Genomic DNA, 72,089 nt, shown 5'->3' with positions numbered 1-72,089 from the left:
CGCCGCCTCCGTCGCCTCCGCCGGCCCCTCCTTCCTGGCCGGCGTCGTGGCCTTGTCGGTGGCGGAGATGCCGCTGACGGCGGAGTGGGTTCGCCGGTGGTACAGGTACTTGGTCATGTTGTGGAAGGCCTTGCCACACTGGGCGCAGCGGTGCAGAGGATCCTCGGTGTGCAGCCGCCGGTGCTGCACCAGCGCCGTCTCGGTGCCGAAGCCGCGGCCGCAGTCGGTGCAGAGGTAGAGCACCTCACCCCGGTGGGCGCGCTGGTGCTGCTCCAGCGAGGAGGCCTTGCGGAAGGAGCGGCCGCACTCTTGGCAGGGGTGGGGCTGGCCCAGGTGGCTGCGCTCGTGCTGCAGCAGCCGCCGGGCCGTGGTGAAGGCCTTGCCGCACTCGGTGCACTCCAGGGGGGCTGGCGGGGGCTCCCGGCGGGGAGGGGCCTTGGCGTGCAGGGCCTGGTGTTGCAGCAGCTCCTGCACGCTGCTCAGGACCTGGCTGCACTCCGGGCACTGCTGCTGATCCTGCTCCCCCTCCTCGCCGCCCGCCGGGGCCCCCGTCTCCGCATCCTCCCCGTCGCAAGGTGCCGGCTCCTCACTGTGGGTCCGCTGGTGAGCCAGTGCCTCCTCCGAGCTCAGGAATATCTGCAGAGCGAGGGCGGTGGGTGGGGGAGGCAAAGATAGGAAAAGGGTCAGAGCCTCAAGGGAGGGGTAGTGACGGGACAAGATACAGCACAGAAACAGGCCCTCCATGTCCACAGCAAGCCACGCCCATCCCTGGTCCCACCATCACCGCCTTCTGTAGGAGGCTAAAGAAATTTGCTATGTCCCCATTGACCCTCACCGATTTTTATCAAAGCATCCTATCCAGATCAGTCAGGGTTTGCTACAGCAACCGCTCTGCCCCTGACCACAAGGATCCACAGGGAGCTGTGTACACAACTCAGCACGTCACGGAGACCAGCCTCCCCTCCGCGGGCTCTGCCTACGCTTCTCACCACCTCAGTAAAGCAGCCAGCATAATGAAAGACCGAACCCACCCCAGACAGTCTCTCTTTTCCCCTCTCCCATCGGGCAGAAGATACAAACGTCTGAAATTACATTGCACCAGGCTCAAGGACAGGCAATTGAGAAACAGTACAAGATGGACCCTTGACCTCACAATCTACCCCATTATTAACCTGCACCTTATTGCCTGCCTGCACTGCACCTTTTCTGTAACTGTAACACGTTATTCTGCATCCTGTTATTGTTTTATCTTGTTCTACCTCAATGCACTGAAGAATGACCTAACCTGTAGGAAGTGTGCAAGACAAGCTTTCACGATAATAAACTCCTAATTCCTCTCTGCCTACACATTAGTCACACCCGTCCATTCGCTGCCGGCTCACGTGTCTGTCCAAAGGCCCCCGTCACACCTGGCTCCGCCAGCACCCCGTTCCAGACCGCCACCGCCGTGCGAGACTTGCATGCGCCTCTGGTTTGAGTTCTCCCGAAGGGGGAGGGAACTCACTGGCTGTTCTGGATCTTGCCTCCCACCTGCCAACCGGCTTTCAGCCTCCCTTCCAAACACCCTGGGACCTCTGCTTCACCTCACATGCCCAGCCTAGAACTAGAGCTCAGAATATTAACCGGTCGCTGCAGTCCCTTGGCACATGTGCAATACACAGTGCAAGAGGGTCGAGTCAATTTTCATTTGCCACCCCCTTCCCCAGTGGGCTCAGATCCTGTGAACCCTCTCCACATTCAGCAATTACCATCCCCGACTCCAATGGGCAGAATCCCCCCCCCCGACTGACCTGCAGACACTCCGAGCACTCGTAATGGTGGGCACTCTCCGCCAGGGTGCCCTGGCTCTCTGCGCTGCCTTCGTCCAGCCTGCTGCAGACCACGGCCTCCTTGGCGTGTGCCCCCTGGTGCTGCAGCAGCTCGTCAGGGCTGTTCAGCAGCTGCCCACACTCCAGGCACTGGAAGCGGCTCTCGGCCTCGTTGCCGGCGGGCGCCAGGCCCAGCCCCTTCACCTCCCCGTCGGCCAGCTCGGGGCACACCAGCACGTGCAGCCAGCCGTGGCTCTGCTGGTGTAACAGCACCTCCTCCAGCGTGTTGTACAGCTGTCCGCACTCCGAGCACATGTACTGGTGCTCGATCACCACTTCGCTGTCGGTCTCCGTCTCCATCGTGCCGTCACGTCCCTCCTCTCCTCTCCAGGTCTCTTCCCCCACGGTCCCGCGGTGCTGCGGAAACACAAAAAGGAAGGCCACTCAGCCGCAAGCCCATGGGTTGTCACCCTCAGCCCACGTTCCCCCATCCCCACTGACCCTCGGTATATCTGCCCGATCCTCTGCCCTTCGCACAGGCTGTGACTGCTGGACGGTCAGCCGGACAGTGGACAGATATGGTCACCACACGACGGGCAAAATGAGAGGGGGACAAAATGACGTCCTGATCCAAACACGCGGACGCCATAGCCAAGGTGCTCACCAAATGCAAAAGAAACTTGGCATGCTGTAATCAACCCCTAACAACTTTTATTGATGCACCATATCTGAATGCACACTACTTGGAAAGTGCAGAGAGTATGGACACAGCTCAGCACAAGCCTCCCTTCCATAGCCTCTGTCCGCACTCCTCACTGTCTCAGTAAAGCAAAACCAACAGAATCAATGACCCCGCCTGTTCCAGATATTCGCTCTTTTGCCCTATCCCATCAGCAGAAAGTAGAAAAGCCTGAAAGCATGTACCAACAGGCCCAAGGACACCTTCTATCCCAGTTATCAGACTCTTCTACAATAATAAACCAATTCCAACACCAAGGATGCTGACAGGAGTTATAAAGATAATTGGACAGGCAGGCTCTCTTTTCCTTGAAGCAAGGGGGGCAACATGACAGAGGTAAATATAATTACGATGGGGTAGACAGGCAGTCTGTTTCTCCTGCTACAGGCTGTCCAAACAGATCAAGGGAGAGGGCTGGAGTGCAGCCAATGTCACTCTTTTGCTTGAAGGGCCATAGGGATTGTCTTGAAAGTGATAGGCTGGTGAGCCTTATAGCAGTGGTAGTGAAGTGAATTCTTAGGACTAGAATGTACTCATAGGGAGAAGCATGGACTTGTAGGGAGAGTCTGCATGGAGATCGCGTCCTACGAACTTGAATGAGTGACGCTGAAAAAGACTGACGAGGGTAGGAGAGTGAATGTTATCTGCATGGTCTTCAGCAAAGCGTATGACAAGGTCCTTCACGGTATACTGAGCCAGAGGTTAAGTTATCTGGGGGATAGGGGGACCGCTTCGTCGAGCACCTCCACTCCGTCTGCCACAACAGACAGGATCTCCCAGTAGCCACCCACTTCAACTCTGCTTCCCATTCCCATTCGGATATGTCCATACATGGCCTCCTCTACTGCCATGATGAGGTTAAACTCAGGCTGGAGGAGCAACACCTCATATACCGTCTAGGTAGTCTCCAGCCCCTTGGTATGAACATAGAATTCTCCAACTAACGGTACTTCCCTCCCCCTCCCTTCCCCCATCCCTATTTCACTCTGTCCCCTCCCCCAGCTGCCTCATGGTTCCGCCTCCTTCTTCTACCACCCATTGTTTTCAGGGCTGTGACATCAATGCTTCCCCTCCCCACCCCTTTGACTTTCAACTGAAGCTACAAGCATTCTACAAATCCTTCCCCATCTTTCATTCTTCAGTCCTGACGAAGTGTTCAGGCCTGAAACGTCGACTCATCGTTTCTGACTGATGCTGCCCGACCTGCTGAATTCATCCAGCGTACTGAAAGTGTTGCTTTGATCACAGCATCTGCAGATTATTTTGTGTTTCAAATTATCTAGTAGCTTAGATTAAAAATTGGTTTGGCTGTAGTAAACAGGACAGTAGTGGAGGGGTGTACGTCTCCCTAGTGATCTGGGCCCTCGTATATACAATGACACCGGGATAAGATGTTCACCTCCCTGGTGATCCAGGCCCTCGTATGCACAATGACACCGGGGTAAGATATTCTCCCTGGTGATCTGGGCCCTCGTATGCACAATGACATTGGGGTAAGATATTCATCTCCCTGGTGATCTGGGACCGACCATGTTCTGCAGAGCACTCACGTCTCTAATGATATTGGGGTTAGCAAGTTTCTAGCTAAATCTTGGAGCAGTTCAGTGGATACTACATCTTCCATCTGCACACACGGACAGAGAAATGAGACAAGAGTTTAATCTGGGGAAGTGTGAGGTGTTGCATGTTAGTTCAAATGCACAGGGAAAATACAGAAACATTAGGGCCCTTAGGATTCCTATTCCTGATGTACAGAGGGATCTTGGGGTGATATGGCATGCTCGGCTTTATTGATCGAAGCTTTGAGTATAGAAGCCAAGAAATCATTTTGCATCTGTACGGTGCTGGTAAGGCTACATTTGAAGAACTGTGTATGGGTCAAGTCCCATTACGGGAAGGTGGTGGAGGCTTTGGAGAGGTGCAGAGAAGGTTAAGTATGAAGATTAAAGTACTTGTGCTGTAACAGGCTGAACAAACAGGGGACAATGAGAGGAGCGATGGGGGAAACTGCACACTTGTTCACACTGAATTCATAATGACCTGCACCTCGTTTACATTGAACGCTAGTGGTTCCTGTGTCCACTGATTTTCATTCCAAACACCAATTCTCCTTGTGTGTATAATGTACCCTTCAGACCCTCTTAAACCTTTCTCCCAGCTTCTTATTCTGACTTCCCGCCTTTCTCTCCAGTCCTAAAGAGGGGTCTCGGCCTGCAATGTCGACTGTTTACTCTTTTCCATAGATGCTGCCTGGCCTGCAGAGTTCCTCCAGCATTTTGTTTTGTGTTGCTTGGACAAAAAGCTTTAGATCTAGATTCGAAAGACCTCCGCCTAATCAGAAATCTGTACTGGGAACAAACTGCCGTTGTAAGAATAGATGGAGAAGTGAGTCAGTTTACAAAAATCAAGAGAGGCATTAGACAAGGGTGTGTTTTCTCCCCTGATTTATTTAATGTGTACAGTAAAACAATATTACAAAAAATAAGAGACATCTTGGGAATCAAAGTTGGCGGTGAAAACGTCAATATTTCAGATATGCGGATGACACTGTTAATTGCAAGTACAGAGGAAGAACTACAAAACTTAATTGATAAAATTGTTGAAGAAAGTGCAAAAATGGGTCCGTCTATCAACTGCAAAAAGACAGTATGTATGGTGATATCCAAAAAGGAGAATCCTATCTGCAGGCTGAGAATAAATGGGGAAGACATAAAACAAGTACAGAACTTTTGCTACTTAGGAAGTTGGGTGACATCAGATGGCAGGTGCGACTTGGACGTTAAAAGAAGAATAGGGATGGCAAAAGACACCTTTATGAGAATGAAGAGTATACTGACCAACACTAAACTAGGCATGACAACCCGCCTCAGAGCACTGAAATGTTATGTTTAGCCAGTTATGTTATATGGCTCAGAATGTTGGACAATATCTAGTAACATGAGGAAACGAATTGTAGCAGCAGAGATGTGGTTTTTGAGGAGGATGCAAAGAATATCATGGACGAAACAAATATCTAACGAGGATGTCATGAACAGAGCAAATACAAAAAGAGAAATAATGTATGAGATCATGAAAAGGGAACGTGACTTCATTGGACATGTGATTAGGAAAGAGGAGTTAGAATGCATGGTAATTATGGGAAAGATTGAAGGGAAGAAAGCAAGAGGAAGACAAAGACAAATGATGATGGAGACAGCAGCCAGAGAACTGGAAATGAATACCAATGAATTGATCCACTTGACCCGAAACAGGAGTGTGTGGGCCATGGCAGTCAAAGCTCAAACTGGGCACAGCATCTGATGATGATGCTGCTTGGACTAACTTGGGATGAAGACAGAGCCATGTGACTACAACTCCCAGCGGGTGTCATGCCCTACTGTTCCCGTCACAGCCGCCTGATAGAGGTTTGAAAATTTTGATAGTCAAAATCTTTTTCCCAGAATGGAATTGCCAAATACCAGAGGGGAGAAAATTTAAAGAAGATTTGCAAGGGATGTTATTTTTAAGGAAACAGAAGGAAGCATGAACATGCAAGAAGTGGAGAGAGATGGCTCAGGTGCAGAAAGGTGTGGTTAGGTGTGTTTGGCATCACATCTAGCACAAAGATCATTAGTCTGAGGGTCTATACCTGTGCTGTTAGATGACACAGAATCAAGGGAACAGCATTAAACGAATAATACATTTTACACACAAGGAGAACTGGTGTCAGGAATGAACAATCAAGGGAAGCAGTGGACACAGGAAAAGTGGCAACACCCAAGCAGCGTCTGTGCTAAACAAGAGAACATCTGCAGATGCTGCAAACCCAAGAAACACACACAAAATGCTGGAGGCACTCAGCAGGTCCGGCAGCATCTGTGAAGAAGCGTAAACAGTCGACGTCTCGGCCCGAAACTGGCCCTGTACCAGTTAGGAGCCGGGGTGGGGTGGGGTGTCTGTAAGTGCAGCCATGAAGGAAAGAGTTTCCCCCAACGATCCTCTTCCTTGCCCTGTTCCCAGCTCCCAGTTCAAACACCCTCCCTTTCGTCTCCCCAATCCCTCCTCTTCCTCTACCGTCTCCATTTCTCCCCCATCTCCTCCCCAGTACTCCAATGCCGTTCCCCCTCATCCACCCTGCCCCTGGCCCCGCACCCCTTCCCCCAGATACCAAGCGGAGCCCCTCCTTTCTTGTCCACCCCCCCCACCACATCCCTATCCATCCTCCCTACAGCCACCTCCACCTCCGCTTCCCCTCACCCGCGGGTCCGTCACCAATTCCGGAAATCCGTGCAGGACGCTGCGGCCTGTGTGCGAGGCAGAGGCCGAGGGAGAGGCCTGCCTTTCGCCGCCAATCGAGGACCCGGCTCTCCCCGAAGCCGCCGCTCACAACCGCCGCTCCGGCCTCGTCCGCGCACCCCCGAGTCTCGCGCCCCCCGATTCGCTTGTGACACCGTCGTGCGCCCAATGGGAGTGCGATGCCAGCCAGAGCCACGTGACTACAACTCCCAGCGGGCGTCGCGCCCAACCGCTCACGTCACGTCCGCTGGCGTGGGGCGGAGACTGGGTGCAGCTGCGGGTTCGCAGGTCGGTGTCCAGCCCGAATCTTCAGCTCTAGCTCGCTCCTCATCAGCGTTGCCCGACCTACCCGACCTGCCCGATGTTTCGAGCCGGCTCCAGAAATCCGATGGATAACGCGGCTATGCCGGAGTCCGGCCCATTCCTCGACGTCAATGGTGGGTGGTACATGGTGGCGTCACCAGCGGGGCAAAAGTCGGGCGTTTGGAGTTGGACGTCATTAGCGGGGTGGGGTTTGATGCCTGACGTCATAGCTGGCTGGGTTCCGGTACCTGACGTCATTGGAGGGCAGGTGGTGCTCGCTATCGGCAAACCTTTCCCCTAGATCGCGAATGTAAGTTTCCCGTTTCCCCATCAGTGTTTCTGCTGAAGGTAAATTAATGGGCCTACGGTTCCGGAGAACAATCGGCCCGGCTCACTGCACTACCGCCTCAGGCAACAACCTCCCATCAGGAACATGAAGGGTGAGGCGTGCACCAAAGCACCTCTGATGCAATTAGAGTTGGAATTGGTTTATTATTGTCACGGGTACCAAGATACAGTGTTCGTGCAGAGGGCCTGTCCGCACTACGGAACCATTCGATAGTTTTATAACAGCAGGGTAGAAGCTGACCTGGAGCCTGGTGCTGTCTCCATCAGGGAACGGGCAATCCCTCAGTAGGAGATCGTTGAGAGACCAGAGACGGGGTGGGGGGAACAACTGGTGGTGATTAGGTACAAGAATAAATGAAGTTAGAGGAGGGAAGTGTGGGAGGAAATCACTGCAGCACTGAGTGCAATCCTGTGGATACGGGGGTGGGGTGGGGTGGGGGTTCCGGCGAACTGGGGACTGTTATTACCGTGTCTGTCCGACCAGACGAGCAAGGAGAAAGTCAGGTACCGCAGGCCCATTAATTCAACCTCAGTAGGAACATTGAAGGGGGAAACAGGAATCATCGTCAGCTGGAAGAAAACCCGGGAGGCTTGTTTATGACTATTTGCTTTGAACCACTTTTCCGTAATTTTGGGCTGAGCGCAGAAAATGTTGGAAATTCTCGGCCAGTCAATCTGCATCCAGGGGAGAAAGACGGAGCGAGTATTTCAGATGGGTGACGCTTCCTCAGAATCGGCAAGGAATCAAGCTGGTTTAGCTGAGACACGAGAGAGACTGCGGGTTGCTGGAAATCGGTGGCCGAGAAATTCAGCAGGTCAGGGAGCGGGGAAAGGGACAGTTGATTTCGGACTGAGACCCTTCAGCAGCCAGAACAAAGGGGGAGGGGTAGGGAGAGCACGATAGGTGAGACTGGGGCGGGGCAGGAGAAGCTGGGAGGTGGTAGGTGAATCCAGGTTGGGGGGGGGTAAGAAATGGAATAATTTGGGAAACTGGGAGGTAAAAGGTGAATCCAGGTTAGGGCTGGGAGTGGGATGTGGGGAGGAAAGGCAGGAGGGAGGGGAGTGGGAGAAATGGAATAATATGAGAAACTGGGAGGTAATATTGGAAGAGACAAGGCTCAAGAAGGTGGAATCTGATGGGAGAGGACAGCAGACCATGGAATAAAGGAAAGGCGCTGGGAACCAGAGGGAGGAAGGTGTGTGGAGATGGGCAGGTGGTCAGGACAGGGGAGGTGAAGGAAATGGTGAAGCTACAGGGATGGGGCAGGGAGGTGGATGCCTCTGAGAGGGGAGATCCAACCATTAATCACAGCCACTACTTGCAAACACCGTGGTGGGACAGGCTCAGCCATGGCAGCTGACGTGTAATGAGATGAAATGAAGGTGAAATATTGTGGGAGGTAGAATGGGGATATCAGAATTGGGTTTATTATGACTGTCTGAGGCTCGCATGTCATCTTCTGTCCTCAGCAAGGGTCTCGCTTCGCCCACACTGCAGTCAGTTCCCTGCCCGTCATGATGCTGAGCTCTTCTTCTCTGTCTTTGACTCCACTTCTCAGGCAAGACTTCTCCACCCTTCGCCAGTGATCCCTTCTACCATCTCCCATCTCCAACCCTCCTCCTCTTGTCCCCTGCTCTGGATCTCTTCATCTCTAATTGCTGACGAGACAACAGCACTGCTCTCTCCCTTTTGAACCTTTCCTCCTCTGAACACATTTCCCCCCACTCTCTCTGCACCCAACCCAACCTCACTGTCACACCTGCGGACAACAGGGTACTGTTGCAATACAATACCACCTCAGTCACCTACTTTGCAGCGGCCTGGTGACAACTCTCAAACTCTTCCTTTACCCCTTGGAAAGGCCCCCACTTGGACCATCAGGACATTGTCTGTGGCACCATCATCAACTATGGAGATCTCTCATCCATTGCCAACCTCATAGTTCCTTACTGCACACTGCTTGCTTCTACCTCCTACCCAAGGTCACAATCCTGACTGTTCGGGTACAGGTTGGCCTGCTTCTGCCCTACCGAACTCATGTCCACATACCTCAACTCCATTTTAGTCCCTCCCCACCTATATCTGTGACAATTCATATGCTCTCGATCTCCTCAGTAACTTACCCCTGATTGCCTCATTTTCACCATGAATGTCCAGTCCCGCTACACTTAACTCCCCCATAAAGCTCTCCACTTCTTTTTTGACAACATGCCTGACCAGTTCTTCTCCCCCATTTGGCACCCAGAACAATTTCTCTTTCCAATCGGCCCACTTTCTCCAAACGCAAGGTGTAGCCATGGGCACCTGTATAGTTCTCAGCTCTGTTTGTCTTTTTGTTGGCTTTGCAGAACTGGACACGATCCAAGCCTTCCCTAGTAATGCTCCCCAGTTCTTTCTGTGCGACATTGGTGCTGCTTCATGCACCCATACTGAGCTTGTCAATCTTATCAACTTTGCCTCCAACTTCCACCTTGTCCTTAAATTCACTTTGCCCACTTCTGAACCCTGTCTCCCCTTTCTCAGTCTCTCTATCCCTAGACCTTCTCTCCCCTTTCTCAATCTCTCTATAGACAAAATGCCTTTTATAAAGCCACCAATTCCCACAGCTATCTCGACGATACATCTTCCCACCCTGTCTCCTGTAAAAGTGCCATTCCCATTGTCTCCACTGCATCTGTTCCTGTGATGAGGCTTTCCTTTCCTGGACATCAGAGAATGGGATTTTCCTTCTTCCACCATTGATGCTGCCTCCACCCACATCTCCTCTGGCCATCCCTGAAAGCGGCAGAAGTGCTACATCTGCCAGTTCACCTCCTCCCTCATCTCCATCATGACCCAAACAGTCCTTCCAGGTGATTCACCTGTGAACCTGTTAGGGTCATCTACTCTATTTGCTGCTCCTGTTGTAGCCTTCTGTACATTGGTGAGACCTGATTTAGATTGGGGGACTGCTGTGTCCAGCACCTCCACTCCATCCACAAAGCGGAATTTCCAGAGGCCAACCATTTTAATCCCAATCCCGAATTCCCATTCCCTTTCTATTCTGCCTTGATGAAGCCACGCTCAGAAGAGATGAGCAGCACCTCATATTCCGTCCAGGTAGCCTCCAACCTGATGGCATGATCATCGATATCTCCAAATTCCAGTAACTTTTCATCTCCCCTTCTCCCCTCTTCAATTCCTCATTCTTGCATCTTACACCTTCCCCTAGTGCTCCTCCTCCTTCCCTTTCTTCCATGGTCCACTCTCCTTTCCTAGCAGATTCATTCTGCCTTTTACACCCATCACCTCCCAGCTTCTTACTTCATTTCTTCTCCTCCACCCAACTTGCTTTGCCCTCCACCTTTTAGCTCACCCTCCTTCCCCCACCCACCCCACCCACCTTCTTATTCTGGCAGCTTCCCCCTTCCTTTACAGTCCTGATGAAGGATCTCAGCTTGAAACGTCAACTGTTTATTCATTTCCATGGACGTTGCCTGACCTCCTGACTTCCTGCTGCATTTTGTGTCGTGAAAATTGTTGTTTTGTGGCAGCAGTACAGTGCATCAGAAAACTTATGACATAAAAATTGTGATTAAGTCACAATAAAAAAATAAATTATGCCAAAAGGAATAGAGTTAGTGTTTATGGACTGTTTATAAATCTAATGGCAGAGGGGAAGATTATGTTTAAAAAAAAGTGAGAGTGGGTTTTCAGTATCCTGTTCCTTCTGATAGGAGTAATGAGAAGAGGGCATGTCCTAGATGGTAAAGGACCTTAATGCTGCTTTCCTGAAGCACCACCTCTTGAAAATGTCTTCAATTCTGGGGAGACTTGTGCCCATATTAGAGCCGAATGAGTCTAAAATCCTCTGCGGCCATTTTCCATCCTGTACATTGGAGCTTCCATATCAGGCAGAGTGCTCTCCATGGTACATCTGTGGAAAATTGCTAGAATCTTTGGTGACAATGCCAAATCTCCTCAAGAAAGTATAGCCACTGGTGTGGCTTCTGCATAATTTGATCAATATGTTCCACCCAGAGTAGATCCTCTGAGATATTGAAAAGCTGTGCACTCTTTCCACTGCTGACTCCTGCATGAGGACCAGTATGTGTTCTCCTGATGTTCAATCAGTTCCTTGGTCTTGTTGACATTGAGTGTGAAGTTCTTGTTGTGATAACACTCAACTAGCTGATCTCTCACTCCTGTATGTGTCCTTATCCCCATCTGAGATTCTGATACAACTTGTTGGCATCGGTGAATTTATAGATGCTGTTTGAGCTATGCCGAGCCACAAATGGCTGTTCTAGAGGGAAGGAGGGTGACTAGAACTACACACATTACTCCAAATGCGGCCTTAGCAAAGTCATGCCCGGCTACAACATGACATCCCAGATCCTGAGGTTGATAAAGGCCATTGTGTCAAACACTGTCTTTACTGTCGTGTGTCGCCACTGTTGAGGAACTGTCTAGCTGTGAGCTAATCTCTGATCATCAGCTGTTGAAACTTCAAGGTAAAAGTGAGCAAAATTGGAAGTGCTCAGCAGTTTAGGAGTCACCTTTGAGGACATCTTGGCCACTAGATGACCTCCCTGGGGGTTTGGCCACTTCTCATGCAGTGGGTTATGCAGTGAGCTGCAACCTATGTGGGAAAATTGCTTGGACAGTGGTGTTGGGGAGGGTGTGGCATGATTCTGACCCACGACGATGGAGGAACTGCATGCAGTATGCTTGCAAGCTGACATGGCGTGGAACCATTGCCCTTGGGAAATGCATTCTAATTCACAACTCTGTGTATAAGGGCTTCAGTAGTCAGTGTAGTAAAAAACCTATCAAGATTTTGACAGCTTCTATCTTTTTTTTAAATGTTAGAACCAATAAGTACCACAACTACTGGCTGTCCTCCCCAACCTCAATGTGAACGCTCCATTTCCCTCCATACATGCTGCCTGAGCTGCCAAGTTCCTCCAGCATTTTGTGTTGCTGGATTGCATGATGGACATGAGTGATGTGGTAGCTGGGTGAATAATTCAAGGAGTGTCCATCTGTACTGGCATCTGTGCGATGCATGTGATTGAAGACTTCCTTTGCCTCGGTACCAGGGTGGGAACAGACCCTTCTGGGACCTCGCTGTCTCAACCACTGATCGAATCAGAATCATGTTCATTATCACTGATACATGTCATGAAATTTGTTGTCTTGTGGCAACAGTACAGTGCAAGGCAAAGAATTATTGCAAGTTACCAAAACAAGTGCAAAAGAGGAAACCAAAAAGTTCAAGAGTTCACAGACTATTGAGAAATCTGATGGTGGAGGGGAAGAAGCTGTTTCTAAAACCTGAGTGGTGGTCGTCAGGCTCTGGTATCTTCTCCCCAATGGATGAATGAGTAAAGGGCATATCTGTGTTGTGAGGCTCCTGAGTAATGAAAGTTGCCTGCTTGAGGCACTGTGTTTTGAAGATGTTCTCAATGGTGGGGAGGGTTGTGTGCAGTCCACGTCCCTCTGTAGCTTCCTGCAGTGCTGCGCATTGGAGCCTCTGTGCAAGGTGGTGATGCAACCAGTCAGAATGCTTTCTGCCATACATCTGTAGAAATTTGCTGGAGTCTTTGATCAAATACCCCTTGCCTGTGACTGTTCCTCCACCACCACCAATCTACACTTTCCCTCACGGCCAGCAATTTTCCCGTAGTGGTATTGGGTTTGCTGTCCAGAATTCTGAACTCAAATGAAGATCCTAAGCCCTATCAGATACAGATAGCCTCGAGTACCTTCACTAAAGGGAGGTTATACTGTAACTACCTAATCTTCACTTGCCTATTTATCCTCCACAGTGAGGTTAGCTGTCAGTACCAACTATTTGAGTGGTGCCCCCCACTACCAAGGAGGAGATACTTCGAGCTAACAAAGTAGTTTAAACACAGTTCATTTATGTTTAGTTATAGATGTTTAAATCCAAACAAAATTCTTAAAACATTTAAAACTCAGAGGATTCCTATCTGATAAAAGACTTCCAAATTATAAATCATTTCTAAAATACAAACGATTTCCAAAACACTGGTACAATTCATATAAGCTAAAATGATATACCCACAAGCTGCAGACGAACCTGTCATCCATTGCAGACAGAAATCAAAGGCAGAGGAATAGATTCTAGTTTACTCAGTATTTCTATCATCCTTCTTCATGTTCCTGGACCATTCCTAACAGGCCTGACTACTTTCCACCCAATTTATACTGTTCTTATACTGTGGGCGACTTCACACTTGATATTTTCCCAGACAGCTTTTCACATAGCTAAAAGCACATGGAGACAGATTTCCAGGCACCCCCAATTAATGCCATGAAGCTGACTCATTAGAGGATACTGACCTTCCACCTTACCTGGTAAGTGATAATATCAATCTGGTTTGCAAGCTTCCTTGAATTAGCGTAGCCTGTTTTACTCTGTCCCTCTCGCTGGTGAGTGCTGAAGGAAGTATTCATTAAGGACTTCCCCATCTCCTATGACTCCAGGCACACATTTTCTATTCTATCGCTCCAGTTATCCTCCTATTCTTCACGTGTAGAACACCTTGGGGGTTTCCAATACTACTTACCGAGACCTTGTCATGCTTCCTTCTAGCCCTCCTTCAGCTTCTTCCTGGCTACCTTGTAACGCTAGAGCCCTGCCTTGTCCTTGTTTCCTAAACCTTAAGTAACTTTCTTTCTTCCGATTGACCAGATGTTCCACACATATCACCAACTGTGGTTCCTTCACCCCAAGATCCTTCCCCTGCTTCAATGGGACAAACCTACGCAGAACCCCATGCAAGCACTCCCTAAATAACCTCAACATTTCTCCTAAGTACGTGTTCTTACTTTACACTCCCAAGTTCCTGTCTAATAACATTGTAATTCCCCCTTCCTCGATTAAATACTATCCCATATCATCTGTTTCTTTCCCTGCTATGGTAGAGGTCAGGGAATTGTGGCCACTGTCTCTGAAATACTCACCCACCAAGAGGTCTGACGCCTTACCTGGTTCATTGAGGCCATACTACATCTGCACCAGATGTAGTATGGCCTCTACTCGAGTTAGAGCCTGACAACATTGTGGTGTCAGGAATCCTTCCTGGACACACCTAACACATCCCACCCCATCTAAACCTTTTGCATTAAGGAGGTGCCAATCAATATCAGGGAAGTAGAAGTCACCCATGACAACCCGTTATTTTTGCACCGTTCCAAAATCTGCCTCCCAATCTGTTCCTTCATATCTCTGTTACTATGGTGCGGTGTGGTGGAGACAACAGCATGTCCCAAATGCTGCCTTCCCATTTCTGACTACCAGCCAGTCAGTACAGAATCCCTCTACATCCTCCCATTCTGCAGCTGTGATACTACCTCTGATTAGCAATGTCACTCCCCATCCTCTTACCTCCCTCCCAGCCCCTTTTGAAATATCTAAACCCCAGAACATTCCTGCCCTTGTGACCGCTAAGTCTTGGTACTTAGCACAACTGTTCTATGCACTGACTCATGCTCCAAGTTCAACACCCTTGTTCCTGAGACTTCTTGCATTAGACACTTCAACCCATACCATTGACTGCAATTTTTGCCCCGAGTAGTGGCGTTGGGATGTCATAATACACCTGTAAATGTTGGTGAGACCACACCGGAAACAGTTCTGGTCAGAATACTATAGGACGGATGTCATTGAGTAGTTCAGAGTGCTGGAAAGGTTCACAAGAACGATGCTGTGATTGGAGGGCTTGTATTGTAATGGGAGGTTTGACAATCTAGGACTATTTGTGCTAGATGTGAAGGAGGACCTAGAGGTTTATAATATTATGAAGCATTGATCAGGTGGATGGTCAGTCTTTTTCCCCCAGGGGAGTGGAGTCTGAAACCAGAGAGCATGATTTAAGGTGAGAGTGGAAAGACTTAAAGACCTGGGGGGAAATTTCTTCCACAGAGAGTGGTGGGTACAAAGGCAGCTCTGTAGATAGGTACATGGATATGAAAGGTTTCCAGGATATGAGCCAAACACTGGCAAATGGGAATAGCAGGGGCTGACAATATGAATGAAATGGGCAAAGGCTTGTTTCTGTGCTCAATAAATCTATGAATCAATTTAAGAAAACAAGTCTAGTGGAAGATGGAATATAATCTGCACAAGTGTGAGGCAATGCACTTTGGAAAAATCTGATTCTGCTACAACTGGCATGGCCCCTTGGAACAACAATCTACAGAAATGTCTTGGGGTGCAAGTCTACAGCTCCCTGAAAGTTGCAGTGCAGTTCTACAGAGCAATTAAGGAGGAATTTGGTATACTTGCCTTTATCAATCAAGGCTGAGTGCAAGCATTAGCACAAAGCAGCTGTACAAAGCACCGGCTAAGACTGTACCTGTGTACACTTCTGGTCTCCACACTTCAGAGAATGTGGTAGGAATAGAGAATGCAGAAGAGATTCAGAAGTTGTTTTTCAGTTAGTCATATATTCTCACTGCAATGAAGGATGCCGAGAGGTGACTTTATATCATAATGGGGAGCATAGATGGCCGGGTGGGGGGGGGGGGTGGGGTGGACAGAAAGAAAGCCTTTCTTTGCTGCTCAATGTTATAATCCTTTGTAAGCTCATCCCTCAGACTCCTGTATTCCAGTCTATGCAAATCTTCCAGAGAACACCCTGACGAATCTCTTCTGCACCCTCTTTTGCTGCCAGAATGACACACGATATTCCAACTGTGACCCAAGCAGTATGTTGTACAGCTGCAGCATGGACATTCTCTCATTTACTTAGGGAGATCGCAGGAAGCAGCTTTCCCCACACAGAGGGTGATACATTTCTGGGACAAACTGCAAGAGGTGGTGGTGGTCAATAATGATATTTAAAGATAATTTTAACAGGCACTTGATAGGAAAAGGTACAGAGGTGTAGGGGCATGCAGACCTAGAGCAGGTAAATAGGATTATTGTAGATAGGCCTGGACAAAGTGTATTGAAAGGGGCCATTTCTGTGGTGATGCCACAGTTAAGGACATTTACATTAATTTAATGGGACTGTACCTTTTTGAAATGATATATATTTTGTCACCTGTACCAAGATAGTGGAAAAATTTGTCTTACATACTATTTATACAGATCAAATCACAGTGTACCAAGGTAGAACAAGATAAAACAATATGCAAAATAAAGTGCAGCAGCTACAAAGTGCAGTGCAGATAAACAAAGCACCTGATGACAATGAGGTGGATTGTGAGGTTCAGTCCAACATTAGACTCTTGTAATAACAGTAGGATAGAAGTTGTCTTGAGCTTGGTGGTTTCTTCTGCCTGATAGGACAGCAGATGAGAGAATTTTTGCAGTTGTTTGGGATCTTTGGTTATGCTGGTTGCTTTTCTAAAGCAGCAAGTACAGACAGAGTCTATAGAGGGAAGGCTGGTTTCCATGTCCACAACTGTATAGTTTCTGCAGTGATGTGCAGAGCAGTTGTTAAACTAAGCCATGATGCATACAGATAGGATGCTCTCAAGAATGCACCAATAACAATTTGTAAGGGTCAATGGGAAAATGCTTAATTTCTTTAGCATGTTGAGGCACGAGAAGAGGTTAACTCGTTCTGTGGTCCAAACTGGGAGGCTCCCCATCATTGGAAAGGGTGATAAGATAAGGATTTAACAGGATCTGTTAACTACACTTGCATGAATGAAATGGATATCATCAAGTACTAAAACACAAGCCGTTCCATTCCCACTCACCTTGCATTCAATTGTCCTGTCGCCAGTCTCTGGACAATCACCTCTCAATTCCTATACTATGCTGTAATTTTGTCCGATGAAATGATTGTTGAAAATGATGCTTTTTATTATGTTTGTACTGACCGAAATAAATTTCATTCATTCATGCCACACTGCCAGAACTCTGGCTGTATTTCAAAATTCCCAGTGGATTTATGAATAACTGTCTTCAATTTCCAGATAGTGCAAGGAATAAATACTCAGCACACGAGACTACATCTTAAGATAGGTAACACCGTTTTAGGTCAAAGGGCTCTGATGAGAATGAGGGAGAGGGGCGATAACCAAGATGGAGAGAGGGAAAAGGGGTAGCTGGTTAGGATCACATTAAAGCCTTCCAACAATTTCTAGTTATGATAAAAGATCATCAGTATGAACCATTAACAATTCCTTCACTGATCTCAAGCTGGCCTGAAGTATTTTCAAAACTTGCTGCAGTTTGCTTTTGTATTATCGGTCTCTTCAGCTGTATCTACCACCCCCTTTCAAACCCATGATTTTAGGACCTCTTTCAGCCTAGTTCCCCCCCCCCCCGCCCCAGGAAGTACAATCCAGTCACTTTTTCCCAACTGGTACATAAACTTGATTTTCTTGACCTTGAACTTCTTAAATTTAATCGATACAGCATGGAGCAGGCCCTCAAGCTGCCTGGCTCCAGCCCCAGCAACCCCGATTTAACCTTAATCTAATCACAGGACAATTCACAATTATTAATGAACCTACCTGGCAGGACTTAGAGCTGTTGTCAGAAACCAAAGCACCCAGGGAAAATCCATGCACTCCACAGAGAGGACATAGTCTCCTTACAGATGACACCAGAATTGAACTCCAGCATCCGAGCTGTAATAGCAACTACTACACACCTTCTAGAGTACCTCTGCATCCTTTGAAGAGGCAGATCAGAACTAGTGCTCCTTCTAGCAGTTCACTAACATTTCAGCAATTTTTTTTTGATACTGGAATGATTAAGCATTTATCTTTTAAAAAAGCCCTGCATAACAACACTTGGTGGGGGGGGGGGGAGGAGAGAAGAAAATACTTTCTAAAACATGCAACAGGAAATTACAACTGAAGGTGACAACAGAAGGATTGAAGCAGCCAGATGCACTCCATCAATGGAATAAACCTGAGTAAACATGCTACTTTCCACTTCATCTTTTGGCTTTATATTTGATTTGTTTTGCAGTGTTGAATTTTCAAATTGCATTCCAGCTCCCTTTCAGACCTAGTATCAATGCCAGAGACATTAATTCATTGATGCTGGTGTAGAGGATTGTGCACTTAATGAGACTGAGATACTAAGCAGCCATGGCAACACTTGCGCATACAGCTCTAGTCATACCCTTGAAAGGAAGGACATAAGCCGGAAAGATGTGGAATCGATATGGGTAGAGCTGCGTAACACTAAGGGGCAGAAGACGCTGGTGGGAGTTGTGTACAGGCCACCTAACAGTAGTAGTGAGGTCGGAGATGGTATTAAACAGGAAATTAGAAATGTGTGCGATAAAGGAACAGCAGTTATAATGGGTGACTTCAATCTACATGTAGATTGGGTGAACCAAATTGGTAAAGGTGCTGAGGAAGAGGATTTCTTGGAATGTATGCGGGATGGTTTTTTGAACCAACATGTCGAGGAACCAACTAGAGAGCAGGCTATTCTAGACTGGGTTTTGAGCAATGAGGAAGGGTTGATTAGCAATCTTGTCGTGAGAGGCCCCTTGGGTAAGAGTGACCATAATATGGTGGAATTCTTCATTAAGATGGAGAGTGACATAGCTAATTCAGAAACAAAGGTTCTGAACTTAAAGAGGGGTAACTTTGAAGGTATGAGACGTGAATTAGCTAAGATAGACTGGCAAATGACACTTAAAGGATTGACGGTGGATATGCAATGGCAAGCATTTAAGGATTGCATGGATGAACTACAACAATCGTTCATCCCAGTTTGGCAAAAGAATAAATCAAGGAAGGTAGTGCACCCGTGGCTGACAAGAGAAATTAGGGATAGTATCAATTCCAAAGAAGCATACAAATTAGCCAGAAAAAGTGGCTCACCTGAGGACTTGGAGAAATTCAGAGTTCAGCAGAGGAGGGCAAAGGGCTTAATTAGGAAGGGGAAAAAAGATTATGAGAGAAAACTGGCAGGGAACATAAAAACTGACTGTAAAAGCTTTTATAGATATGTAAAAAGGAAAAGACTGGTAAAGACAAATGTAGGTCCCCTACAGACAGAAACAGGTGAATTGATTATGGGGAGCAACGACATGGCAGACCAATCGAATAATTACTTTGGTTCTGTCTTCACTAAGGAGGACATAAATAATCTTCCAGAAATAGTAGGGGACAGAGTGTCCAGTGAGATGGAGGAACTGAGCGAAATACATGTTAGTAGGGAAGTGGTGTTGGGTAAATTGAAGGGATTAAAGACAGATAAATCCCCAGGGCCAGATGGTCTGCATCCCAGAGTGCTTAAGGAAGTAGCCCAAGAAATAGTGGATGCATTAGTGATAATTTTTCAAAACTCGTTAGATTCTGGACTAGTTCCTGAGGATTGGAGGGTGGCTAATGTAACCCCACTTTTTAAAAAAAAGGGAGAGAGAAACCAGGGAATTATAGACCGGTTAGCCTAACGTCGGTGGTGGGGAAACTACTGGAGTCAGTTATCAAAGATGTGATAACAGCACATTTGGAAAGCGGTGAAATCATCGGACAAAGTCAGCATGGATTTGTGAAAGGAAAATCATGTCTGACGAACCTCATAGAATTTTTTGAGGATGTAACCAGTAGAGTGGATAGGGGAGAACCAGTGGATGTGGTATATTTGGATTTTCAAAAGGCTCTTGACAAGGTCCCACACAGGAGATTAGTGTGCAAACTTAAAGCACATGGTATTGGGGGTAAGGTATTGATGTGGATAGAGAATTGGTTAGCAGACAGGAAGCAAGAGTGGGAATATACGGGACCTTTTCAGAATGGCAGGCAGTGACTAGTGGGGTACCACAAGGCTCAGTGCTGGGACCCCAGTTGTTTACAATGACTTGGATGAGGGAATTAAATGCAGCATCTCCAAGTTTGCGGATGACACGAAGCTGGGCGGCAGTGTTAGCTGTGAGGAGGATGCTAAGAGGATGCAGGGTGACTTGGGTAGGTTGGGTGAGTGGGCAAATTCATGGCAGATGCAATTTAATGTGGATAAATGTGAAGTTATCCACTTTGGTGGCAAAAATAGGAAACAGATTATTATCTGGTGGCCAATTAGGAAAAGGGGAGGTGCAACAAGACCTGGGTATTATTGTACAACAGTCATTGAAAGTGGGCATGCAGGTACAGCAGGTGGTGAAAAAGGCGAATGGTATGCTGGCATTTATAGCGAGAGGAATTGAGTACAGGAGCAGGGAGGTACTACTGCAGGTGTACAAGGCCTTGGTGAGACCACACCTGGAGTATTGTGTGCAGTTTTGGTCCCCTAATCTGAGGAAAGACATCTTTGCCGTAGAGGGAGTACAAAGAAGGTTCACCAGATTGATTCCTGGGATGGCAGGACTTTCATATGAAGAAAGACTGGATGAACTGGGCTTGTACTCGTTGGAATTTAGAAGATTGGGGGGGGGGGGATCTGATTGAAACGTATAAAATCCTAAAGGGATTGGACAGGCTAGATGCAGGAAGATTGTTCCCGATGTTGGGGAAGTCCAGAACAAGGGGTCACAGTTTGAGGATAAAGGGGAAGCCTTTTAGGACCGAGATGAGGAAAAACTTCTTCATACAGAGAGTGGTGAATCTGTGGAATTCTCTGCCACAGGAAACATTTGAGGCCAGTTCATTGGCTATATTTAAGAGGGAGTTAGATATGGCCCTTGTGGCTACGGGGATCAGGAGGTATGGAGGGAAGGCTGGTGCAGGGTTCTGAGTTGGATGATCAGCCATGATCATAATAAATGGCGGTGCAGGCTCGAAGGGCCGAATGGTCTACTCCTGCACCTATTTTCTATGTTTCTATGAAAGTGGTCACCATCTAATCCTTGGTAATATTGGAGTATCAGGTCATCAATTACTTTACACCAAGTAGCTACCACTGATGACTCAATATTAAGTTTTCATTGGGCATGGGGCGTTAAGGAGACCCAAATCCTTTCCCGTGAGCATTTAGGAAGGCACTTCTACCCCCCACCCCCACACACCCAAGCACTTTCCTGAACATGTTAAAAGGGAGCTTGTTTCAATTACATCTCCATGGTCAAGCTCTGTTTCATTCCTGAACCTCAGAAGAGGTCACCTCTGTATACATAGTTTGCTGTGTTTGTGGTTAAGGGTATATTTGCTTACCTCTCCTCAGACTTCACAACTTTGATTTTGCCATAAAAAAAACCCAACAAACTTTGTGACAACTTTTATTGAATTCATGCTTTACAAAGAGTTCCCTCAAACACCCCTGTATTTAAGCACAGCCTTTGTCAAATACTCAAACCTAGAAAATTGTTGCCCAAATTAGCAAAAAGGTTCTATATTTCACCCACATATTTTAAACAAATATACAGAATATTAGCTATACACAAAAGTAATATTTTAATCATCCAAAAAGGAATAAAAAGAAACATACATGGCTATTTACAAGCTGGTTGAAGGCAAGTGGGCTCCATGATGGAAACCTCCCTACCTGGGACAATATAGCCACAATGGCAATTTTGAACAGCAGGACATACCAGCCGTACAGAAGTCTGAGGCTTGGAGCAGGATTTTGTCAGCTCTTGTAAGAGGAATGGAGAATACTCAAGCATCTTGTCAGCTCCTCATCAGTTGATTTATGACACAGCACTTCAGATGAGTTTATCATAGACCTTAGCTTTCAGAACTGGCTTGTTGCCATCTTCCTCAGAGCCAGCAGTATCTGGGGCAGTAGCCAAAAGCCTGGGATTTGCCAGTACCCCAGATCTTCTAAATTTCCTGGGGAAAATTGAGTAATAATCTTATAAAACTATCAGCAAAAGTTCAAGAAATGTTTCATTAATGTCTTTGCACAAATATTTCTTCGGTTGCAAGGTTAAGTTGAGGACTCCAGCACCATTTGTGAAAGTCACAGGATCTCTCCCACACCAATGCAGCTCTCTCATCCAGTCACATGGAGGCAGTTTCTTGTACCCATGTGGAACTAGCAGCACAGGACTGAAACTGACCCAGCAGCTATGTGAAACTTGCAGGGAACAAACCATATTCTACAAAGCCTACATTGCTGCCTCTGCTGTGCTGGTGCCGAGCACAGAGAACATTCTAAAGGAATCTATTGATGTGCACTTCACAGAACCACTGACTGAATCACACCTAAATGGGCCAAATGACAAAAGTGTGGAAACAGTCCATTGTCAGCAAGAGTGCTAGGGAGACAGGCATACCAAAGCCTGAAGATGGCAACCTGAGGGAGAAGCATTTACAAAATAGAAAGATATTCATTTTTCCTAGCTGCTGCGATGGAATGTCACCATGCTCTCTCAAGCTCTTTCACAAAACCCAAACGGAACCACTCACAGCTTTAAAACTTTACCTTACAGAACCCAGAAAAAACTTAAGTAAATGCACCCAGCCCAATTTAATGAAGAACATTTACCTTAACTGAAATGGTTTGTGTTAAAACTGACCAACGAGAATAGTTTCCAGAATGCCAGTTTCAGTGCTCCAAATTTTGGTAAATATTGTTTTGGCTAAGTAGTGCATGAAATAATGTCACTCCTACTTCACACAAGAAGAAACAAGGTCAAGTATAGTTCAGCTCCCTATACTTTACTGGAAATTAGCCTGATCAGTATCACTGATTTCAGCACTTTTCCACCTACAACCCTTGTCCAGTGATTTCTGCTGGATGCTGCCACCCTTATGTGAACGAAAGTGCCAGCAGCCTGAAGCCATGTCAGTGAAGAAATCAGCATGTGGAAGGTCAGGAAGCAGAAGTTACAAATAATGATTCTACCCTGCAAGAGATGGAATCTAAACATCAAGCAGGATGAAAATCAGGAGTAGAAATTAGGTTCATATCAAACTTAAGCTGATGAGCCTTAAGGAGACTTATCAACTTCAACCACACTGAACACATACCAACACAAATTTAGGCAGATTGCTAAACACAATCACAGATACTGGCTTTTTGTATTCAGCATCAGCAATTCAAAGTGTCTTCATTCCCTCCACCCAGTCCCACTTCCTCTACCATTCCAACAACAGGTCTAGATCCACTACCAAAAGCATACAGTCTGCACACCCAGACTATAGGTGAGCAAAACCACTTGGAATTGCTTTAAGGTACAAATTGACACTGGTTTATAACATAAATGGTTCTTAAAGCCATGGCATTTGCCAATATGTTCTCGGCTTCTATTTCTAGAGCCTATTTCAATATAACCCCCTAAAAAAGCTTCATTAGGAAAAACAAATCAAACCTCCCTCTTACCCTATTTCACACCACAGGACTGGTAATGCTGACTGAATGCTTATAACGTACTTACATGGCAGCACCATCAGTAGACATCACCTTACCCAGTACTGAATAAAACAGAGGTTGTAATGAAGGGCTAATTGCTTCTCTTTATTTTACTTCATATAAAGTTTAGTTTAAAATTTAATTTAGTCAGTGATCTTGGTTCCCAATGCACACCTTTCATGGAGAAATATTCTGAAGCAGAATACGCCTGCCTTCTTCATAATCATCCTCATCCACATTGACGAGCAGTCGGATCACTTCTTGACCCACAGCTTGCTTCAGCGAGTCAGTAATAAATACACCTTTCAGTGCCTCCAGCAGCGAACCATTGATGTAGTCATTCCAGAAGGCATCCAGATAGGACAGCTCAGAAAATTTAATGTCACAGATAATAGATCCCAAGTCTCGGGATTTCAGGATGGTGTTTGCCTGCCCAAAGAGGTCAAAACAGCGATCCAGGGGGTCCTGTTTCACAGAGACTACATTCCCTCGCAGCACGGAATGCTGATCAGAAAATACAGCCCGCACCCGCAGCCTTACGTCTGTATTAGGAAAAAAAAAACAGCAAATGCTCTGTGTTAGTGTCCCTGATGCATATACTACACTGTCAGGTCACTTATAGCTGGCTTAAAAGATACAGCTATCAGGAACACCGAATGGTGGAACATGAAAATTGTTCAGTAATCTGAAAGGAACCAGAACGACCACTCTCTGCAGAAAAAGAATTGAAGTGCAATTTCTTTCAGCACCATTTTAACACCAGGTTCCTGAGAACTCCATCTCTTCAACTGATTTATGAAGAACAACCCAGCAGCTACACCCTCCACCCTCCAATGAAGTGAATCAGACATTCATGCAAAAAGCAGAACTGGCTGTTTTACACTAACATGTCTGAAAACCCTAAAACCAACCTGCAATTTAGCACCAGTTTCTGGCCAAGGCGGCAGAACTGACTCTTTGGCTGGGTAGCTGGATTCTTGTAGAACAGGTGGTTTCTTAGATTTTTAAAGAGATGGCATCATTTGTTGTCGGGTGAGGGAAGGGGAGAACCGCGAAAGGGTTTGAAGTAGTTAGACAGATGAAGGACAAGGGAGAGATGGGTCAGGAATAAAAGTGTACTTTCTCCTTGTTCTCCCAGGTTTATCTTGAAACATTCAAGGAACACCATCTCCTCAGTTGAAGAGACAATCACCATTTTGGATACAAATAGGTGAAAGCTGCTTCACTGCAGGATGCGAAGTGATGGATGCATTGCACATGCTATGAATATGCTATATGGACACCTTCAGGCTTACACAAGCCAAGAGAGAATGTTGCTTTAACTTGCTCCACACTGCAGTGTGTATAGGGACTTGTGCTTATGACTGCTTTTGGGTAAGAAAATCACATTGCTTTTGTTTATAATTCAGTGTTACACAAAGCAATGCCAAGTATAACATTCATACCTGACCATAGTTTGAGGTTTGATGAAAAACAGATTAATGAGGGTTAAAGGCAACTAACATTTTCAGTGGGATCCCCTATCAGAGATCCATCCTCTTTTCAATGATTTACATTAATAGCACAGCTAATGGATGAGCCACTGAGGTAGAACTTCACTGGGCAGCACTCTTTGGACATAAAAGGCTAACACAATTGGGTTTAAGTACCTTATCTTTCAATAATTCTGTCTTTTACAGCATAAGGAAACATTAGCACAAGGAGCATATTGGACTCAGGAATAGTTCTGGAATTAGAAGTAGAAATGGCAGTTCTTACACCAAAACTTTCTGGAAAAACACAAATGTGCTTTAAAACTGGATTGATTCTCACTTGTTCAGGAAAAACCACCAGGGTTTCTAGTTTGAATTTGCCAGGAAGATATGGAGAAGAGGAACAGAAAAAAAGCTGAAGGTTGGTCCACTCTGCACCACAGTCTCCGTTCACTGGTCCAGTATAACTGTTACTTGGTGTTGGGATGGAGGAAAAAAAAGACTTGAGGCTGTGGCCGAGATAAACCAGCTTCACTGTGGAGTTAGTTTAAACTGGAAACCCTATATCAAATGTTCCATAATATTTTGCTCCTTTTTTGGTAAAAGATCAGAGTGGTAGTTTATTGATGTTATTGACTACACCTGAAATCTCAGCCAACACTGGAGAAGTTACTGTCTTTAGCCAGTTTACAACACATCAGGCGCCTATTTCTCAATCCCTTTTCTCAAGCACTGAAGAACAGGACAAGCAAATCAGTTTATAGCATCTAGTTAAAAAAAAATGCAGGTGGATTGAAGGAATTTACATACGCTGAGCACCATCAATTCTCTTTACATCACTTTCCCTTCATGGACGAACACCTGTGAAAGCAGCAACTCGTATAATCACAAGGCTGAGCCCACCCACCACCGAGAAATTTCATTCAGCAATACTGACAATTATCACAAAAAAATACTGTTCGACACGTTTTCATTAACAATCGTCAGGATATACGATGGTGATCATTTTACAGCAGCTTTACTTTGACATTAGGACACTGATAACAATATCTGTTAAGTTGAAGGGAGCTTCAGTAACCAGGTGCACCTTGCAGCCCTTTTAAACAGGCAGGATTTGATAGAGGGAAATCAGACTATCCCCACTCAGTTGTTTACAGAGCCAAAATTGTAACAGAACACTTTGAGCAGGCTCCTTAACACAACATAAGCATTTTTTTTTTAAACATGGAAAGAACACAATAATGGCTAATTTAAAACAGACTGCACTTAAAGTAAAATGTGGACATATTCCAAATACAGTACTCTAAGGGTTAACTGGTGGGCTTCCTCCCACTCAGATCAGCCAAGAGAACCGGACAGGAGAGATGGTACCTTCAGTTATGGCTAGGTGCCAAATCAAGTTTGAGAACTTCAGTTTTTTTAAAATAAAAGGAATGGAATCTCTAAACAACGAACATGCTGGAGAATCACAAGAGAAACATTCCCATATTGATTTATAAAATTTCAAAGTTCATTGTCAGAAATTTACTAGCAGGATGCTTGCTTGGAATTGGAGATGGTTAAACCAGCATCTAGCAATTGAAAAGTTACTGTAAGAAATGGGGAAGTGACATTTAGCAAATAAAGGTTGTTCAGAGATTCCTCTCAGTTTACTCTGCCATACCATCTAAACTTTCTACATATTTCAGACTTTCAAGTCTTCCTTTGTAAAGAGCAGGGTACATGCACTAACGTCAGGAAGAGTGGATGCACAGAAGAGCATCCATAGCTTATAGGATTCATTTTCTGTGATTGATAGGTATGCTACTATTTTAGGGGAATTAAAAATTAATAACAGGCTGTACACAATTAAATATTTACAGAAATTAGCAGCAGCCTTATGGGTTGTGCAGATAGTTTACTATAGGAGACACACAAGGGCTAAGGCTTGTTGGGCTGGTTAAAAGGCACACTCTAGGTGTTGCTTGGTTTTACTTCACTCCATAATCTTAGAATCTCAAAGCAAGATACTCAGAGGAAGCATTTGTGAGCGGGTCAATGACTCTGAAGCATAACTTTCCCCAGCCATTTCCCTACCAAGGCTGCAACAGTTGACACTAGTAATCATCACACATTTCTGTATATTAGCAGACTGTAAGCTCTGGGACAGGAGCTCCAAGTTTTTGAGGACCTTTCCAGCTAACACCCAGATATCTGGCCCTCAAAGCAGAGGCACTGGACCAAATGAGCTGCACATCTTTTATCATTCTCCAATGGACTGTAAGTGTTTACAAGTCATTTACTTGCAAATTCAAGTACTCCTTTTTGACCTGAAATTTGTTAAACTGGACTGAACTCCTCTGAATTTGAACTGATACCCGCTGAGTTATGACTGGGAAGCAGGTACATATCTGGACATTAAAACTTTTGCTGCAAAATTATAATCCAACATTTTCCCCCCCAAAGTACTTGTATTATCTTGAGTGTACAGTAGGCAAGGCTTACAGCATTATTAATGGAGTGCAACATTCTCCCTACTGGATGGCAACCGAACAGCATCATGTAGATATCCTTGACATAAAACACATCTCCAGTCGGACACAACAGTTGAATTCACTGACAACACCTTGAGCATTTTCCAACCTTTGGTTATTGCGGGGATAAAGAACATCCCCAATTCCAGATCTGAATCTCAAGCTTCATTTTGTGAGAAGATGTGCACCTTAGTCCAAAAGATAACGTAGAAACAGTAGAGCAGACTGCTTTGAGTGTAATTTCTTGAGGCTGAGGGGAACCCATTTGTTTTAATTCGAGCGTTTTGGTGGTGATAATTAGCCCACCATCTCTTTCTTTGCGTCTACTTTATCATCTTGCTGTAGAGTTAACTGTGAACCGAGAGAGACAGGTTTTGACTTTTAAAACATTTCTGCCACTTGATAAATGTTTCATTAACAGAACAGATACTCATAGATAGCTCAGACCACAATCAGCAATACAGGCAGGCCTCACACACACACACCCAAACTAAATTCCCAGTAAAGGATGGCAGATATGCCATTTGCTACACACTCCAAGATATTGTGAGCACGTTGCAGATGATTGCAACAACAGCAAGCTACTGTTGCTGTGTACACTATAGGCCACTATATTATAGGAACTTTTCCTTGATTTAGAAACATGTTCAGCCACCAACTTGCAGATGTTCAGTGAGGTGTGGGAGAACAAGTGACTATCACAATAACCAGTTCAGGGGAACAAATGGTAGCTCATCGGTTTTGGTGGAAAGGGCCACATGTGGTAGGGAGATGGCATGAACAATGATAAAGTAAGCCAAAGTGTGAATGGACTTTCACCCTCAGTAATGCTGGGTATGAACCAATACTTGGCCCAATATTTTTATATCATTCTAGGACTAACTATATTAAATCTGTGCCACTTTCAAATGCAAAAATGCAGATGTCACAGTATTCATGAGAGAACTGTTTAAAAGGATATTGGTTTCATGTTGTTCTTACAAAATAAAGATGACATTCTCCCATTGATTTGTGCATCCTCAGTGGTTCTAAGCACTGGAATCAGTTACTTTCCAAATAAGAAACAATTATTTTAGTTTAAGGGAAACTGATGTTGGAAGTCCAAGGCAGATTTGCAAATGACCTCAAATAGTCATTCAAACTGCTCTTAAAAAAATTAGCTTGGGCCTACTTTTCAATACGTACATAGAAGAGGAAGGGACTTTTCCCCCTATAATTCTTGGAGATTACTGAACAAAGTCATACAATTGAACGCAACCATGGAACTTCAAGACACTCGGATCCATCTCAGAAAGCATGTCAAGTATAATGACTGTCGCAAGCCAACTGCATTTAATTTTTGCAGATTTCTGGAACGGTCAAGTTCCTTGGGATCTTTTCCTTTAGGGTATTTTTGTTTTAAACTAGTAATAGTAGAAGATAGATATAGTCCAGGCATAGTCTCCAGATGGCCAATTCCAAACATCTAGTAACTCATTCAAAGGGATATAATGGAAGCACAATATCTTGTTAATACAGATTTTTGTTAACAATCCAGATATTCAGTCCCAGGAGAACTGACAGTCAAAACCTTGATTACTGCGTCAGGTCAGGTTTTCCTGCCCAAGGGCCTGCAAACAACATCTCTGGGGGAGACGAGTTGATATAGTCACATAGGAGTTTGTTTTAAAATTTGAAATAATACAAGGACCAGATGAGCAAGATCAGTCCACATTAAGATGTAAAAAGTAAACTCAGATCCAGAATTGAAGCCAGTTGCTAAAACAAACTATAAAATGGAGATGAGATCTTAAGATCTTTTGGCTTCACTGTTCATCATGCTAAGATTTAAAAAAAATCAGACTGAGGACAGTTAGCAATTCCAAGAATCCTTGTCTTTAGCTTGAAAACTTTTTCCCTCCAATTTGGCATTGAGGTCACAGTTTAGAACTTGCTTTTAAACGAGAACAGAACTTATTTTCCATGTACAGGGACTAGCCTAGGTGGCATCTTCAGGCACTCTGGCCACTATTTTAGTCTAGCAACTGTTTGACTCCCCTCAACAAATTTAAAGGTTTACCTTGTTCTATTCTCCTGTCAGAACATATCCTTAAAGATGAATCTTTGTCAGAGAGACAGACTCTCTTATCACCAATCTTTGAGTGGTATACCTGTAATTAAATGTTTGATCACAAAAATCCTCAAAAACAGATCTCATGTCAGAAGCTGAAGTGTGTTTAAGTACAAAGTTACACTACTTTTCAAAGAAATGCACAGTTAGATTCTATGTTATATTATTTTATGTACATATAGCGAGAGTCCTTGGACTGCTTTTAAAGAATTAAGTTTTTTTTAGATTAATATTTGAAGAAAATCACATACTGCTTTTTTGTCGTTGATGCTGTGCTTGGACCTACCAGAAACTTGTTGCCACATCATGAAGGAAGTTGTAGTACAAGAGCCAACCTATGTTTTTTTGAAAGAACGTGTGCATAGAGAGACTCTTCTTTAGAACACATATCCTGCAGACCGCTCAGAAGGATTGCTGTCACGTAGGCACATGGACACAAACAGGATCAACACATTTCACCAGACTTTTGCAAAGTTATGTTTTGTTCCACAAAATTCCTCACACCATTTATTTACCACTCAAGTGTGAAAATGCAAGAAAAAACAACTCTGAGGGAGGGGTCCACCATTGTTCAAGATGATATCAGTACACAAATTGACAGGTGCCTTGTTGTAGGGTTATTCCTTAGTTCACCAGCAGTTACAGAGTACTGCACAATTATAGTTGAACTCATGAGCAATATACTGCCACAATACCTTGTTCATTTAGGAACACAACACACAACTCTTAACTGTGTAATTATTGCAATATGCTCACAGACTGGTGCACATTTGCTACTTCAAATGAGTAAGGGAAAATTCAGAGGAAGAAGCCCTGCACACTGCCATGGATGTTAGTGATTTTGCAGATTTCTGTCGAAGGTTAAATCCTGCAACTGAGAGAAATCAAATAGCTGAACATTTGACTTCCATGCAGACTGGTGTCTGATTTCACAGTCACTTCAAATCCTAGTAGCAAAATGCTTAGGATTCAATTTCAGGAAGGGCGTAGGAGTTAGTGGATTCACTTCTAGGAGCATAATGCATACAGACAGTGGTAAAGTGATGAGGATAAAATCTCATGCAACCAGGAAAAGATGATAGTCAGGAACATTTCAAAACTCCATGTCTTTTGACAAACAACTCCTCAAACAGCCCAAAAGTTCATTTTAGTATGAGTGATAGTTTGGAAATACTCCTAAACTTCGAATTAAGCAACAGAACTACAACTTACATTGCTGAGAGAATTCTGAGCTACAACACAGTAGAGCTTAACTCTGTCCTTGCCTTGCATCTTTCTGGAGACACATTAGCCACAGAATTTCAAACAGGAGCTGAGATTCTAATCACTTCCCCATTTTAGTAATATAAACTGGGTCTGGAACAGGACTTTTCTATTTTACTGAGCACTATACTGACCTCTCAGGGAAGCTGATCAATACTTCAAACTCCTGGCATGCGACTGAGCTTTTAAACTTTGAGACAACATGCACCTATTCACCCATCAGTTAATGAAGTCATATGAGCAATCAAGACCACTGTAAGTTTGTCATTGAAGAACTTCTCATATTTAACAGCATTAGACATATAGGATTAGTATGGGATCATTTGCAAAATTTTAATCGAAGACCAGTCTGTGAGCATTTGAATACATCTGTGCCCATTGAGTAACCCAGAGGCATGCAGAAACAGCTTATTTCTGACACATTTTTCAGTGTCACTCTACTCTTGCAGTTGTTTGCAGATTGCAATCTCATACTGTGGTTCTTGAAGTGGATTGAGGAACATTATGGACTGTCAAGGACAAAAAAAACTGATCGTCCCAACATGGATACACTGATTTGTGGATACAGGTACCAAATGCTATCTCCCCAACCCAACTACTGATGGTAAATTATACAATAGGAATTTAATAGGAAAAAGTGGCCTTAAAGACCATACCTCATATTGTCACTTCATTGACCCACATGAATATTTGCACCCCATTTGTACTCAATACCAATAAAAAGGGAATTCAACAATTTGGAAAAATTATCAAGTTCACAAGGCAGTTTTAAAAGATACTATCCCCAAACGTAAAGCAAATCTATTATTCAGAACACCATCCCTCAATATAAAGAATGAATCAAATTTACACAAGTTGCTTTTTGCTGAGGTGACTACTTAGGACTTGATCACCCACAAAACATTACCTTCATCTTGTGAACACCCAAGAAAAATTTTACACTGTCTAAGCTTCTTGGGGGCAGGGTGGCAATGGTAGTTTGGTTAGAAAAGTTAATTTATAGGTCATAACTTTACTGATACTTAAACTGACCACGTCCATTATAACCCATTAAAATGCAACTTCTAACCCTGATCTTTCAAATTTCTCTTTCATATTCAGAGGATATTTGTCGTTAAGCAGCAAGCAGAATTCCAGCCCAATATACCCAACTGGATTGTTGAATCATCTAAACAGACAGCCACAAAAAAAATCCTCTCCTTTTCCTTTCCAATTAAACAGTGGGGGCCAAAAACTATGTATAAAATTAAAACAAGCACACTGTGCAGGGGCAAATACTCACCACACGTTGCTTTCTGTAACTGGGGAGACTGTTGGTCAGTTGCTTCCCGGTTACAGGGCACATTGCTCTTGCGCCCCCTTCGCTTACCGGCAGCTTGACTTCTCCTGCGACCTACACACCGTTGCTTATTTGGAGATGTTCCTATTGAGAGAAATATTGTTTTCAATGCTATTTCATGTCAAATCAAACTCAGGAATCAGGATAGGGTCACCAAATGGCAGCAAGCTCAAGTATTCTTTGGAGGTGCATTTTCCTAGCATTCCTGGTGTGCCCTGTAATGGTGGAAAATCTCAAGGGAGATTCAAGCTAAGTGGAAAATGCAGTAAACTTGCTGCTAGGAGAGGCAGCAAAGCAGATGTGACAGTAATATTTAAGGAGGTATACGACCGCCTCGACATGGGTGAAATTAATCGTAGATCAGGCAACTATTTTCCAGAGAACTTCTGCTCCACTCTGCAACAGCCACCTTCCAGTTTCCAACTGCATTACATTTAAACTTCCCATTCCCACAGCAATCTGTCTGTTGCCCTAGACCACCACAGATATAGGAGCAGAATTAAGCCATTTGGCCCATCAAGTCTGCATCCTATTTGATCATGGCTGATACATTTCCCCTCAATTTCATTCTCCTGTCTCTCTCCATAACCTTCGATGCTTTTACTAATCAAGACTCATCAACCTTCGCTTCCAAAATATCCAATGACTTGGCCTTCACAGCTTTTCTGTGGCAGTGAATTCCACAGATTTATCACCCTCTGACTGGAGAAATTACTCACGTCTGTTCTAAAAGGACGACCTAAAAGGATATCCTCTGGTCCTAGGCTCTCCCATTATTAACAGGATTATTATTATAAGTTCTTCTGGATCCTCTCTAATGCAAGCACAACCTCTCTAGCCCAAAACTGCTCACAATACCCCAAATGGAGTTTGAATCTCCCTTGAGATTTTCCACCATTACAGGGCACACCAGGAATGCTAGGAATGCCATATAAAGTGTCAGCATTACTCCTTGTTTTGATACTCTAGTTATTCTGAAATGAAAGCTTACATTCAGGGAATCTTGCAATAGGACTCAAAGTCCCACTGGATATCTGAACTCTGAATTCACCTCCCATTCATAAAATAGTATATGCCTTTTTTATTTCAACTAAGCTGCATGATCATACACTACTTTACACCATTTGCCCATTCTCCTAATCTATACAGGCCCTCCTGCAGACTCCCGGCTTATTCAAGGTTACTTCAACCAGATAAGCCGACATACTCTTGCTGCTGCCAGAGCTGTCCGTCCCACAAGGTTCTTCCAATGTTCTTTTTCAAGCAATCATACAGGATATGGCATAGCTATTAATACGTACTCCAGCTCTTTGGAAGTCATCCAGTCTTATTCATTCCTTCCAATTTTAAGCACATACCTATTATCCACTTCAATGCAATCAGCACTGTCTATTTTCATATATAACCATATAACAATTACAGCACGGAAACAGGCCATCTTGGCCCTTCTAGTCCGTGCCGAACTCTTCCCCTATCCTAGTCCCACCAACCTGCACTCAGCCCATAACCCTCCATTCCTTTCCTGTCCATATATCTATCCAATTTAACTTTAAATGACAACATAGAACCGGTCTCAACCACTTCTGCTGGAAGCTCATTCTACATAGCTACCTCTCTGAGTAAAGAAGTTCCCCCTCATGTTACCCCTAAACTTTTGCCCTCTAATTCTCAACCCATGCCCTCTTGTTTGAATCTTCCCCACTCTCAATGAAAAAAGTACTATCAATCCCCCTCATAATTTTAAACACCTCTATCATGTCTCCCCTCAACCTTCTACGCTCCAAAGAATAAAGACCTAACTTGTTCAACCTCCTCTGTACTCTTCAATTTTATTGACATCCTTCCTATAATTTGGTGACCAGAACTGTACACAATACTCCAGATTTGGCCTTACCAATGCCTTATACGAATTCAACATTACATTCCAACTCCTATACTCAATGCTCTGATTAATCCACCCTATCCACATGAGATTCCATCTTCAGGAAACTATGCACCATTATTCCTAGATCCCTCTGTTCTAAAGCATTCTTTAATGCCCTACCATTTACCATCTATGTCCTATTTTGATTAGTTCTACCAAAATGTAGCACCTCACATTTTTCAGCATTAAACTCCATCTCCATCTTTCAGCCCACTCTTCTGTCCTAAATCTCTCTGCAAGTTTTGAAAACCTACCTCATCATCCACAACACCACCTATCTTAGTATCATCTGCATACTTACTAATCCAATTTACCACCCCATCATCTAGATCATTAATATATATTACAAACAACATTGGACCCAGTACAGATCCCTGAGGCACACCGCTACACACCGTCCTTCAATCTGACACACAGTTATCCACCATTACTCTCTGGCGTCTCCCCTCTAGCCACTGCTGAATCCATTTTGCTACTTCCATATTAACGCCTAACGACTGAACCTTCCTAACTAACCTTCCGTGTGGAACCTTGTCAAAGACCTTACTGAAGTCCATATAGACAACATCCACCGTTTTACCCTCGTCAACTTTCTTAGTAACTTCATCAAAAAATTCAATAAGATTTGTCAAACATGACCTTCCACGCACAAATCCATGTTGACTGTTCCTAATCAGACCCTGTCTATCCAGAAGATTATATATACCATCTCTAAGAATACTTTCCATCAATTTACCCACCACTGACGTCAAACTCACAGGCCGATAATTGCCAGGTTTACTCTTGGAACCCTTTTTTAAACAATGGAACCACATGAGCAATACGCCAATCCTCCGGCACCATTCCCGTTTCTAATGACATTTGAAATATTTCTGTCAGAGCCCTTGTTATTTCTACACTAACTTCCTTTCACTACCTTTTCAAAGTGTAAATGTTAGATGAATTAAGGGATCATGTAGGGTCACAGAAGGTAGCTGCTGTATTAAATGAATACATTTTCACGAAGTAAGTGACATGTGAAGGTTACAGGATACAAAGACTTTGTGGAACAGTTAGCTTTTACGAATGTGCTCATCTGCCTAGATCCTTCAGCTTTCTCAGAAGAGAAAGTGGCATTGTTCAAATTTTCAATTCTCTTTGGGCATGGATAGTGCCGGAACTCATAGATTGTTTCACTGAAGCCATGACAATCACATCCTTGAAAATGCAATTGAAAACACACCAGCACAGTGCTGTTTCAAAAAGGTTCATCACAATCTCCCTGACTTTATATTACATCTAAATACACAGAAAAGCATCCCAAATGCTTTACTAAGTATCTGCTTAGCAAGTTATGCAACTATCCAATATTTGTACAATGATACACTCATGAACACGTTATTTGGTGGCAAAATAATAAATTTCATATACCACTTGTTACCACTAATCCTTGTGGCCTATTCAGTGAAACTGCAATAATATACAGCCAATTAGAAGTTCTGATGCTTCCTAAAAAATCTTCGGACCTTCACTCTTGTGCTCCCCTGAAACTCTATAGAATTTAATATTTAAAACTTGTGAATTTAAAGTGTGCTGCAGTATTAACATTCAATATTCCAAAAAATCTGTTGTTCAGGCAAAATCTCTGGGATACCACAGTATCAGAGCAGCACTGTTTATTATAGAGCCACCTGTTCAGTATTCAACACCATCAATCCCTCAAAACTAATCAACAAGCTCCAAGGCCTCCTTGTACAATTGGATCCTCTATTTCCTCACTTGTAGCTCCCAGTCAGTGCAGTTTGGAAACATCTCCTCCATGATCTCCATGAGTAAAGTTCTGTGCTTAGCCCTTACTCTACTCGCTTTACACTTATGCCCATAGCTAAAGACAGCTGCAATGCTAATGACAGCACTCTCATAGGCCAATTCAAAGGTGGTGATAAATCAGCATATAGGAGGGAGACTGAAATCTGGCTGATTGGTGTCATAACACCATCCGCTCACTCAATGCTAGCAAGACCAAGGAGCTGATTATAGACCAGGAGAAGGAAACCTGAGGTCCATGAGCCAGTGCTCATCAGAGAACCTGTCCTGGGCCCAGCACATTAGTGCAATTACAATGAAAGCTTGGCAGGTGTTTGCAGAGATTTGGCATGACATCTAAAACTTTGACAAACTTCTACAGTGGAGAGTATACTGACTGGCTGTATCACAGCCTGGTATGGAAGCACCAAATCCTACAAAAAGTAGCGGATATGGCCCACCCCACCACACAGCACATCTACATGAAACGTTGTCACAGCAAAGCAGCATCCATGATCAGGGACCCTGCCACCCAGGATATGCTTTCTCACTGCTGCCACCAGGAAGGTACAAAAGCCTCAGGGCTTGCACCACCAGATTCAGGAACAGTTACCACTCATCAACCATCAGGCTCTTGAAGCAAAGGGTATAATTTCACTCAACTTCACTTGCCATATCACTGAAATGTTCTCACAACCAATGGACTCACTTTCAAGGACACTCTCATGCTTTCAATATTTATTTACTATTATTGTTTCTTTTTTTGCATTTGCAGTTTGTTGACTTCTGCACTCTGGCTGAACGCCCTAATTGGGCAGTCTTTCATTGATTCTGTTATACTTATTATTCTCCAGACTTGCCTGGTATGCTTACAAGAAAATGAATCTCAGTTGAATATGGTGACATAACTACTTTGAAAAAGAAATGCAATTAAAATGGAGCAGTCATTGTGGGAGTAGGCATAGTATGAGTCGGCCAGAGTAAAGAGTTAGGAGCCTAAGGCTTTGGTGACAAGAGGCGAAGGCCAAGCTAAAATTCTAAGTATCTTTTTGTCTGTCTATTGGTAGCTATCAAGGGGAGTGGGAATGGTTCCAGGGTCAGTGGTGTGAGAGTTCTGCGAGACCTCCAGGTTCCCAGATAACTGAAGTATATCTAGCTGCAGTTTTTACGAACTATTAGCGAAATTGAGCTGGAGGATCTACAACTCACATGGGAGGTAGTCACCCCTACGCTGAGGGACCCCTACATTATTGGTACTATTGACATCGGTAGGAAAGGGGATGGGGTCCTTAAGAGAATAAGACACTGAGAAATGGGACCTCAAGGGTAGTAAACTCTGGATGGCTGTCTGTGCCACACAACAGTAAGAGTTAAAACAGGATTAATTGGCAATATCCTTGTAGGCAGATTTCTAGAGCTATCAGGGGGCTTTAAAATAATTTGGCACAGGAATAGGAACCAGAGACAGGATGGAGCAGTTGGTACACAGGTAGATACAGTGCACGAGAGACTCTGATGAAGGATAGGCAGTGATAAGGAAAAAATGAAATGGATGGAAATGTCTACTTTATTGCAAGTAGTACCACGACTTGGCTTGCCTGAAAGATTCGGACATGAAGATGAAATATACTGTAGGAATATGGGGAGAAGGCAGGAGATTGGGACTGAGAGAAATAATGGATCGAACAGACTTGATGGGCCAAATGGCCTAATTCTGTTCCCATATCTTAAGGTAGCAGTGAAGGACAGAATTGAAGCTCTGACAATGGAGAACACACCAAGCTGGAAAAAGGAAGTGATGGATGTGTCCAGTGAAGTGACAGCAAGAAAAACGACAAATTCTGGATCTAATGAGAGACAGAAAATCATGTTAGATAACAGTGTCAAATATAAAACTTTGAACAAAGAAATCAAGTGAAAGTGTAGGGAAGCAAAAGAACAATGGATAAAGAGAATGTAAAGAGGTAAAGAAACTGAAAAATTCTGGCAATATGCACAAGGTGAAGATGCTCATGAGTGTTAATTCTCATACATCTAGTGGGTATTTGAACGTGAAAGACAGATTGATAATCATGGAAAAATCAAATATACTGGCTAGGTGGTCTGAGTACATTGCTGACTTGTTCCATGAGTACAAAACCCAGTGTTCAGTGCTACGCTCATTCCACACCAACATATGAAAGCAAATGTTGGACAATATCAAAGCAAAATGAGGGAAGACTTGAAGCTGTAGAAATGCGGCTTTTGAAAAGAACAATGAAAATATAGTGGAAGAACAGTGTAACAAATGAGAAAGTGTTGCGAAAAGCCAGAATAAGAAGGGAGCCAATATCAATCAGGAAACAGCAGCTGGAATTTCTGGGACACGTACTGAGCAAAGAGAAGCTTGAACATCTTGCAGTGATGGGATAAACTGATGAAACAAAAAGTTGTGGTCGACAGTGCATGACACGAGTTACATTATGGGATGGACAAGCAAACGTTTTGAACAGCTTATTAGAACTTCTCAGACTAAAGACGAACGGAAGACCATGATCAGCCTCGTCATCCAATGCAGCACAATGATCATCTTTCAAAAGACAGGGAGGTAAAAGAGTGGCATTGCTATTCAAGAATAGCTGCAGAAAGAAGGGATGTCATGTAGGGATTGTCTACCGAGTCAGAATGTGTGGGAAAACAAACAGAAGGGAATATTTGATAAGATTCTCCACCTTCTCCCCAACAGGAACAGAGACACTGAGGAAAAGACTGGGAGGCAGATCTTGGAAAGCTGCAGAAATAAGAGAATTATTGTCATGGGAGATTCCCTAGTATTTGATCAGCACCTCCTGAGTGCAAAATGTTTAGACGGGGCGAAATTTGTTATTTCCCTCATGTCACAGGAAGGATTGTGACACAATATGTAGTCTAGCTGACCAGAAGAAAGGCCATATTGGATTTGGTGCTAGGCCATGACACCCTTTAGAGTCCTGATGAAGGGTCTTGGCCCGAAACACTGACCATTCACTCCTTTCCATAGATGCAGCCCAGCCTGCTGAGATTCTTCAGCATTTTGTGTGTGTTGGTTGGACTTCCAGCATCTGCAGAATTCCTCATCAGGATGTGCCCCAGGTTATTACAGGAAGCGAGAGACACTTTTTGCAAAATTCTTTGCATCCTCACCTGTGACAGGAGTAGTACCAGACCAGTGGCATTCCTTTGTTCAAGAGAGGGAGTACAGATAACACTGAAATCACAGACTAATGAATCTTAGTTCAGTGGTGGGCAAAGTTTTGGAATAGATGCCTGAGGGGGAGGATTTATGAGCATTTGGAGAAGCATAGTCTGATTAGGGATAGTCAGCATGGCTTTCTGAGGGGTACTTCATGCCTCACAAGCCTGATTGAATTCTTTGAGGATGTAACAAAGCACACTGGCTTGGATTGTGTAGAAGCTTGGGTAGGTTACAACAGTATACTGACAAGATTCAGAGCTGGGCTGAAATTTGGCAGATGTTCAATCCAGTAAAAGTGTGAAGTGATTCATTTTGGAAGGCTGAATTTGAAGACAGAATATAGAGTTAATCGCTGGATTCTTAATGTGGAGAAACAGAAGAATCTTGAATCTATATCAATAGATTCCTCAAAGGTTGGGGTGTTGGGTCTTCATTAATTGGGGCACTGCATTCAAGAGCCACAAGGTAATGCTGCAGCTCAATAGAACTCTGTTAGACCACACTTGGAATATTGTGTTCAGCTCTGATTATCTCATTATAGGAAGGACATGGAAGCTTTAGAGAGGGTGCAGAGGAGATTTACCATGATGCTGCCTGGATTAGATAACATACCTTGAGGGTTGATTGAGTTAGGGCTTTTCTCCATGGAGTGAAGAAGGATGACAGATGACTTTATAGAGGTGTACAAGATGATAAGAGGCATTAATCGAGTTGAGAGCCAGAGGTATTTTCCCAAGGGCCAGAAATTGCTAATACGAGGGGGCATAAATTTAAGGCGACTGGACGAAACTATGGGGCGGGGGAGAAAGTCAGAGGCAAGGATATTGTTTGTAAGAGTGGTGAGTGCATGGAACCGTCTCCCAGAGGTGGTGGTGGTGGAAGTAGACACATTAGGGAGATTTAGGATATTGCTAGATAAGCATATGATAGAAAGATAAAGGACTATGTTGGAGGGAAGGGTTAGATTAATTTCAGTAGGTTATAAGTTTGGCACAACATAGTGGGCCAAACAGCCTGAATTGTGCAGTAGTGTTCTTCCTCAGGTAGGAAGGGCTCAGAAGGAAATGGTCATGGTTAAACAAATGTGGTTAGCTCAGTTTGTCAATATGGACTGTTTCTGTGCTCTATATCTGGTTAAATTTAAAATTAACAGGCTGATCAAGGTAATAGTACCACAGTGAACACTTGTTAAAATGGAAATCAGCATAATAGATACTGAACTGAGTCAATCAAGGCAAAAGATGCAATGACAATGTATTAGGCAGGGGCTCAATTAAGAAAGATGAGTTTTGATTTCTATTAAAAAACAAAATTTACCCAGAATTTTCAGAAGATATGGAATGTTATAACGTAATGAGATTATTATTGGGTAGATAGGAAAGATAGGCTCAATGACCAGAAATATGGCAGATACACTGCAGTGCAAAGTTTAAGTTGAGGTACTTTGGGAGGAATAAGGTAGTTCACATTACTTGGCAGAATTCTGAATATTGTAGATAAATAGAAAGGTTGTCACATCATTAAGCACAAATCCTTAAATATGGCAAGGCAAGATGATGAGCATGTTATAAGCATTTAATTACTCCTGTTTACAGGAGGAAAATTAAGGCACTCAATTGCTGGCAAGGCCTCAGCTAGAATATTGAAAACAGTTCAGGAAAGTTAAAAAGGGCATCATTAGATAAGATATGCCTGAGGATATGGTCCCCCCCCCCCACCACCTTATTCTGGCTTCTTTGCACCCATCCCCCCTCCGCAATTTCCAGTCCCAATGAAGCACCTCAGTCTGAAACGTCAACTGTTTGTGACCCCATAGATGCTGTCTGATCTGCAGAGTCTCTCCAGCATATTAAGTGTGTTAATGTGGATTTCAGGTATCTGCAGATTCTCATCAAGAAAATTTTCTGCTTGGATTGAGCACTTCCAAACAAACCCTATTTCTTTCATTGTATCTTGTACTCTCAGCGCCCTTTATGGCACTGTTTGAATATGAATACTAAACTGGTCTATGTCTCTAACATTGACCACAGCAGTAGAATTTGTTAAGAGGCCAAGGGCAAGACTGAAGATTACCTGATTCCCAATTCCTCTGTGTCGAATTAGCATGCTCGGAACTTAAACAGCTTTCCATCTGGTCTCTAATTCCTGATGCAGGTCTTCCGTACGTGCATCTCTCAGGAGACACTGGAAGAGTGAAGAAAAGTTAAAAAGACCAAATTGGAAAATAATCTACATCACTAAATGAGCCTGGTAACTGCATCATAGGTGTACATAAAACAACTTTTGTTCTGAAGCAAGTTCCACAACCTAATAATGGTTGATAAACCTTGCAATCACCCAATCAGGCAGAATCAAAATGAACTAAACTACTGTTTAGTTACAATATAATGGAGCTCACAATACTACTGACGCAACCACTGCAATGGTTTTGGCATCACAAGTTCAACTCCAACAAATAACTTGCATTGATTCCAAAAGATTAAACATGGGCAAGTTAGAGAAATGAGCAAGAAAGCAACGGAATTAATGAAAACAGAATCTTGGTGGAGTGAATGCTCAAACAAAACACAATTCAAAGTTTAAATGGTGTGTTTCCTTGACCTCAGTCCTAGATAGTCAATTATATCAGTAAGTAGTGGAATATGAAAAAGAAACATCTTGAAGAAACAGCTCCTCCAAGGCAATGATTTTTAGAACTGATTTCTATTTAGCAGCTTAAAAGATGTTTGCTCCCAGTCTAAGAAAGCAAACAAATTCTGCACCCAAAGCACCTGTGCTCATTATTGAGGTGGAGCCTTTAAAGTGGTCATAAAATACAGTGAGGTTAAATTGCATTGCATCATCCCTATAGCACTGTACCATTTGAACCCACTGAGCTACATCAATATTTATCACAAAAGGACATCTTTATTACCTCACCCCCTTCATCCACAATTTCTCAGGCCTTATGGTTCAATTAATTGTGTCCAAGCTATCTGCTTCAATTCTTGCACCCTGGAACAAAGAAAATGCTTAAATTCTTTGTATTTATTATCTGTCAGTGATAACCTTGTACACCCAACCCATTGTTCAGTTTCTCCCCTCATACTGAGCCCCTTCATAAATCTGTTAAAGATTTTTAACAGATCTTTAAAAGATTGAACAGCAGAAAGTCTGCGGATGCTGGAAATCCAAAGCAAAACACTTTGGAGGAGCTCAGTAGGTCAGGCAGCATCTATGGAAATGAATAGATAATCAACGTTTTGGGCCAAGACATTTCATTAGGATTAAGGAAAGGGGAAAAGACGCCAAAATAAAAGGTGGTGTTGGGGTGGGGGAAAGAAAAAAGGAGGAGCCTAGCTGGAAGATGAAAGATGATACGTGAAGCCAGGTGGGTGAGAAATGTCGAGGGAGGGAGAAGCAATTTGATAGGACAGGGGAGTGGACCATCGGAGAGAGGGAAGGAGACGATGATCCAGGGGAAGTAATAGGCAGGTAACATTTCACTGTTAACGTAATGGTCTTTCTGTAGAAGCAGTATTTGGGTTAATGGGTACTTTGGAATGTGAGCTGTCCAATGAAGGGAGTGTGTTTTCGTGCTGTGTGCCTGACACTGGTGTGAGCTGGGTGGGAAATGAAGGGAGAAGACGCCGGAGAGAAGAGGTCATAGGACTCGACCCGGAGTGGGACCATGATTCGACGAAGCCCAAGGAGATCAAAGGAAGATCGGCGAAGGGGAAACCATGAGCTCCAACTTGAGCACATTAGACTGTTAAAGCTAGATTGTTTAATTGTATGCAGTGTACTGTGTTATTTCGTGGTACTGATTTGTAACGAATCACACAGCATTCACACATATAGGGTGTCTCGGGGTTTTGCACCTCAATCTCACATGTTTGGCGAGGCCGGAGATAGTCTTCCCTAGACTTATGCAGCCGACGGAACCAGAGTGTTTAGAGGTATAAGGTCAGACTGGGGAATTTGGGGGTGGGGGGGGGGTGTTGGAAATTTGTTAACTGAAGGCAAAATTGATATTCATGCCATCAGGTTGGAGGTTGCCCAGATGAAATACAAGGCGATGCTCTTCCATTCTGACAGTGGCCTCTAAAAGATTTCTCTGATTAGAATAACAAATTGCAATTCAGGAAGCTGTCAAATGCTGCTGATGAACTAATCTTTCCAAATTTGATTGGCCCAAATTACTTTCCACTTTCTTCGACCTCTATTCTTAACTTGGTAACAATCTGTTCTTCAAAGAATTTCTGACCAAACACACTCATTCAACTTTATAATGATTTTCATGTCTTACCCCATCAGTTGGGGAAAGATATAATCATTTTGGATAAAATAAGTCTTCAATTCCATGAAAACCCATGCTACAGCAGTCTTCATTACTCAACCTTTTCCAAAGTACTCGATGGATTGTTAATTACAACCCACTTTTAGATTCCCTTTCTCTTGGCATCTCTGTCCTCTATAGCAATGATTCACATTGCTTTATCAACAGTATTGAGATAACTAATCTGCAGTTTCCACAATGACTTGAGTCCTCCTTTTAAGGCCGATATTTAGGGAATTAAAACTCCATGTTATTTGCAAACATTTCTAGCTTAGAAGGAATTGGATTATCTGTAAAGATTGTATATTAAAAGCTACATTTCAGGATCATGGTTTAATTGGTAAATCCATGATTCATATTTCAAGTCAAAACGATTTTTTAAAATAAACCTATTTTGGGTAGAACAGTTATAGCTTTATGTTGTGCTTATAAAGCTGTATATCTAATCAATTTTGAGAAAATAGAACTGTAGAGATAAAATACTAATTACACCGCCCCCCCCCCCCAAGACCACCAAACACTGAGCAATTTGTTAAACTGGACTAGTCATTAATAAATGCTACTCTAGACATGGGACCAAACTGGCTCGATTTGGCAAATGAAAACTGTTAAAGGCTTTAAAAAGCAGAATGCACGAGCAAAGGCATTGACAGAAAACAGGAAACAGACATGTAATTTAAGAATGCTACACTATTTAACAGGATCAAAGTAAATCTATATTGTCCATTTTTCTGCTCATTTCCTAAGTCTGTTCCCATAGCTCGACCAGTTACAGAAAAGTTTCACTGCTTAAAACAAATTGTCCCAACATCTGGGTGTTTTATTGGCTGAACTATTATCCTGAAACAGCACAGGGCAGGGGCAGACCCTTTGGCCCATGTCTACGCTATGAAGCCAATCTGAATAATCCGATAACATGGGTGCTGATGAAGGGTCTGGGCCTGAAACACTGACTGTTTATTCCACTCCATATATGTTGTCTGACCTGCTAAGTTCCTTCAGCATTTTGAGAGATACACTCTGGATCACCAGCATCTGCAGAATCTCATGCATTTACCTCGCTCATGTAAACTCACACATTCTGCTTAATGCCTGGCTGACGAAATCGGCCTAAGTCAGTTTCTCAGAAATATGGACATTAAGGGAAGTCTATTGAACCAGGGTAAGATATGGCAAAGTAGAAGACCATCCATGACCTTGGTAAGTAATGGAACAGTAGAACTGGCCTGCATTCCTAGTTCTTGAACTTTTATTACTTCCAGTTTTGACATTTACTCAGTTAAACACAATTTCTGTTCTTCCTCGTGTACAACTTTACTTTCTCACATCATATTCCAACTGTCTCCCTCTTGCCATCTACATATATTCCTTTGCAGACTTTCTGCACAGCACTCAGTTAACAAACGTACATATTACATCCAGGTAACTGATACACTGGATAGTTTGTACTACACCACTGGTGACAGTCAGACAAACCGAAATGAACATCCACTCTTTGTCCTTTAAGCAATCATTGACCCATGCTAAACTGGGAATGCAATCATGTTGCTTTAACTTTGCTTCCTTTCTCAATGCTTTTAGCTTAAAATCTCAGATTTCAGTTAGCTTAAAGCTCACAGCATTTTGGGAGGCAAAGAATTTCAGGTTAGCAGCCTCTTTCATCCACTTGCAAAGTGCTTTAATATAGTCCCAAATTTAAGACTTTGATTTTTATCTGTACCACAAGCATGTTCTTCTGCAGAAATATTGTTTTCCTTTCAGGAATCTGAGGCCAAAACATGTGGGGTTGACAATTCTGGTGCTATTTACTCACACCCACCACCATCAAGGCTACCTAATAACATCAGTGGTAATGCCAAGTTGACTCTCACATTGGCTCAGCCACTGCTGAAACCTATGTCTGTTTTCTTCTCTAAGCTACTATTCAAAAGAAAGAACTTGGAAAATGGATGAACTTTGGAAGAAAATACATCAGCTGTTCCCCTCCTTTTAAAGGTGTTAAAAGGAAAATCAAGAGCTGGATATTCACCAGTCTTAATTCCTATTGCTTTCACCACTAACATTAAGAATGTATTTAAATCACAAGAATTCCTTGTGACTGACTTTAGATTAGCTCAAGCTGATGGCATTGTTTTCTTCCTCATTTAAAAAGAGATACACTCATTTAAAAAAATGCAATTCTGCATCACAGTATCTGCAGAGACAATGAAGTGCTTTAATTAGATTTTTCTTACAAAAGGAAAGTGCGTAAAATATCAATTTTTAGAGAACAACAGGCCAGAGATGAAAGCTCATTGGGGCTAGCATGAAGGCATGACAGGTAATACTGTGGCCTTTCAGCTCCAGAAGCTCGGTTTGACCCTGACCTTAGGAATGTGTGAGCAGATTGGAAGTTCTCAGAGATAGCATAAAATTCTCCTACACTGGGTAGTTTACTGTTAAAAAATATGTACACAATCGATAAAAAACAGAATTAAAGGGCATGAGTGACAGAACCTTTTGCAGGGACAGAGGAAATTAAGCAGAATGCCTCCTTCAGAGCTGACGTGGACCTGATAGCCAAAATGCTTTTGCTCTGCTGCATGATTTACCATTTCTTTTGAAGGTGGCCACAAATTGAAGGGCCAGTAAAGACGATGTATGGTATCCTAGCCTTTATGAATCAAAACATCGAGTTCAAGAATCAGGAAGCCGTTACAAGGTTAGGCCAAACACGCAGTATTGCATTCAATCCCGGTCGACCCATTATAGGAGGGCCTAGAAGCTTTGAAGGGGGTGGAGAAAAGGATTAGCAGACATGCGCTACAAGGACAGATAGGACAAATGGGGGTTTTGTAATTTATAATTGTATGCCTTTGCACTGCAGCCACTCAAAAGACATTTCATACAAGTTGACGATAATGAACCTGATTCTGCAGAGGCTAAGGGGAGACGTGATAAATGTTTATAAGATTACGAGGGGCTCAGATAGCTAGCATCTTCTCAGGTGAACATGACAATAAATCTAACCGCCCTTCAACAGTGCAGCCAGACTCGATTCCCACCTGCACAAATGGAAGACTCTCCTAATGATTCTTGCACGTTGACTTTGTGCTTGGATCCAAAAGGGGCCGCAGCAACCAGCCCTTTGCTCCCACAAAAGCGGGAGACTTCACGTTTTCACCCTTCACTTACTATAGGATTCCGGGAAGGGGCCGAACGGCCCTCCCTTTCGCCTCTCCGGGGCCCCTACCTGTTCTCCTCCGCTTCTGACTGACGTAGGGCAGCAGGTCGTGCCGGTTGATGACCCGGAGCAGCTGCAGCAGGTTCCCGAAACTAGTCTCGTCGCACAGGCCCCGCCGCTCCAGCTCGAACAGCAGCCGCACGCCGCTCTTGGGCCGGTGGATGCGGCCGGTATCCAGCGGCCGCTCCAGGGCGTCAACGCTGTCCAGCCTCCAGTCGACGCCCTCGGTCTCCTCAGGGCTCGGCGGGCCCTCAGCCGCCGGGCTCAGCGGGTAGGCCTCGTCGAGCAGGAAGGACAGAGCCTCCACGTCGGCCTCGGTCAGCTGTGAGCCCACCGACTCGAACATCTGGTGTAGGGATATCATGCAGTAGCAGCCCATCAGCTCCTCCTCCTCCCACCGAGCTCGCTTGACGGCCGCCATGTCGCGCCCTTCCGGACCTCCCTGTGTTATTTTTCCTCCGTCGTAGTCCTCGTCGGCTTCTGGCACCTTCTGGTCACGCATGCGCACACGCTCGCGCTCCGCTTCTCCGCCGGTGCGCGCGCTCGCTCCTCCTAACGTCACCAGCCCCAGCCGCCGTTATTTCCGCCGACGGCGGCGGCGACGAGAAGGCGGGTGGGTGTGTTGGCGGGCCGCTCTTCGCTCCTTCCGCGAGGTTTATCCTCTCCCGCCGACAAATTTCTTCACAATCTTCAACACATGTATTGCCCTCGCTTGAGAACAGGCAAAAATAAGTTTTGCAGTCTCATCATGAAATCCCGGGCCGCCTTTCCAACTCCCCCCGCCCAAAGCGAGCGGAAAGCCCCCAAACGCTGCCAAACACGTCTGCGCAGCGACCCTGACCAATATCGATTGATGACGACTAGGGGAGAGGGAGGAAGGGAAGAGGCGGAGGCTATTGGCTGGCCTGCGCAATCTTATTTGCATATGATTATTTTCCGCCGGATCCCTGGAGGAGGCGGGTGGCGGTGATTGACGGCGCGTTGCTTAGCGACGCGAGGCAGAGGTGGGCTCTTGCGTCTGCGACTACTGAATGGAGTCAGCGCCCACCGATGGAAGCGCCGGTAATGTGCACTCTCTCTATCTTCTTAATTTTTGCATATTAATAGCTTCTCTTTGCATAATTTAGGACTCCTTTTATTGATTGCAAAAAAAGGGCTAATGCAGTTGCTGTGGCTCTTTCTCCTTCTGTCGCTAAGTAGAGATTGTACGAACGCCTGAATGTTTTATGTCAAAAAACAAATTGATCTTTAAAAAAATTCAACAGATTAACTGTTTGCAAAGGATGGTTAGGATACTTTATTGGACAATGCAAATTGTAATAGATAATGCAAGCAGACTATTGTATAAGAAGAAATTTGTAAATTGTTTCCAGTTATTGTGTTATCTAGAATAAAAGAATTTCATCAAAAGTACACTGTGGAAAAGGTTTATTTTCATTATAAACTTTTGCGATTTCATTTGGAAGGTGGATTTTGATGAAACTTAGAAAATGATTTGACTGAGCACACCTAATTTTGCTGGTTTTAAATGATTTATTGGTTGCAAAGAGAGTGTATTCTTTCGATGGAAGGAACGCGTGGTGGTTTCGTTTATAAATATTTTTCTTTTTACGGAAGAAAATCAATGGAAAGGCACGGAAATTAATGTCTTGTATATTACCCCCAAAAATCAATTAAAAGGTGTGGAATTGGGGTTGTGAGATTTCAACTGCTGTGCGGATCAGAGGAAGAAAGGCAGGAAGGGAGGGAGCTGGCGATGCAGCATCTGCCGCTGGGATTCCCAGCTTGTAATTTACCGGGAGCTCGACAATACACTTTTAATTGCTGCAGAATTACGCCGTGTTCAGAGATGAACTCGTTACTTCTGTTCTTAACGTTATTTTATTTTCCTTTTGTACTTAAACCGACGAATCCCTGCCGGCAGACCCTTTCAGTATTTGCAGGGAAACCTTGAATAATCTTGGGTGTGTGATTTGGCCAGATTTGGTGATCTTTTGGCATTAACCGCCGATTTAAATCTTGATTCGTGACGGCGATTTGTGTGTGTGTGTGTGTGTTTTTTCTCGCCCGGTGTACGGTTTTGAGCACGCCACACCGTTCATTGTTCACATTGGTCGCTCATTGTCACGGGGGATGCATTTCCACGGTTTAGTGGACAGGTACATGTTAAAACAGCTTCTACCACAATTACGCCTTGTATAATGCAGGACCCTGGGACCCAGGGGATGTTTGTTTGGTGTTCTGGAGGCGGGGGTGGGGGTGATTTGATATGAGGGCAGTTGTGCCTAGATTGTCACTTGAAGCAGAAAACCTCTGATTTCGAGGGTGTTGCCAAGAGCTTCGGTTACAATGACCCCTCGGTGGCAACCTCACAGTAAGTGGTGGGGGTTACTGATTTAGCCCTGAACTAGGTCCTGAAGTCGATTACCTCCCGTATCGCTGAGGATCTGTCATCGAGTCCCACTGTCTCTCATCTGCATGGTGAGCAAATTCATCTGAAAACAGTTCCTGCGCCCACAAGTGTGCTGACAGTCGCCGGCTGCTCGCAATGAGCACGTTGTGGCAAAGCCCTCCCAGCGCCGCACGATCAGTAATGTCCTCCAGTAAAGGCATTGTCATCAGTAACATCGGGTAGCCGCTCACCGCAGCCAGCCCCACGCCTGCGGTAGAAGGGGAACGTGCTCGAAACGCTCAGCAGGTCGGGCATGGGACTGGGCAGACAACAGGGGAGGCGTTAATTGTGGGGGGAAAGCACAGGGAAATGAAACCAAACCCCGATCCTTGCGAATGACAGAGCAGGCTCAAAAGGCAGTCTGACCCGCTGCTCTTTTCTACACCGCCCCCCCCCATTTGCTTTTGTTCCTCTGGCTGGCCCCTCTCGTTCTGTCCACCAAAGATGTGAGAACTTAGAGCTCAGCTGCCTGTGTTCTGATTTAAACTCCAGGTGCCAGTGGCTCCAGCTTAAACGATTATTTATAATAGCCGATCGCAGTTCCAAATCCTTCTGTACCCTCTCCCGCCACTCCTACCTAAAGCTGGTCAGCGTAACTCCTATCCTGATTTACTGCCACTCTCCCAGCTGCCAAGGCCAAATTGCTGTCCATACCTTTTGTAAGTGTTCCTCAAACCCACCTCTTTTGATAAGGCTGTCTTCATCTGTTCATATGGCGCAGTGTATTAATCTCCTCTTACCAACATCCCTGTTGAATTAAACGAGATATTTTGCTAAATCTGTGGAAATGCATAAACAAGACCCCCCTTTTTTAAACAGCAACTCAGCTCTTTAAGTGGGCCCAGAAAAGATGCCTTTTTTGGCCATTCCCATAATTCACATTATAGAGCAGCATGATCAAGACATTTTCTCTTGAGCCTCTTGGGAACAAAGGAAGAAATGGGGAAGCCAAACAGTCACTCCCATCCTTCAGCTAATCTAAAATTCAACCCCATTTACCCGCTCCCTCCACTTTCCTTCTACTCTTTTTATCTGCTCATCTTCCCTCCACCCCACCTTCACCCCACATTCCTTCTTCTCAGGTTCCAAATCTCTGGTCCCATTTTAGCCTCCACATCACGTCCTAGACTCTGTTGCCCATCCCTCCCCGACCTGATCCCATCTGCTTGTCGTCCTTACTAACTCAGATTCACATACAACTTGCCAGCCTCTAGTTTGCCCCTTCCCCTCACCTCTTTATCTCCCCCACCTCTTTCAGTCCAACACGTCAACTGCCCACTTCCAACTGCAGATATGACCTGACCTAATGACTTTTCCAGCAGCTTGTTTTATCTTGTGCCAGATTCCAGCATCTGTGGTCTCTTGCATCTCTTTTCGGAAGTAATCCCTTAGAGTTTCTGTCATGCTGTTAATTCTGCATTGTATGCTGTCCAAGTAGAGCCCAGAGCTTGATGTAGTAACCCAGTTTAGTTGGTCATGGGGCCTTTGGGGCAAATTGACCATAATATTACAGAATTTTACATTGGAAAAGAGAGGGGTGAGGTTCATTGTGGAACTAGGATCTTAAATCTAAACAAAGGAAACTAATAATAATGTTGAGAATGAGAAGAGAATTACCCGTGATTGATTAGGGGAGTGTATTGAAAGGCATGAGAGTATACAAGCAATGTTTAGCATCAAAAGAAACAAAACATAAATTGCAAAATAATCACAAACGAGAAAATCTGCAGATGTCAGAAATCCAACCAACACACAGAAAATGCTGGAGGAACTCAGAAGGCCAGGCAGCATCTATGGAAAAGAGTACAGTTGACGTTTTGCGCCGCGACCCTTTGGCAGGACTGGAGAAAGGGAGCTGAGGAGTAGATTTAAAATGTGGGGGGAGGGGAGAGAGAAACACGAGGTGATTAAGTGAAAACTGGCGGGGGGAGGGTGAACTATAGAGCTGGGAAGTTGATTGGTGAAAGAGATACAAGGCTGGAGAAAGGGGAGTCTGATAGAAGAGGACAGAAGGCCATGGGGAAAAAAGTGGGGTGGGGTGGGGCACCAGAGGGAGGGATGGGCAAGGAGATAATGTGAGAGAGGGAAAAGGGAATGGGGAATGGTGAAGGGGTGGGGGGAACGCATAACCAGAGGTTCGAGAAATCGATGTTCTTCCGGTCCTTCCAGGTGAGGCGCCACTTCACCTGTGAGTCTGTTGGGGTCATACACTGTGTCTGGTATTCCTATTGTGGCCTCCTGTATATTGGTGAGACCCGACATAGATTGGGAGCCGCTTCGCCGAGCACCTACGCTCTGTCCGCCAGAGAAAGCGGGATCTCTCAGTGGCCACCCATTTTAATTCCACTTCCCATTCCCATCCCGATATGTCTATCCATGGCCTCCTCCACTGTTGTGATGAGGCCACACTCAGGTTGGAGGAACAACACCTTATATTCTGTCTGTGTAGCTTGCCTCCAACCTGGTGGTGTGAACATCGATTTCTCGAACTTCCGGTAATGCCCCCACCCCCACCTTCACCATTCCCCATCCCCTTTTCCCTCTCTCACCTTATCTCCTTGCTTGCCCATCATCTCCCTCTGGTGCTCCTTCCCCCTTTTCATTCTTTCATGGCCTCTGTCCTCTTCTATCAGACTCCCCCTTCTCCAGCCCTGCATCTCTTTCACCAATCAACTTCCCAGCTCTTTACTTCATCCCCTCCCCTCCAAGTTTCACCTATCACCTTGTGTTTCTCTCTCCCCTTCCCCAACCATTTTAAATCTACTCCTCAGTTTTTTTTCTCCAGTCCTGCTGAAGGGTCTCTGCCCGAAACATCGACTATACTCTTTTCCATAGATTGCCTGGTCTACTGAGTTCCTCCAGCATTGTGTGTGTGTTAATTGCATAAAATATTTCTTTAAGACACAAATTGGGAAGGAAAAGTGATTTATGTATGGCTGACGAGAAACTAGAAATTTCTTCCTTGAATTCAAGGAAGAGGCTTGTAAAGTTGCCAGAAATAGCATTAAACCTGATGATTGGGAGCATTTTAGAATGTGGCAAAGGAAGAGCAAGCAACTGATGAAGATAAGCAAGGTAGAGTTTGATAGTATACTGTTAGGAAGATAAAATGGACTGTAAGAGCTTTTGTATGTGTGTGGGAAGGGAAGGGCAGGCAAATGTAAGACCCCTTACAGATAGTGACAGGAACATTTATAATGAAGAGTAGGCATTACAGAGGAATTAATCAATCACTTTGCACCACTCTTCACAGAAGAAGCCACACACAAAACCTGACAGACATATTGCTGAATCAAAGGGTCTAGTGAACTAAAGGAACTGAGGTGAGTAAACAGTCCTCAAAAAGTTGGTGAGCTGGAAAAGGCAATAGATCTGGAGGACCTGGTTTTGGACTCAGTGAATACTCTAGATGACATTTTCCAAAGCTCTGTAGATTCTGGAATTGTTCCTGTGTTTTGAAGGATAACAGATATAACCCACTCAGAACAGTGAGGACTCTGAGATGCCTGAAATCAGCTCCATCAAAACTCCACCTTGCTCTCCAGAAGCTGAACTAGACCCTGCAATCTTGCTGCCGTATTCCACCCTGTGTTGCCATCTCCTACCTTGGTAACACCACCAGCTCATCTACTGGTGAAATCTTTGTCTGTGTCTCTGTCCTTCCAGCCTGACAATTCTGATGCTCTTCTGACTGGTCTCCTTCATTATACCCTCAGTAAACTTGAAGACATTCGAAGCTCAGCTGCTGTCCTGGCTCCTACTGGGTTTCACATACCTATATCTATGCTTGCTGGTTTATTGCAGATCCAGCTTGGTGCCTAACAGGATGGAGTACTGTTTGCCATGCTCAGGGAACGATGGGTTTGCACTGGAGAGTGTGCAGTGGTGGGGCCATTTAGGGAGGAAATTCCAGAGCTAAAGATCTTTACAGATGGAGCAATTAAATCTGGGATGGCCAAGTATCAGAACAGGAACAGCTCACAGATCGTGGGAGGCTGCAGGTTATTACAGAGATAGGAAGGAGGCAAGCTTGTAGACTCAGTTGAGGAAATTAAGGGATCCCACCAGGGGATGGTGTAGGGCAGATGGCTGTTTTATGAAACTGTACCATCAAGCTCCCCTCTGGAATGGCATATTCTAATTGCCTAATGTCTAATTCAGACAAGGGTAATACCTGGATTTTCACTCCCACCCCACTTCCCTGAATTCTTCAACTACAGCACTGTCCTTAATGAGTACAGATGAGAGGAATTTACTTAAGATTTCACTGACACCCTGCTGGCTCCACAGAGAGATTGTTGCTCTAATCCCGAACCAGCCCATACTCTTTTCCCAGTTACTCTCTTGCCTTTAGTATAAAAATGCTTTGGGATTTTTCTTAATGTTGTGTTGTTTTGATGCAATTCAGCTTTGTGTTCTCGCCACTTGTCTCATAATGCTAGTGTCTGCTCTCCCTCTTTTATTTGGCTGGACCTTCCCTCCAGCTGTGCATCCACAAAGTCTCCTACTCCCCTGGGAAAATCCTTCCCCAACAACACAAGAAAATCATCCCATTGGGCTCTTCCTGGTTAAGGTACATTGCTGCCCGGCCTGTCTCACCTTCCTAGAAATGGTCCCAGATAATGTGGAAATCTAAAGCCCTCCTTCCTACACTATCTGACCTATCTTTCTAGTCCTTCACTGGCTACCATGTGGCACTTGAACCAATCCAGATACGATAACCTTGGAACTTGCTTTAATTCCTTTTGCAGCACATCTTCCTTTTTAGCTACATCAACAATACAGATGTGGACCATGACCCCTGACTGCTTATTTCCCCCTTTAAGGATGGCCTGCAACCTCTCTGGTTCTGGCACCAGGGAGCTGACACACAACCTTTGATTCACAAGTCTCCAGTGCCTGTTAGTTCCCCCCCTCTATTGAATTTCCTCCCTCTATCATCCTTGAACGCCTGCTCCTCTCTCCTTCTGGACTGAGCCATAATCTTGAACACAAGAGATCTGTGTGTGATGAAAATCTTGGGAACCCACACAAAATGTTGGAGGAACTCAGCAGGTCAGGCAGCATCTATGGAGGGGAATAAGCAGTCAGTGTTTTGGGCCGAGACTCTTCATCAGGACTGGAAAGGAAAGGGGCAGAAGCCATATAAGAAGGTGGTGGTGGGGAAGGAGAATAATCTGGATAGGTAAAATCAGGTGAGGGGAAAAGTGGGTGGGTGGGGGAGGGGTTTGAATGAAGAAGCTGGGTTCTTCATTCAAATTAAGAATTAAAGGGCTGAAGAAGAAGGAATCTCGTAGGAGAGGACAATGGACCGTAGAAAAAAGGGAAGGAGGAGGTGTTGGGCAGATGACGAGAAGAGAAGGGGCAGAGGGTAACTGGAATGGGGAATGGAACAAGAGAGAAGGGGGAGAAATTACAGGAAGTTCGGGAAACATTGTTCACACCATTATTGGAGGCTACTCAGAATATTGTGTGTAGTGTTATAATTTTGGGTCTGGCTGTACTCAGTGAAGATGAATTGAACCCACTATTTTCCAACACAGAAACAGTTTTGGGGTAAGATGCCTTCTGAGGCTTGCTTGATCGGCTGCCTTCCATTTTCTGCCTGATGATCACGTAGTCCTTCTCTGACTGCTTTTCCTTAAAGCTGCATGTAAGTCGTGTAAATTTCAAACCTGTGGTTACACCAGAGTGCCTCCAGGTGGTGCTGAAGCTCCCAAACCCAGAGCACAAGCTGGCCCAACAGGAGGCATCTCTTCTAGACAAGAAAGGAGACAGTCATACTTCAAGCTGTACGACGCAAGAGGACTGAGCTCACCAGTCATACTTATAATTTCGAAAGGGACCATTAAATCTGTTGCCGAACTTTACGTGAACTCTCTCGAACCATGCTTTGCTGCCTGCTCCTTTTTTCCTTTGCCCCAATAGTTTCTCCTGTGAGTTGCTGCCAATTCTTCAATTTGCCTTGGAAAGAGAGATGAAAGGCTCTGTAGAATGCTAATCGTTGAAGAAGCAGCAAAGTCCTTGAGAGCGGAGAGGGACAAGTAGGTGGCAAACAAGCAGAGCACATGTGGGAACAGGCGCCACGTCAGCATCGTGATTAGTGCGACACTAATCGGGGGCAGTGGAGTTTGGAGTTCAATCCTGACATTATCTGTAAGGAGTCTGTACGTCCTCCCCGTGAAATGCTTGGGTTTTCCACGGGGGCCTAGGTTTCCTCCCACAGTCCAAAGACATAGCGGTAGTAGGCTAACTGGTCATTGTAATTTGTTCCGTGATTAGGCTAGGCTACATCAGGGGTTGGGTACGCTGGGTACCTGGGGTGGAAGGTGTTGCATTGGGTAGTAACATACAACAGGTCTTCGAGCAGGTTCACTGACACCCCGTCTGCCCGTCCATTCTATGGGCAGGAGGAGTCAGTGTACCAGGCTTACACGGGAGTGTGAGAGGTTGCAGCCCCTGTTTGAGTTTCTCAAGCGGCTGCTGCTGAGGTTCTGGCTACACTTTACCCCTGCACTCCTCATCTACGGGCACCCAGTTCAGAAAGGAGCAGGACGTGAGGAGGATCTCCTGGTGGGCTCGATCCTGGACCTGGCCAAGATGGCCATTCACAGGTCTAGGTGGCAGAAACTGCCTGGGCTTCTGAGGATATGTTCATGCCTGGCTGTCCTTGGAGAGGGAGCACGCAGTCACTTCCAGGAGCGGTGACCTCCCCCGGGGGTGTTGACTGTTTTATAGATGGTAGCAACTATATTTTAATCTGAGTATACTTACTGTCTTGTAAATATTGAAAGTCTCTACCTTGTGTATATGTGGCGTAGATAAGCCTTTATAATTTTGTAAAAAAGGGCTGCTGGGCAGTGTGGCTCAAGGGGGTGGAAGGGCCTGTGAAATGCTGTATCTCAATAAATCAATTTACTGATTACTTTTGTTAGTGTTTTTACACTAATTCATATATTTGATTTTTTTTTTAGCTTTTTGCCATTAACTAAACATTTAAATAGAGTTATGCCAGAGTGGGCTTTATGTTTTCAGCAAACGTCACTATGTTGTGTGTTGCCATAGCTGGAGTGTGAATTGTAGAAAGCCTGATGTTTAAGAGAAGGGAATAGAGGATATGGATAGTTTTCTTTCCCCCCCCCTCGCCCCCCAGGCCTCTATTACACCGGGTAAAGAAATGCTGGATCAGACTTGGGTCGGTGTGATGGAAAGGATACACAGTGGAGATGGAACCCAAAAGAAAACTGATGTGGTTCAGCAGGGAAATTCTCCCTGTTGACTTTGAGAAGCCAGAAAGATAGCCAGAATGCAAATAAAGGAACAGTGAAGAAAGAGGGGTGGGGGACAGGATTTGATAATTGATAACAAACAAGAGAAATTCTGCAGATGCCGGAAATCCAAGCAAACACAAAATACTAGAGGAAGTCAGCAGGCCAGGCAGCATCTATGGAAAAGAGAACAGTCGACGTTTCAGGCCGAGACCTTTCATCAGGACTGGGAAAAAAGGATGAGGAGTCCGAGTAAGAAGGTGGGAGGGTGAGGGGAGGAAGAAACACAGGGTGAGAGGTGAAACCGGGAGGGGGTGAGAGGGGTGAAGTAAAGAGCTGGGAAGTTGATTGGTGAAAGAGATACAGGGCTGGAGAAAGGGGAGTCTGATAGGAGAGGACAGAAGGCCATGGAAAAAGAAAAGATGGAGGAGCACCAGAGGGAGGTGATGGACAGGTAAGGAGATAAGGTGAGACAGAAAAATGGGAATGGGGAATGGTGAAGGAGAGGGGCATTACTGGAAGTTCGAGAAACTGATGTTCATGCCATCAGGTTTGAGGCATAAAATAAGTTGTTGCTCCTCCAACCTGAGCGAAGCCTCATCGCGACAGTGGAGGAGGCCGTAGACTGACATGTTGGAATGGGAGTGGAAAGTGGAATTAAAATGGGTGGCCACTGGGAGAACCCACTTTTTCTGGCGGACGGAGCATAGGTGCTCGGCAAAGCAGTCTCCCAATCTACGCTGGGTCTCATCAATATGTAAGAGGCCACACCAGGGATACCAGATACAATAGATGAACCCAAATAGACTCACAAGTGAAGTGTCACCTCACCTAGAAGGACTGTTTAGGGCCATGGATGGTAGTGAGGGAGGAGGTGTAGGGGCAGGTGTAGCATTTGTTCTGCTTGCAAGGGTAAGTGCCAGGAGGGGGATCAGTGGGGAGGGACGAATGCGGAAGGCAGAAAGTGGGGGTGGGGAAAGATGTACTTCGTGGTGGGATCCCTTTGGAGATGGTGAAAGTTGCGGAGAATTATGTGCTGGACATGGAGGCTGGTGGAGTGGTAGGTGAGGACAAGAGGAACCCTATCCCTAGTAGGGTGGCGGGAGGATGAGGTGAGGGCAGACGTGTGCAAAATGGAAGAGATGCGGTTGAGGGCAGTGTTGATGGTGGAGGAAAGGAAGCCCCTTTCTTTGAAAAAGGAGAACATCTCCTTCGTTCTGGAATGAAAAGCTTCATTCTGAGAGCAGATGTGGCAGAGCCAGGGGAATTGAGAGAAAGGGGTGGCATTTTTACAAGTAACAGGATGGGAAGAGGTATAGTCCAGGTAGCTGTGAGAGTCTGTGGGTTTATAATAGACAACAGTAGATAAGCTGTCTCTAGACGTGGAGCCACGTGTGTGAGTACGTGGCCAGGTGGTTAAGGCATTGGACTAGCTGCCTGAAGGTCATGAGTTTGAGCCCCAGCCAAGGGAACTTGTCGTGTCCTTGAGCAAGGCACTTAATCACACATTGCTCTGCGACGACACTGGTGCCAAGCTGTATGGGTCCTAATGCCCTTCCCTTGGACAACATTGGTGTCGTGGGGTGGGGAGACTTGCAGCATGGGCAACTGCTGGTCTTCCAGGCAACCTTGCCCAGGCCTGCGCCTTGGAGAGTGAAGACTTTCCAGGTGCAGATCCACGGTCTTGCAAGACTAACGATGCCTTTGTAAGACATGGAGACAGAGAGATCGAGAAGGGGGAGGGAGGTGTTGGAAATGGACTAGATAAATTTAGGGCAGGCTGGAGGTTGGAGGCAAATTTGGTGAAGTCGACGAGCTTTGCATGGAAGCAGCACCGATGCAGTTGTCAGTGTAGCATAGGAAAAGTTGGGGAGTGACGCTAGTGTAGACTTGGAACATAGACTGTTCTACGTAGCCGACAAAAAGGCAGGAATAGCTGGGAACCATGCAAGTGCATGTAGCTACACCTTTTGTTTGAAGGAAGTGGGAGGAGCCAAAGGAGAAATTATTGAGAGTGAGGACAAGTTCTACCAGATGGAGGAGAGTGGTGCTGCAGGGGAACAGGTTGGGTCTGGTGTCCAGAAAGAAACGGAAAGCTTTGAGGCCTTCCTGGTGGATGAGTGGAGGTATATAGGGACTGGACATTCACAGTGAAAATGAGATGCTTGGGGCCAGGGAACTTGAAATCATTGAAAAGATCAAGAGCATGTGCTCTTGTTAGCTGGTTGGATAGCATTTCTTTGTAAGTGGAATCCATTGTGCATAATGATGAGTGTTTCAAGAAAAGCTGTATTAGTTAGCCAGTAGACAGGGGAAAACTAGAGATGCAAGGCAATTATACCAAGTGATTAATAAAAATGCATGAGTAAAGTACAGGTTGACCTTCACTAATCCGGCACCATTGGGACCCGAGGAGTGCCGGATTAGTGAAAATACTGAATTACAGAAGGATCACATTAAGCATAATCAGTGCCGGATTATCGAAGGAACTGGATTACAGGTAGTCGGATTAGTGAACTAGAATTCTGTACTAGAATTTGAAATGATATTGGAAAGGGAAAAGGAGGATCTAGTCATCAAAGCCACATTGAAACCCACAGAGAATAATCTGATCTAATTTGGAGAGACCCACTAGAGTTAGGACCTCAAGAGTTGCAATGAGGATGTGCAGTTTTGTATAGGGTTGTTCAAGTAATGGAGATGATTGTGCAGCTGAAGGAAATGTGGGGATAGGCTTCATGGTGCCCCATTGGTGGAACAGGAGTATGCTATTGTTTGTATGGATTGCACCAGGGGATTGCATCTTACAGAAAGAATAAGTGTTTGAAGAGACTTTAAAGAAATAAGTGGAAGGGAGGGATTAAAAGGCACTGGGCAATTGGTCAGAAATTGAGGTTGGAGCATGATGGTAAAAGGAAAATGATGAGATGAAAAATATTTAATCTACGAGAGAGAGATAAGAACTACATGAATGAAACACCAGAGCAGAATGATGTTAGAATCCGTGTCAAATAAATAATGTATATACAAAGCCTGTGATTGAATTCTAGGAGTAAATTTACCAGAGGGTATGTCAGAGTAGTCAAGCAGTCAGAACTGGGAACCCAATATACCAGTGTATAGATAAAGTTGGGAAGAAATAACTGTTGTCAATAAGAATGAAATAATTCCATGATACAAGGTCGTAGGCAGCAGAGATTTACGGTTAAAATTTAGAAAAAGAGGAAAGGATGTTAGACTCTAGTATGAATTCTGAAGAGGCTCCCACTACGATTACAGAAATTAGAAAAATTTACAGCAATGATAGATTGTTATGGAAATTTTAACTTCAAGTGGCCAGCTCATATAAAGATATGAAACTTATTAAGCATGTACAAAATGGTTTTTGCATTATTCTGGGAATTAATTTGGGGAAAGCTTCATATTAGCTTTAGTGCTGATGATAGTTAACAGCTTAACTGTGCACCAATGTGTTTCTGCTTGACAAAAGAAATTATTAATGTTTTAGGTAAGGCTGATTTCAATGGAGCGAGCTGAAGATTGTTCACAGTAAACTGGGAAATTTTCCTTTATGATTAAAATGACAATGGTTCAATGGGATGAGTTCAAAAATGTAATTTCATGTGATGTAGAACCAGTTGTTCCTCTAAGAGGCAAGAGCTTGACAAATAAAATAAAACACATGGATAAAACAAGGTAAATGACAGCATAAATTAAAGATCAGGCAAAAGGAAGTGAAAGCGTGAACATGATGAAACGGATAAGAAGAGCTGCAGAGTGACAGAGAATGAGAAGAAGCTAGCAAGGCATATCAAAATCAACAATTTTGTTTACAATTAGTTTGCGCGAAAGAAGTCAAGATAAAAAATGACCCATTTTAAGGAAATGGTGGGCATATTCTTTCAAAATTCTATTTTGAAGGAATATGTGCATTAGATACAATCCGGGAATGTACTTGCATGTGCCAAAAATCAGAATCAGGTTTAATATCGCTGGCATATGTTGTAACACTTGTTGTTTTGCGGTAGTAATACATTACAATGTATAACAGTAATAAACTAAATTACAATAAGAATTATATATAAAATATTAAATTTAATAAGTAGTGCAAAAAGAGAGGAAAAATGATTGAGGTAGTAATTCGTGGATTAATTGTCCATTCAGAAATCTGATGGTGAAGGGGAAGAAGCTGTTTCTGAAACAATGAGTGCATGTCTTCAGGCTCCTGTACTACCTTCCTGATGGTAGCAAAGAGAAGAGGGCATGTCCTGGGTGATGGGGGTCCTTAATGATGGATGTGGCCTTTGTGAGCTGTCACATTTTGAAGGTGCCCTGGATGCCGAGGAGGCTGGTGCCCATCATGGAGCTGGCTGATTCAGCAACTCTCTGCAGCTTTTTCCAATCCTGTGCAGCGGCCCCTCCGTTCCAGACAGTGATGCAACCAGTTAGCATGCTCTCTGTGATAGGTACATTTGTAGAAATTTCCAAGTATCTTTGGTGACATGCAAATACTTTAAAATTACAACAGACAGCCACTAACATAACAGCGACAAAGATTAAGTAGGGAGCAGATCTTTAACTGGATGCTTCTTAACATGGGTTAGGGCTTCTGCCTTCACCAAACATCTCTTCAATTCTTCTGATTAGTTTACCTGTTAGCCCCCTTGTTATTGTAATTCCCGTCAATCTCTCCAGGTCTATAATTTTATATGCCTCAACTCTCCCTGCCTTTCATCTCTTCCAAAGCAAACAGCCACAGCTTGGCCAGTCTTTCTTCCTTTCTACAGTTCTCTTATGCTGCCATTCTGTAGTGTAAATCTTACAGTCATGTATTTCCTGTTATGTTGTGACCAGAGCTATCCTCACCTACTGCGACTCAAATTTTCTGTCATTCTAGCATGACTTCCATGTTTTTGTATTCTGTCGTATGTCCGCTTTATACTTGTCTGACCAGTTACCTGAAGAGACATTATGGTACGGAACAAGAGCATAAGAAATAGGAGCAGGAGTAGGCCATCTGGCCTGTCAAGCCTGCTCTGCCATTCAATAAGATCATGGCTGATCTGGCCATGGACTCATCTCCACCTACCCTGCCTTTTCCCCGTAACCCTTAATTACTCCACTATGCAAAACTCTATCCAACTTTGTAGCCTAGCAATCTACGAGAAGATACTGTGTTCTTGCTTTCCATGCTCAGATTAATGACTTCACTTCTTTCAGTTTGGCACTTTAGTGGCCAATTTCACCAGTCAATTGGCCACCAGCCTAGATCTTCGGCAGTGTGGAACAATCTCAGTGTTCATTTTCTAATCCTGGCCTCTAAATGTAGGTGTAATTCATTTTATATTTCACAAAAGGCAAAATAAGATCATTTAGAAAGCAGAACGAGTTGGAGAGATCCACTAGAGTGAGGACCTCAAGAGTTTTGTGTAGCTGTGAGTGGATACCAAGTGAAACAAGGAGGTAAAGTACTGGGTAAAGTGTCATTTAATTTTGTTATAGGTATATTGTTTGTCAGCTAGCTCCTGTCTTCCCCACTGTAGCCATGTCTATTGTCCAGGTAGTTATTCACTATCTTATTATTGTGTCTTTGTTAATGATTAACACCAGACCAGAACATGATGCTGTCATGCAGTGAATACAAAGACTTGGGTTCTAGCATACAGGGAAGGTAGTTCTCACCTTTGTCAGGGTGTTGAGCTTGAAGATCAGAATATTATGTTGCAGCTATACAACATTTTGGTTAGACCACATTTGGAGTATTGTGTGCTATTCTGGTTATCGCAATGTAGAAGTTGTGGTTTTGGAGAAAGGTCAGAAGAGTTTCTCCAGAATTGGGATGTTCACAAGCATTGACAGTTGGAATTCAATACTGACAAAGCAAGGTATGCATTTTGGGAAGTCAGAAAGGGTTAACTGATAGTAACAAGTAGGGCACCAAGAAATATTGATGAATAGAGGGACATTGGGGTTCAAGTCCATAGTTACCTGAAATGACAACACAAGTAGACAGAGGGATGAAAAGGTCATAAGGTCTTGTTTTGGCAATAAAATACAAGAGCCTGTGTTGCAGTTCTACAGAAGTTAAGTTAGATAGCATGGAGAAGAATGAGCAGGAAGGACATGGCCGTGCTGGAGGGGGACCAGAGGAGATTTACCAGAACATTGCCTGAACTGGAAGACTTTAGTTATGGGGAAAGATTGGATGGGCTGGGCTTGTTTTCCCCAGAAGAGAGGCGGTTGAAAGGTAGCCTGACAGAGATATGGTGGATTCCAGTTAACTGGGCCATCAGTTAATTGGGACATCTGCTTGTTTGGCACAACCCTTAAAGAACTAAGATTAATCGAGAAAGTTCCCGGGGTTCCCTTCATGACACTTAATTGGGACAGGAGACTGTTTTCAAACAGGTTCTAACTAATGTCAGTCGTGTACACTTGTGTGGCCGTTAGACGCTATACTGTGCTTAGAGCGAACAGTTTTTAAATAGTGTCCGCTGCATGTGTCTATTTCAAAAAGCAGTGATTTTTGTCACTGATTGTTGGCGAGAAATAAGCAGCATGATAAATCAGAACTGTTTTGCTCACTGTGGTTTCAAACATTCAGGCTTGGAGATGCCCGAAAAGGTCAGGAGTGAAAATGGAAAGACATCACTGCTTTAGCAAGTTAGAAACTATGAAAAAATTTGAAGGTATTGACAATCATCTTGAATGGTACAATGAAAATGAAGATTTGGAGGATGCAATCGTCGATAACGTTGTATGAAGTCAGTACTTTATCTGTGCTGATTCTGTTCTTTGCATACACTGAATGAATTCCTCTGTCAATAACTATTAGGAACTAATACACAGTTTTATAGTACGGTAGTGCTGTTGTTAGTGCTCTAATTTGTTCTGAATTTCATTTAAATACATAATTTGTAACTCAGTTTATCCTTTTATACCTATTTCCATGAAACTTAGGTTAATTCAGACAGCTGCTTAATTGGACCAAAATTTAATTGCGTCCCAATTAACCAGAATTCACTGTATATAGGGTAGATGGTCAGAATAATTTTGCCATAGTAGGGGTATCGAAAACAAGAGGGCATAAAGTAAAACTTTAAGTGGAAAGGAAGAAGTTTCCAAGGAGCTTTGTTTGAAAGTTTTTTTTTAACAGAGAACAGTTGATTATTGAGTTTTCTGATAGAGGATGTGGAGGAGTCAGAGACGTTTAGACATTTAAATAGTCAAAGCATAGATGAATTTGGTCTTAATATGGGTAAATGAGGATTGTGTAGATGGACAAAAAGGTCAACATTGATTTTGTGGGTTGAAAGGCCCATTTATGGACTCTGACCCTATTGCACAATATTGCATCCCATTTGCAATGCTGCTGAAATGGAACAGTGCATGTCTGCAATGCAGCAAGAAATGAACTACACTACATGGGCTGATGTGCGAAATTACACAATGCCATTACAAAGAAAGATAGTCTACTTGGGTACCCTTAATATTCAAATATATGTTAATGTACAGTATTATTGCCGAGTCCTTCGTCAACAACCTGAGACTTGACTAGACCAACTATATATGCTGTGGCTAAAAGAGCAGGTCAGAGACTGGATACACAGTGGCAAGCAGCTCTTTACTTGATTTACCAAATTAACTGAATAAGATTAGGAGCATTATTATTCAAGAAGGTTCCTATTTTCAAGCGCAAAGCAGCCATCGTGATTAACATAGTCATCTACCAACCCACGCATTCATTCCCTCCATTGCTGGCACACTGTATATTGTATGCAGGATGGCATGAAGGTGCTCAGAGGCTAAACTGATAGAACTTTTCAAACTAACAGTTATTCAGGAACCTCCACTCGCTGCAGGTTTCTCTGCAAGCTGTGCAGCATGCTGACTTGGAAATAGATCACTGTGTCTAAATGCTGGAATTCGCTCCCATGACACCACGTAGATATCAGTAGTTGAGGAAGGCGCCTTGCACAGCCAGTTGGGTCTGTTACTTCACAGCACCAGAGACCAGGAGTAAATTCTGATCTTCGGTGCTGTCTGTGTGATGTTTGCATGTTCTCCCTGTAACTGCATGATTTTCCTTCTGGTGTTCTAATTTCCTTCCAAGTCCGAAGGATTTATGGGATCCTGATTCATTATAAATTGCCCATAGTATGTGTGCAGGTGTTGGAGTCTGGAGGGAGGGAATGGGCGTGGAGTTTCTGAGCTTATGAGTGTAATAAAACACAGGATTCACGAAATACTGTAATGCAAATGGGTGGTTGTTATTTGGTGCAGTGCTAATGGGCTGAAGGGCTTCTCTTTGTGTTATACTTCATTGCAACACACTGCTACATTCTAAAGGGCAATTGAAAATGGCCAATAAATGCCAACCCATCCATCAATGTTCATGGCCAGGAAACTTGGAAAATATGAAAACAAACATGTCCCTCATGACTGCAATTATCGTATTCACAACTTACTCTTTTGCCATAGTGGATACTTGGTCAGCCACCACCTTTGTAACAACAGGAAGACAGGGTGGGGCAGCAGTAGAAATGGACAGAATCGTAGAGGAAAAATCATGATGTAGAATAGGCTGGAAGACAGCAATGCAGAGCCACCAGGTGAAACACTGCTACACACAATTGTCCCCAGTCTTTAGTGGTGTGGGTTCTTTGCTGACACGCTTACTTCCTCTTGCACTTGCCCTGTTACATATTTTAGCCATGACCAGCTTTGTGATAAAGGCTTGAACCTTTTCATTCCCTAAGTAGTCGTCTTTTGTGTAGTGTGTGGTATGTCATGTTTATTTCACGTAGTGCATTTCTCGTCAACACCCCTGTGGTGCTAAAGTGGTCTGTATTCTAACTTAATGTAAGAAACAACATGGGAGGACTGCTAATTGCAACAAGGAGAGCAGCTTATTTGCTACTGATTCTGTCTGGATTTTCTTTCTTTTTGCAGTGGGCATCAAGACCCTAGTAGAGCAAATAATTCATACATAGAATAGCAGCTCGTGGGTCCCCTCTGTTAGATTTATTTTATTTCTTAGAGGTTCAGCATGGTAGATGCCTCCCACCCAACAAGCCCGCATCGCCCAATTACACCCATGTAACCAATTAACCTACTCTGGAGTGTGGGAGGAAACCAGAGCACCCGGAGGAAATCCACACAGTCACAGGCAGAACCTACAATCTTACATTGGTGGAATTGAACCCAGGTCGCTGGGGCTGTCATAGTGTCACACTAACCGCTACACAAACGTTGCTGGCAATCATGCGCTTTTCTTTCATTATCACTCTCATCATACCCCATCAGTTTTCTAATACCCAATCACCACAATTTAAAGATTTCTCTATCTTCAAATTGAATGGAGCCAACAGGTTGTTTGTGTTGCAGATATTGGTTTAATTTAATTAATTTATTTAGAGATAAAGCGTAAAACAGCCCCAATGAGCCACGTCGCCCAGAAACCCACCCATTTAACACTAGCCTAACTAGAGGACAATTTATGATTTACAGTCACAGGACCAACTTACCAACTGATACGTCTTTGGACTGTGGGAGGAAACCCACACATTCACGGGAGAACGTACAAACTCCTTACAGAGGGCGCCAGAATTGAGCTCCGAACTCTGGTATGCCCTGAGCTGTAATAACATCGCTCAACTGCTACGCAGGCATGGTGCCCTCAGACAAGGTGATACACAGAACAGATCTACATTTATTTGTCACACCTACCTGAAAACATACAGTGAAAAGTGTCATTTGCATCAACAACCAACACACCCAAGTGTCACCAGACATTCCGGCGCCAAAACAGCATGCCCGCAGTGCTGGGTGGGACAACGGAATATAACAAAACAGAACAAAGTGACAACACAGAAACGAGCCCCGTTTCTCCCTCCCACCCACCCACCAACATACACCGCACTCTAACCCCAACCGAGCAAGTCCGAGAGGGCAACTGAATGCAGAAAGGAAAGCAAACTTTCAACCTTCCGGTGATAAATAAATTGGCAGAACATTTTGAAATGTAGCAGAGAGACTGGGAGAGGCTTGTTTATGTATGTGTGTGTGTGAGGAAGAGTGCCAAATTCACGAGAGGGACAGTACTGTGGGGAGGAAGAATTGTGTGTTGGTGCACGTCAGGGAGTGAGAAGTGAGTAGAAATGTGTTGTGTGAGAGGGAAAGATGGGGAGGGATGGGAGGAGCTGAACTATAATAGAGTAAATATGAGTGACTGGAAGAGCTTATTTCTCAGCACAAATCTTCATTCCACCCAATAATCCATATTTATAAGGATGAGTGTTTTCACTATCTTTCTGCCTCAGCTTTTTATCTTGTGTGAAGTTAAATCACTTTACAGATCCGTAGAGATTAACCTCTGACTTGCAGTCTCTTGTAAATGAGACAGCGAGGGCTTGCTTCCTGCTCCAGGCTACTGCAATGAAGGATTGCAGCAAGGATTCTCAACGCAGCACACAAGCAAGTCATTATGCAGGATCTGGACAGAGGCTGAGTGTTGGGGAGTGAGAGAGAGAATTCAATAAAACAACATTAACAAATGACTTTGCTGCTTCCTCCTGCTGTTTTTGCTGTTTCTGCTGTCCTCATCTACTTGCTGCATCGGTTCTTGAGGCTGAGGGATTGTATTATGTGGTTCCTTCTCTTGTTGGAGTTTAAATGTCATATGGTTAGTACTCCCAGGATGCTTGCTCACACTAAGCTCATCAACTGATTTATTCTGTTACTCGTCCGGTGCCACTGCCCCTGTGGAATGACCAGATACACTGCCCGAGGAAGGTGTTTTAAGCACATTTGGAAATTGCATTCATTTTCCCCCATTTGCTCCTAACCTGTTCTGATTGAAAAGCAGATGATCAAAATCTTCCTGCAGAATAATAGTGTTATTCTTGCTCTTTTCGCTAATTCTGATGGTAACTTTCCTCCTGATATAATTTGCAGGTCCCTGACTCACTCCTACTAACTTTCCAATTTTTATTGCAAAAGAAACTCAGTTGGTCAAACGACATCTGTGGAGGAAAGATGAGAGACGACATTTTGGGTCAAGACCGGTCAAGATAGCGCCAGCAAATAACAATTCCTCGGGTGACATCTTTCAGATAGCAAATCTTTTCAATTATTTCTCTTCTCCCCCGCTGAGTGCTTGTTTTTTTTTGTATTATGGAAACTGTTGGAGCCTGTGGCCTACAGTTTGGAACTCGATTGAAGCATCCAGCTCGTGGAGATCAGATACAAGGAGCCGAGAAGGGCTAGAACACAAGATGTCTCGTGGAAAAGACTGGAGACGAGGCGCGGGGTCACGAACGACTCTATCTCAAAGCAACAAGGAAGATTGAAGGATCAAGATGAATGCCGATGGGGTCAGCAGTCAGATCACCGTGTTCATCCCTGGATCGGTGGGGTTCAGACATGAGTCAGTGGTCACTCTTAACAGAAGGGCTGAGCTCTTGCAGCTGCTCTCCTCATATGCAGACAAAAAAAGTTTCTGATATTCTGAGATTTGTGTGATCATTGGACTGTACTTTATATTGGTTTCATTCAGATATTTGATGTTTTCTTTCTTGTGGCCGATTGGCGGGTGGGTGATCTGTTAATTTTTTTGCGTGTAGGAGGGGTTGGGGGTTTGGTGCTAATGTCGCTATTCTTTTCTGCGGATGATGGAGTTGGGGATTGTTATTGTTGCTGTTTTTTCTGCTGTGGGGGAGGGGGGATTTTTGGGGTCTGCAAGTTTTGTTTCTTTTTCGTGCCCGGGGGAGGGATAAAAAAAAAATTTCATCAACACCCATCGTCTTTTTGTATTTCGTGGCTATCTGGAGAAGACAAATGCCAGAGTTGTATTGCACATGCATAATTTAACAATAAAGTGAACTTTTGAAGACCCTGCATCAGGACTGAGAGTGTGGAGGGAAGATAGCTGGTATAGTATAGGATGAGTAACTGTTTGGTGGAACCAGATAAGGGAAGAATGATTGGCAGTTGGAACAAGGTAGGGAGGGTGAGGAGGCTTGGTAAGGAGAGGGCTGACAAAGGATGTGTAAATCTTTGCCTCACCTGGAAGAATGTCTGGGAGGGGTGAGTGGGAATGGTAAGAGTTGTGGCGACAGGGGTTCCTTCAGAAAGGGAGTTGAGGAAGAGGAAAAGATGTGACTGGTAATGGGATCCTGTTAGGTCTGGCAGAAGCGATGAAGGATGGTGTGCTGGTTACAGAGGCTGAGTGGGTGAAAGGTGAAGATCCAGGAAACTCTGTCTCTGTTCTGTCTGGACAGTAGGTTCCCTCTAGTGACTTAAACAGCCTTTCAAGCTGAGGCAGAGATTCGCATACACCTCCTCCAACCTAGTCTATTGCATTCAGTGCTGACAATGTGACCTCCTTGATACCAGAGTCAAAGAATTATACAGCTCATCCAAGTTGTCTACTTGAGCTAGTCCCATTTGCCTGTGTTTGGTCCATATTCCTCAACTTTCCTATACATGCTCCTGTCTGAGTGCCCTTAAATGTTGTAACTGTACCCTCTGCAGCTTCCTCTGGCAGCTCATTCCTTATACAGACCACCCCTCTCCTCAGGTCCACTTTACATCTTTCTCCTCTCACTTTAAACCTGTGCTCACTAATTTTAGAGCCCCCTACCCTGGGAAAAAGGTTGTGATCTTCCACCTTTGTATACACCCCTGTTTATACCTCTATCAATCATCCCTCTGAAACCTCACCTTGGTTGTGGCTTAAAATCCCAGCCTACCCAGCCTCTACATAATTCAAGCCACAGAGCCCAAATGACACCCTTGGGCATCTTTTCTGCACTCTTTCCAGCTTAATGACATCGTTCCTATCGTATGGCGACCAGAACTGCAGACAATACTCTAAGTGTGGTCTCACCAATGACTTATACAGTTGAAAATATGATGTCCCAACTGTTGGTACTCAATGCCGTGACTGCTGAAGGCAAATCTACTTGTGCCAAACCATCCTTCTGATCTGTGTCATCACTGTTAGGGAACTATGTACTTGTACCCCTAGGTGTCTCTGTTCTACAACACTCTCCAGGGCCCTATCATTTACTGTGTGTGCCCTGCTTTGGTTTAGCTTGCAAAACCTACCATCCTGCATTTGTGCAAGTTACTATTCCTTAGTCCATTTTCCCAGTTGATGTGGATTCATGTAAGTCTTAGATAACTTCCTTCATTGTCCACTATAGAACCAATTTTGCCATCCTGCACCATGCTAACTATATTCCCATATAAATAGTTCAAGGTACATTTATTTTTAAAGTATGTATACAGTACATAGTACATTTATTTTTGAAGTTTGTATACAGTACATAGTACATCCTTGAGATCCTTGTTCTTGCAGGCACCATAGAACCCGTTTAAAGTAAAACTCCACACAACAAGACCATCAAACATGGGGGAAAAAAGAACAAATCGCATAAACACCAGAAGGCAAACAAATCATACAGAAATGTTCAAAGTTCAAAGTAAAATTTATTATCAGAGTATTTGCACATCACCACATACAACCCTGAGGTTCTTCTCCTGCGGGCGTACTTAGCAAACCTATAGAACAGTAACTGTAAACAGGATCAATGAGAGGGCAAGAGCGTAGAAGACAACTTACTGACCAAGCTGTAGATATAATAATTTTATCGCAGGGGTTCCTTGAGACTTGAAAATTATTCCAAGGGTTCCTCCAGGACAAAAATGTTGAGAAAGGCTACTCTACACTCTTAGTCCTGATGCAAGGTCATGTTTGACCCAGAACTTCCGTTCGTCTCTTCACGGATGCTGATCCACCTGCTGACGTCTTACAGCAGTTTTTTTTTGCTCCAGATTCAAGCATCTGAGGTCTTTTATGTTTCCTTATTATTTTTACTGTGAGAAGGTCTAATGTTCCCCGAAGTTATATTCATATCTCTGTAGTTGAGGCTCCATCAGTGTGAGTTTGATAGGATATTTGAGGTACTGTTTAAAACAGAGCAGTAAGCATTGCTTCATCTTCTGGTCTGCAGTCCCAAAGCAGCATCACCAAGAAAAAAAGCTCTGCTAATTATCCTGTTGCTGATTGTGCATGTTTGCTGTAATTTGTCTGTGTGATAACATTTTCAATGGCTGTGAAATGCTAGGAGGAAGTATTTTAAATGGAGGTTCTTGGTCGCGAAATCACAGGAGCTGTCTAATGAATTGTACGTGGTCTTCTGCTGCTGTAGCCTATTCACTGCAAGGTCCGACACGTTGAGCATTCAGAGATGATCTTCTGCACACCACTGTGGTCAGGTTTATTATCACCGGCATGTGTCGTGGAATTTGTTACTGTCACCTTCCTGTCACTTTGAACTCGTCTGACCATTTGTCTCTGACCTCTCTCATTAACCAAGCATTTTCGCCCACAGAACTGCCATTCACTGGATGTTCTTTGTTCTTCGCACCATTCTCTGTAAGAATCTAGAAACTGTTGTACACGAAAATCCCAGAAGGTCAGCAGTTTCCGCGATATTCAAACCACCCTGTCTGGCATCAACAATCACTCCACAGTCAAGGTCACTTAGATCACATTTTCCCCCATTCTGATGTTTGGTCTGAACCTCTTGACCATGTCTGCATGCTTTAATGCATTGAGTTGCTGCCACGTGACTGGTTGATTAGATATTTACATTATTGAACAGGTGTACCTAATAAAATGGCCACTGAAGGTAAACCACACTAACTCTGTGCACTGGATCACACAATATCATGGGATTACTCAATAGCCACAGCACAGGAGGTGGCCACTTAGCCCATAGTATCCATACAGGCTTGGGATGTGGGAGGAGGACTGATGGAACAAAATGAAGCCACGGGGAGAATGTGCAAACTCTGCACTTTCTCCTCTTGTTCAAACAGGATAGCAGGACTGAGCCTGGAAACTACAAGCAGGTGAGCATTCCATCAGTGATGGGGCAGTTATTGGACAGAGTTCTAAAGGGCAGGATGTATGTTTACTTGAAAAGGCAGGCACTGATTAGGCATGATTTTGTGCAGGGAAGATCATGTTTCACAAAACTGAGTTTTTTGAGGAGATAATGAAGCAAATTAATGGAAGCAGAGCAGTAGATGCTGTCTTTGTGGCCTTTGTAGGCTGATTCTGAAGGTTAAGGCACAAGGAATCTGAGATGATCTAGCATCTTCTCCCTTCCTTTTCAGTCCTGAAAAAGGGTCTCAGGCTGAAATGTCAACTGTTTATTCATTTCCATCAATGCTGCCTGACCTTCTAAGCTCCTCCAGCATTTTGTGTGTGTTGCTCCAGAATCTAAGATGTGTTAGTGATCTGAATAAAATTTTAACTAGGTGATAGTGGATAGAGGCTAGTGGTGGAGGGGTGCTTTCCTGACCGGTGTGCTGGAAGGATCATTACTGGGACTTTCATTGTTTGTAATACAGGTGGTCCCCAGATTCGATCTGTGAGTCCTATCTGTAAGATGATTTCTCCCTAATTCAGAAGTGTCTGTTTCTATATTACA

The 72,089-nt window shown here is 44.2% G+C and overlaps 2 protein-coding genes across 3 annotated transcripts in view; both read right to left on the bottom strand.

Annotated features, from left to right (window-relative positions):
- Positions 1-7,020, bottom strand: part of LOC134350910 (zinc finger protein 345-like) — an 8,396-nt gene extending 1,376 nt beyond the window's left edge. The window contains exons 1-3 of the mRNA XM_063056746.1: positions 6,784-7,020; positions 1,791-2,225; positions 1-636 (exon numbers count right to left, since the gene is read on the bottom strand). The exon at positions 1-636 is cut by the window's left edge and continues 1,376 nt beyond it. Coding sequence (XP_062912816.1) covers positions 1-636; positions 1,791-2,168 — 1,014 coding nt within the window. The 5' untranslated portion in view covers positions 2,169-2,225; positions 6,784-7,020. The remainder of the gene's footprint in view (positions 637-1,790; positions 2,226-6,783) is intronic.
- A 14,596-nt stretch (positions 7,021-21,616) lies between these two features.
- Positions 21,617-47,721, bottom strand: dedd1 (death effector domain-containing 1). Of its 2 annotated transcripts, XM_063056748.1 has the most exons (5): positions 46,873-47,721; positions 41,396-41,506; positions 32,343-32,483; positions 23,877-24,244; positions 21,617-22,177 (listed from the first exon to the last, which is right to left on the bottom strand). In XM_063056748.1, exons 1-4 carry the CDS (start codon positions 47,363-47,365, stop codon positions 23,880-23,882), a joined length of 1,110 nt encoding a protein of 369 aa, XP_062912818.1. In that variant the 5' UTR covers positions 47,366-47,721; the 3' UTR covers positions 21,617-22,177; positions 23,877-23,879. The 2 variants fall into 2 exon arrangements, with proteins under 2 accessions (XP_062912818.1, XP_062912817.1); XM_063056747.1 differs by having other exon boundaries at positions 21,617-24,244.
- Between the last annotated feature and the right edge of the window lie 24,368 nt (positions 47,722-72,089).

Source organism: Mobula hypostoma, chromosome 8 (assembly GCF_963921235.1).
Source record: "Mobula hypostoma chromosome 8, sMobHyp1.1, whole genome shotgun sequence".
NCBI lineage: Eukaryota > Metazoa > Chordata > Chondrichthyes > Myliobatiformes > Myliobatidae > Mobula > Mobula hypostoma.
The sequence above is the reverse complement of the archived record's forward strand: the minus strand, read 5'-3'. Positions and strand labels throughout refer to the sequence as shown.

Bases quoted from the DNA above. Each gene is read 5' to 3' on its own strand.
- dedd1 (XM_063056747.1), bottom strand. From the start codon at position 47,365: ATGCGTGACCAGAAGGTGCCAGAAGCCGACGAGGACTACGACGGAGGA. The intron at 41,507-46,872 runs GTAGGGGCCCCG...TCACTCTTCCAG, and splicing joins TCAGAAGCGGAGGAGAACAG to TGTCTCCTGAGAGATGCACG. The intron at 24,245-32,342 runs GTGAGTATTTGC...TTCCTAATACAG, and splicing joins GTTACAGAAAGCAACGTGTG to ACGTAAGGCTGCGGGTGCGG.